Source organism: Leucopleurus acutus (genome assembly GCF_964270905.1).
Source record: "Leucopleurus acutus genome assembly, chromosome: 1".
NCBI lineage: Eukaryota > Metazoa > Chordata > Mammalia > Artiodactyla > Delphinidae > Leucopleurus > Leucopleurus acutus.
In genome coordinates, this window is record NC_139142.1 from 195,120,414 (window position 1) to 195,192,502 (window position 72,089).

The following is a 72,089-nucleotide window of genomic DNA, read 5'->3' on the forward strand; positions in this document are numbered from 1 at the left end:
AACATTCTGACCACACCTTCCTAGAGGCAGTGTAAGTACAGTGTGTGACAGCCTGGGCTTTCTGATGCCAGACTATCTGGGTTCAAATTCCAGCTCTGTAATAGTGGGGAGACTTTGGACAAGTTACTTAACCTTCCCATGCTTGTAAAGTAAGAAGAATAATAGTCCTTTCTCATACAGTTACTGTGAGAGTTAAATGAGTTAATTTACCCCAAAATCTAAAATAACGCTTGGCACACATGCTGAGCTCTTTACACACCGGCTTCCACTGTCATCCTTCCAGATTGCTCACGCCCTCACTTCCTCTCTTGGTCCTTGACTTCCTGAGGCTTCTTACCTCCTCACCTCTCCGTTTACTCCTGACTTCACCTCCTTCCCTAGCCAGCCACCCTGTCTCCCACGGCTGCTTCATAAATATTTGCTTAATGGATGAATGAATCAGTGATCCACAACTTCAACTATGTTCTCATACCCGCAACCCCTCTGCCTTCTTGTCCTTTTAATAAAAACCCCAACAGTACAGCAGCTCCAGATCTAACCAAAGACCTACCTTCTCTCCTTCTACTCCCAGATGCTGACTGCTTCCGCTACAAACTCAGCGTCTCCAACTTCAACCCTGCGCAGCCCTTCCTTTATGTGTCTCAAGTCAACTCTTTCCTGTCGCTCACAACTGTGATGCCAGCCTTCAGCACTCTGCGCAAACCCTTCTCCTACCGCCTCTTTCTTCACTCCTGGCAGATGACTTTGCTTCCTGCTTTATAGAGAAATAAAGACTTCCATGTATATGTATGTGTGTATGTGTGTGTGTGTGTGTGTGTGTGTGTATGTGTGTATGAGAGAAACGGGGGGGGCAGAATAGTCTCCTCAACTTTCTTCCTCATTCCTTAAACATATCTGCATCTTCTGATCTCCCCAGTCCAACAGAAAAGCTGCCCTTCTTTGGAGTAAGCTAAATGCCTACTCGAGCGCTTAACTTCCATCCAACCCATCCAACTGCAGCTTTTAAGCTGCCGGAGAAGGAAGCTTTATATTTTATAATGCAGATTACTAGTATGTGATAAATGGTAGAAATGGATTGATTCTGTCCAGATATCAGCTGGTCTCTAAGAATAAATTAGATTGGGAGATTGGGACTGACATATACACACTACTATATATAAAATAGATAACTAATAAGGACCTCCTGTATAGCACTCTACTCGATACTCTGTAAGGACCTATATGGGAAAAGAATCTAAAAGAGTGGATATATGTATATGTATAACTGATTCACTTTGCTGTACAGCAGAAACTAACCCAACATTATAAATCAACTATACTCCAATAAAAATTTTAAAAAATAAATAAAATAAAAAGAATAAATTAGACACTCTGGGAAGGTCAGCTCTCTCACACGGGGCCACACAGAGACACACTAGAGATTCCAACCAAATCATGATAATCACCTAAAAGAATGATGAAATCAAAGCCTGAGCAATCTAGAGTGACCAAAATCAATACGTTTATAGCCAGTGACTTAGTAAAAGTCTTAACTGGCTAACTCCCCATTTCCTGAAAATAAAGACTGTTATGTACCAGCATAGTTCATCAAAGTAAGATTGGAGGCCTTTAAATTTGGAGAGGATAGACCTGGCTCGGATGGGTTAAGTGCCCATCCCAGGACCTTCCCTATCTCCAGTTTTACTTCCGTGTAAACACAGCAGACTTAACTAAAAACAGGCTGATTTTTTGGCAAAGCACAGGACCCTGCCGGCAGCTGTGTTTTACAGAGAAAAGAAAATTGCATAAATACACCAGACTATCTCAGTTACAGAAGCAACACCACAGAGAGAAACAAGGCATCTGGAAAAAGAGTGACTGAGTTTTTCCCCCCAAGCCAAGCCCCAGTACACTGTTTCTCCTGGGAATAAGACTTTACAGTTTGGAAACTGCTACATTTCACATATGTTCCTGGTTCACAGCAGACTGCAATGAAATGGTCTGCAAGGACTTCAGAATCACATGATCCCTGGAGAGTTACGCTAATAAGATCCATGTTATGAATGAGCTTAGATGTCTGCAGAAGTCACCTTAGGGTCAGGGTGGTTCCCTCGTCAAAGGGATGGCAGGGATGAGAATCGGATGTGCTGAAGGAAGGCAGCACACATACATGATGCGGGGAGGGGCCACCTTCACCTCAAACCCCTTCCCTCTCTCTCTGTACTTGCAGGACTCTTCCTAGAGCAGCTGGTCTCTCTCTTTAATCTTAATGATGTGAATGAAGGTCATTATCAGACAGTGTTTGCCCTTATATGCCCTAAGTCTGGGAGCACTAAATAAACACCTGGTGACCAACTGAAGACCAACAAGTCTGGTCAGAGCTCAAGTCCTTGTCCTTAGGCCAGTTCATTTATCTCTTGTGACATTATGAGGACACCTGGGAAGCAGTGGGGCTGTGAATGGACTGCAACATCACATTTGATTTTCAGGGTCCCTGGGAGGGAAGACTCATTTGGTTATTTAAATAGCAGAAGAGCCAAACACCACTGCCAGTGGCCCCTCTATATTGGTTCTCTCTTTTCCTCGGTAACAGAGTCCTGTGAGAACTGGCTGTAACTAACTGTAACTGCCCAGGTGAGAACCCACGTATCCCGGCTGCCTTGAGCCAAGTGCGGCCATGTGATCAAGTTCTGACCACGGGATGTGGGTAGAAGTGGTAGGTAGAATAGTATAATGTACAACTTCTGGGAAGTGCTTCATGAAGGGAAAAGGCATGTCCTCCTCTTAACATTTATTCCTTCCTACTGGCAAGAATGCAGACGTGATGGCTGGAGCTGGAGTGGACATCTTAGGCCATGAGTCGAGTTAGTCATGGAGACCACGCACAGTGGAGTAACCAGATGGAAGGGCCAGACCCCAGGGCGTTCCATTCAAGCCTGGCCTGCCTACCTGACTTTCACAAGAGTGAGAAACAAACTTCTACCTAAGCCTCTTGGGTTTTCTGGTCCTTGGCCTGAACCTAATCCTAAGGAATACACTGGATTCAAAGGAGAGGATCCCTTTTCATTAGTAGCTTAGGACCAGATTATAGACAGATAAATACTCATAAAAGACACACCTGGAATAAAGCAGGTTTAATCTTCCTTAGGAAGAACTGGACAGAGGAACAAACTTGGGCCTGGGCTTGTGCATGGATGGTGTCTGGGTGGTATCAACTATGTGGGGTTTGAGTGACCCAAGGCATTGCCCAGAAGAGAAAAGCTGCGTTCCCACTGTTGCTTGAGTGGCCTGTTCCACTCACTGTTTTTCAGTTGTAGTTGACTTACAATACGGTATTAGTTTCAGGTTTACAATATAGTGATTCAATACTTTTATAGATTATATTCCATTTAAAGTTATAAAATATTGGCTATATTCCCTGTGCTGTATATTACATCCTTGTATCTTATTTTTTTTTAAGATTTTTTTTAACAGGACCATTTTTAAAGTCTTTATTGAATTTGCTACAATATTGCTTCTGTTTTATGTTTTGGTTTTTTGGCCGCAGGGCATGTGGGATCTTAGCTCCCTGACCAGGGATCAAACCCGCACCCCCTGCATTGGAAGGTGAAGTCTTTTACTGGACTGCCAGGGAAGTCCCTGTATCTTATTTTATACCTAGTAATTTATACCTCTTAATCCCCTTCCCCTATCATGTCCCTGCCCTCTCCCCTCCTACTTTTTTCTTTTTTATTTAGAATTAAAGGATCTAACGCTTTAAAATGTAAATGTTTATGGAAAGGCAATAATGCCACTAATCTCCTTTACCACTTCACCTGGAATTAGTGTATGGGATCAGCTTCACCTGTCTAGCAGAGCCTTGGGGCTATACAACACAGATCAGCAAAGGACAGGTGGGGCAGAAGAAATCTCTGGGGCCTAGAGAATGGGACTCTGAGAAAGAGAAAGGTGGGAACCGAGGGCACCGGGCAGGTGCCCAACCCGGGTCTGCAGGGAGAACCTAGAGATGGAAACAAAAAGACAAACAGCACAGAGACTAACCCTGGCCTCCAGACACAACTACAACCACTTCCCAGAACACTGAGAAATCAACCCTTCTCTCTGGCCACAGAATAAGGAGATTGAAAAGTGACCCTCTTCTCAGGGCAAATAAATAAACAGAAATAATTTAGAAAGCACCTACAGCGTTACCAGCTGACACTGTGCAAGAATGTCCTTCCTTTTTACGTATGTATGAATGTACTGTATGTACGTATGCACACATGCATTGGTTTAGTTCCTTTGATCTGTATTATGACTATTTTGCTTTACTACAAAGCTGCGACAGAGGCTTCACACTTTTGGAACCCTATGCTAGCTTCTACTAATATTGTAATAGTTTTATCATTGAAATTATGATTATTGTATTTAAAGTCAAAACAGCATCACTGGGCTTCCCTGGTGGCGCAGTGGTTGGGAGTCCGCCTGCCGATGCAGGGGACGCGGGTTCGTGCCCCAGTCGGGAAGATCCCACACCTCCGCGGCTGGGCCCGTGAGCCATGGCCGCTGAGCTTGCGCGTCCGGAGCCTGTGATCCGCAACGGGAGAGGCCACAACAGTGAGAGGCCCTCGTACCGGAAAAAACAAACAAACAAAAAAAACAGCATCACTTGGCCACCTGCTAAGAGCTGTAGCTCTGGGGCAGGTCTTTGTTTTCCTATAAAATTCTTCCGTGATGGTGCATTAAGGGGTTGACTAGAACACTTTTCGGCTCCCTTCTAGCACCGACATTCTTCTCTCTGCATGTGTGCAGAGTAAATGGACTGGCCTTGAGTGTGCTCCAGGGACACCGACCCCAGAACATGCTGGCATCCGGGTTTGCCTAGGCCCCCAGGGGAAGTGTGGCTCTTGCAGGGGTCACAGCTGATTTCAACCAGCCATGGGAACTGAAGCCTGACAGCATCCCTGAGGGTCTGGCAGTATGGAGGAGACTGGAGGAATCTCCTCTGGCTCAAAATTCACAGGTGGTGTTTGTTCTGACCACCGAGATCCATCCCCAGGGGCCCCCGCCTGTGCGCAAAACCACAGTGTGTGCTGAGACGGGGGAGAGTTGAAGCTGCTGATCACCTCCCGGGATGGGATGATGCAGAAGCAAAGGGCCTACAGGGTGGAGGGGGTTTGGGGAAGAAAAAAGCATAAAGACAAAGATACGTTTTCCCTTCCCAAGAGAAGGTTGCATGAGCTAAGATGCGTACAGGAGAGCTCAGATGGTGGCAGATTTTTAGCTTCCAAGATAATGGCAATAAACGATCATCCTTTCTCATTTCAAGCCACAGCTTTATGGGCAGAGATCTTATACATCTCTCATGCTGCGTTGTAAAGCCTCTACAAGGACAGTCAACACATTCAGCCTCTGTGTCCACATGGGAACAGTGAAACATAAAGAACTCAACAAAGAAAGCAACTGCAGGAGACTTGGGGAAGAGACGTCAGAACGTCCATTGCCTAGCCTGCGAGACTCTCGGAATGCTTCATTTCCTTTCCTCCTAGTACTGGAGCACATTTCCATAGCAACTCCCCGAGAACCGGGTGCCTCAAGGGGCCAGATGGAGGCCAGCTTGAGCATCCTCCCTTTGGGGCCATAGAAGACCCTTTACTGAGAACCAGACCCCTTGTTGGCCCTCCCCTCTGCATTTCAGGATATATGTGCTGAGGTACTCTGGAATGGATTGGGGATTAAAGGGTGAGCTTCCTTATGCAATAAATGAAAAATTAATGAAGAAATGAGGCCACTCAGTGAAGCCTCTTCAACAAACCAGGATGAGAACTTTCTCCTGCTGACTTCTGATTCTTTGGCAAAGGCGCGCGTAACTGCCACCCGTGAGGTGGTCCACAGGACGAGAGTACGGATTACTCACAAAGCTCTGAGTTTAGTTACGGCCAAGCTTTCCGTGATGGAGAAACTGAGTCATGGTGAGATAACGTGATTATTAATGAGTTAAAAATGAGAACTGGCCTCGCATGGATCCAAATCTATAGCACGGTCACCGGCTACGGCATGGATGAACCTGGAGGACACTGTGTGAAGTGAAACAAAGCATTCACAGAGTGACAAATGATGCATGATTCCACTGGTCTAAGGCACGTAACATAGTCAAACTCAGAGGCAAAAGGCAGACTGGTGGCTGCCAGGAGCTGGGAGGTGGGGGGAATGGGGAGTTACTATTCAGCGGGTCTAGAGTTTCAGTTTGTGCAAAATGGAGAAGTCTTAGAAATCTGCTGTACAACGACACGCATATAGTTAACATTTGTATTGTATACCTAATTGTTGAGGGTAGATTCCATGTTACGTGTTTTTTTAATCACAATTTAAAAAATCTATAGCGATGCGTAGCTTAACAGTTGTGTCTCTGATCCATCTTAGTGCTGCTGCAGAGATGAGTTTGAAGACATATATACTCTAAAGGAAAATGTCTACAGCCACAGCTCTAGTAAGAAGAAATGACCAATATGGGCAAAAGATATGAACAGACGTTTCATCAGAGGCCATACAGATGGTAAAGCATGCAGGTGAAAAGATAACCAACGTCAGCAGTCATCAGGGAAACACAAATTGAAACCACAGTGAAAAGACAGCCCACAGAATGGGAGAAAATACTGGCAAGTCATATATCTGATAAGGGTCTAGTATCTAAAATATGTAAGGAACTGTGACAACGCAACAATAAAAAGACAACCCAATTCAAAACTGGGCAAAAGACGAATAGCCATTTCTCCAAAGAAGCTACACAAATGCCAGTAAGCACATGAGAAGATGCTCAAATCATCAGTCATCAGGGAAATGAAAAAACAAAATTACAATGAAAGACCACTTCACTTCCAGTAGGATGGCTAGAATCAATCAGACAGATAATAACAAGTGTTGAAAAAGATGCAGAGAAACTGGAACCCTCACACACTGCTGGTGGGAATGGAAAATGGTGCAGCTGCTTCGGAAATCAGTTTGGCAGCTCCTCCAAAGGCTAAACATATAAGTACCCTACGACCCAGCAATTCAACTCCTAGGAAAATACCCCAAAGAAATGGAAACACACAGATGCACAAGAACTTGTACATAAATGTTGTTAGAAACATTATTCACAACAGGCAAATGTGGAAACAACCTAAATGTCCATCAACTGATGGAAAGAAAATGTGGTGTATTCATACAATAGAGTATTACCCAGCTACATAAAGGAAGTACAGATTCACATTACAACGTGGATGAACCCTGGAAACATTATGCAAAGTGAAAGAAACCGTTCACAAAGGGCCATATAGTATAAGGTTTCATTTATAAGAAGTGTCTGTAACAGGCAAATCCATAGAGACAGAGGATAGTGGTTGCCGGGGGCTGGGAAGAGGGCTGAATTGGGAGTGACTGGTAATGGGTACTGGGTTCTTTTTGGAGGGATGAAACTGCTTTGGAAATACAGACAATGATGATGGTTGCATATATCTGTGAATATACTAAAAACCATCAAATAATATACTTTAAAAGGGTGAGTTTTATGGTATGTGAATTATATCTGGAAAAAATTTAAACACAGTGAGAACATACCTATCAGAATGACTAAAACATAAATATGACAATAGCAAATGCTGGCAACGATGTAAAAAATTGGATCACTCATACGTTATTGGTGGGACTGTAAACGATTCAGCCACTTTGGAACATATTTTGCAAGTTTCTTTTAAAATGACAAATGGGTTTATCAGATGACCCAGCATACAACACTCCTGGGCATTTACTGTAGAGAAATAAAAACTTCTGTCCACACAAAATCCTATGCATGAATGTTCAGAGTAGCTTTTTTTCATTATAGCTCATAACTGGGAACTCCCCAATGTCCTTGAGGGGTGTGTGGTTATCCAAACAGTGGTCCATCCATAACATGGACTATTACTCAGTAAATAAAAAGAAATACAACAACTTGGATTAACCTCAGGGACATCATACTGAGTGAAGGAAGATAATCTCAGAAAGTTCCATAAACTATATGGTTCTACTCATGTAACACCTGAAATAGAATTCTGGAGATAGAGAACAGATGAGTGGCCGCCAGGGTTTGGGAATGGGCAGTGGAGAAGGTGTAGCTGTGAGGAGTAGCACGAGGGAGCCTGGGGTGATGGGACGGTTCTGTATCTTGACTCGGTTGGCCGTGACAGGAAGCTACACACACAAACAAGTGCATGTATAACCGGTAGCATCTGAATCAGCTGTGTGCATTTTCCAATGTCATTACCGAGTTTTGCTGTTGCGCTAGTTACACAAGATGCTCAGCTGGGGAGAATGGGCAAGGGGTACCAAAGACTTCTCTCCATTTCTTTGCAACTGCCTGTGAATCTATATTTATTCCAAAACAAGAAGTCTGTGAGCTTTTTTTAAACTTTTAACTATACAGTCCGAGCATTAGCCAATGTTTCAAAGTAATGGAAGTATTTAAATAAAGCTCAGAGTTGAAGGCAGAAGTCAAGAGGAAATGACAGACCGCGCAGTACAGCCACAAGCCATCACCTCTACAACATGTTGGAGGGAATCCTCCTTTCAGATGAACTGCACATACTTGATAACAAATCAAGACCTCCCAGCGTGGACCTGCTAACAAGTGTCCTCACTTGCCCTCCAGTCCCCCGAATGCAGCTCTGCTGTCCTAACACATCCTCACCTGTGGGCTTCCCTCCATGCTCTTTCCTGTCTGACTCCATCTTCTCGCCACTTATCCAAATCCTTCCCACTGGGTCATAAGGCCCAGCAGCAGTATCCATCTTTCCACGTGGGTTAACCGTATCTCTCTAACTAGATGCTTGAGTTCAGACACCAGGTCGTCTTCCTCTACCACATCCTCCATAATACACGACACAATGCTGAGAATGTAGGAAGTATCAAAAATCTCTACTGATGGAATAAAGGCATGCCTGCCTCAAGATCTTTTATTCTCACTCTTGTGAGCTACATGCTGGAGAATGGGTACACATGGGGCATGAAAGCCAAGACACAATGTCTCACACGTAATCATGACTGTGTACTTTTAAATATGTCGTTTCAGTTGTTTTTTATTACAGTGCTATGAATAAAGCAAAGAGGGTATATAATCTGACCCATGTTACAGGTAAGGAACCTTAGTTCAGAGTGGTTAAGTGATATGCAAAGTCACAATTGGTACTGAATCAATGTTAGAACCCAAGGCTCATCCTAAAACCCTATGGAGAGGCAAATTGCCACTTTAAAACTCTGTTTGTAAAGAGTCAAATTACTAGTAAATTAAGATGCAAATATTCCCAAAACAAAGTGTAAATTGTGCAGCACAAAATAGGGTACTAGGCCAACACCTTGGGGGTGGCCAAGGCTCTTTAGGAAGAGGAAAAAGAGGAAAAGCCCTAAAAAGCGGGGATGGAAGAGTACACTGTGATCAGGGAACACTGGAGGAACACAGGAAAAGCCCCACTTCCAAGTGTCCCCTGAACTTAGCCATTCCTGTCCAGCACCTGGCGACCCCTAGGCCCAGACTCCGTCACTCAGGGCACATCACTCCCCTCAACGGCTCCCCGAAGCACAAAGATCTAAACTTCTTACCCTTGCTTAGAAAGCTCTAGATGGTCCAGCTCCTGCTCACCTCTCCAAACTCATCTCATTCTGTTCTTCCCCACCAATATCGCTCCCCTTCACACCTTTCCACCCCCAAGCATGCCAAGCGCGGTCTGTCTTGCACAACGGCACCGGCTTTTTCTTCTCCCTGGAACGCTTTGCTGCCTGATCTTCGTACAGCTGGAACTGTGTCATTCAGACTTCAGTGTAGGGGTTACCTCCTCAACCTAAAGTAGTTACTAGTTCCTCTTTGTCAATTACCACCCTCTTTCAATTCTTGGCCAAACACGTCATTATCTGCCTTTTTTTTTTTTTTTTTGCGCTACGCGGGCCTCTTACTGTGGTGGCCTCTCCCATTGCGGAGCACAGGCTCCAGACGCGCAGGCTCAGCGGCCATGGCTCACGGGCCCGGCCGCTCCGCGGCACGTGGGATCCTCCTGGACTGGGGCACGAACCCGTGTCCCCTGCATCGGCAGGCGGACTCTCAACCACTGCACTGCCAGGGAAGCTCTACCTGCCATTTTTAATGGGCTGATGTATTGACTGATGTATTGACTATCTCTCCCTCATCCCACTACAGTATAAGCTCCAGGAGGGCAGAAGCTTGTTTTCTTTTGTATTCTCAGTGCCTAACATATAGCAGGTATTCAATAAATATGTGTACTATGAAGGTCTGAATAAATGAATAAATGAAAAAGACCACCACCCTAACCCTACCTACTTCATAGTTCTGGCTCTGTCTGGCCAAATGAATGACCTATTTTCAGTGTCTTGTGTGGGCAGAAAAGAAGAAGGCCATTTAATTTAAGAATGTCCTTGATGAATCAGTGAAAAATCATTAATTAAATCCCGACCCTTGAGGACACATGTTTTTAACTCTGTGTGAAGAAATCAGAAGCTGACACAAAGCACTTCTGCTGCTTATCAAGGTACAATGGTTGTGTCTCAAGGAAAAACACTTAGGTGATTGCGTTCTGAGCTGAACTAGCAGCTTTCCTTGTGAAAGACTATTTTTCCTTGAAAGAATGAATGACAAACTATAGATTTGAATGTTTGATAGACATTTTCTTGAAAATGAATAAAGTAAGTCTGTCACTTCAAGGAAAACAAGCAGTATTTGTTGCCAGGGATAAAATTTGAGCTTTCAGGCAAAAATTAGAATTTTAGAAAACTTTGTGCTCGACGTTTTTCCATTACTTTGAGACTTTCCTGATGAGATCAGTGGTGATATTGATGAAAAGGACTTTTAAAAATATTGTATAATTAAAAATCTCAACATTTTCAAGATCTGTATAACTCTGAACTAATATTTTTCACATGGTCAATTCATCATGTTACAAAATCACACATGAACTAAAAAAATCCATTCAAAGTGCAAGAAAGACTACTGGATTCTCATGTAGGAATTCAAAAAGTTCATTGATAAGGTTTTAGATTCTGTACTGCAACTAACTTTTAAGAAACTATTACTTTTTGAGTTTTGATGTGGTATCAAAGAAGAATAAATACAGAAAAAGTATTTAACTTGCATTTAACAAGTGGACACATACTTGTTAAACTGATGTCATACTCCTCCATCCCTAAGGGATGTCTTCGTTCTTGAACAAATTATCTGGTTAACTAGACTGTCTAGGCAAAACAAAGTTCCAGGGACATTTTGTTTTTGTTTTTTGTGGTACGCGGGCCTCTCACTGTTGTGGCCTCTCCCGTTGCGGAGCACAGGCTCCGGACGAGCAGGCTCAGCGGCCATGGCTCACGGGCCCAGCCGCTCCGCGGCATGTGGGATCTTCCCGGACCGGGGCACAAACCTGTGTTCCCTGCATCGGCAGGCGGACTCTCAACCACTGCGCCACCAGGGAAGCCCCAGGGACATTTTAAATCAAATACTTCTAGGGCTTCATGGAAGATACTGATGAACTGAATTATGATTTTCTTGACCCATTTGGTCTCAAACTTCACTTTAAAAACTACAGATCCTCTTTCCCATTCCTATTTGCTTTTGATCATCAGAAAATAAATACTGTTATTTCCCTCCCTGCAGTATGTCCTATGCAAGATTGACCAGATGTTCTTAATGGGGCCAAACAGAAACATCAGCTTCCAGTGCCAGTCAAGATGAAGTAAACTGAACACAGCCTATGATTCCTACCGATTATGTTAAAATCTCTGCACATAATACACGAAGACCCTGAAAACAGCTAGAGGCAATGGGACCTGAATCAAAGGGGGCTGAGTCGTTGACCTATGCAGCAAAAACTCTAGGAGAAATCTATTTCTATCCGGAAGACCAAGAAAAGGAGCCCCAGTGTACTAGAGAGTATGGAGGAAGTCCCTGGTTTTCCTCTTTTTTCTTTTTTTTCCTCACCCAGTCTTGCACTGCGGCCAACCCTAGTCTTAGATCTGCACTGCCACGAGGCATAAGAAAAACAGACAGTCTAAGTAGTCCTATCAAAGAAATTGAGTGAGTAGTTTAGAAACTTCCAACAAAAGAAGACTCCAGGCCCAGATTATTCACGGATAAATTCTTACCAAACTGTTATGGACTGAATTGTGTTCCTCCAAAATTTGTATGTTGAATCCCTAACTCCCAGTACCTCAGAATGTGACTGTATTTGGAGGTAGGGCCTCTAAATCAGTCATTAAGTTAAAATGAGGCTGTCAGGGTGGGCCCTAATCCAACCAGACTGGTGTCCTTATAAGAAGGGGAGATGAGGACAAAGGGAGAGACGCTAAAGATGCTCACGCACAGAGGGACGACCCTGTGAAGAGGCAGCAAGAGGGTGGCCTTGTGCCAGCCACAGACAGGGACCCAGCGGAACCCAACCCTGCCAGCACCCTGGTCTTGGACTGCTGGCCTCCAGAACTGACAGAGAATAAATTTCTCTTGTTTAAGCCACCCATCATGTGGTATTTTGTTTTCCACAGAAGACTAATACACAAACATTTAGTGGAAAAAAATACCAATTCTACACAATGTCATCTAAAAAAAAGGAGAGGAAAGAACACTTCCCAACTCATTTTGTGAGGCCAATATTATCCTGATGCCCACTTTTTGATTATTTTATTATAAGAAAACTACAGACCAATATTCCTCATGAACATAAATGTAAAAAATTCTCAACAAAATATTAGCAGATTAAGTCCATCAATATATAAGAAATGGGATTTTTCCTGAGAATACAAGGGTAGTTCATCATTTGACAATCAATATAGTTCACTTTATCACAAACTGAAGAAGAAAGATGTCATGATCATCTCAGATGCAGAAACAGCATCTCACAAAATTCAACTTCAATTCATGGTTAAAATTCTTACCAAGCTAGGAATAGAAGAAAACGTCCTTAACCTGATAAAAGGCATGAACACCAAAACCTAAAAATAGCATACTTAAAACAGGCTGTCCACTCTCATCACTCCTATGCAACCTCATACAGGAAGTCCTAGCCAATGCAATAAGAAAAAAAAGGCATACAAACTTGAAAGCAATAAAACTCTCTCTCTTCATTGAAGACATAATAACTTACATACAAAATGCCATGGAGGGCTTCCCTGGTGGCGCAGTGGTTGAGAGTCCGCCTGCCGATGCAGGGGACACGGGTTCGTGCTCCGGTCCGGGAAGATCCCACATGCCGCGGAGCGGCTGGGCCCGTGAGCCATGGCCGCTGAGCCTGCGCGTCCGGAGCCTGTGCTCTACAGCAGGAGAGGCCACAACAGTGAGAGGCCCGCCTACCGCAAAAAAACAAAACAAAACAAAAAAGCCATGGAATCTACAAAAGCTCTTAGAACTAATAAGTGAGTTTAGCACGATTGTGGGTTACAAGGTAAATAAAAAAATATTGTATTTCCACAGACAAGCAGTCAATAATTAGAAATAACATTAAAAGCAGTATCATTGATTGTAGAATACAAATAAATGATGAAGTATAAATCTAGCAAAATATGGGCAGGATCTGTATGCTCAAAACATAAATATAAAAAATGTACCAGAGAGGAATCATAGAGCTGAAGAATACAATAACTGAACTGAAAAATTCAACAGAGAAGTTCAACAGCATCCCAGATAAAACAAGAGAAAGCACCAACACACTTAAAGACAGATCAGTGGGAATCACCTAAGCAGAGGAGCAAACAAAAGGTGAAAAGAGTGAAGATACCTTAAGAGACTTATGGGGACCCACCGAGTGGACCAACGTATGCATTGTGGGGGACTCAGAAAGAGAAGACAGAGAAAGGGGCAAAAAGCTTGTTGAAAGAAATAATGGCTGAAAACTTCCTAAATCTGGGGAAAGAAATAGACATCCTGATCCAGGATGCCTAGAGAACACCAATAAGATGACTCTAAAGAGACCCACACCAAGACACTACATTCAAATTGTCAAAAGTTAAAGACAAGGAATGAATTTTGAAGGAGCAAGAGAAAAGCAACTTGTTATGTAGACGGGAACTCTGCACCCCCTCCAATAAGACTATTGGAGGATTTTTCACAGAAATCTTGCCAGTCAAAAGGAGTGGAATGATGTACTTAAAATACTGAAAGAAGGGACTTCCCTGATGGTCCAGTGGTAGAGTCTACTTTCCAATGCAGGGGACACGGTTTTGATCCCTGGTCGGGGAACTAAGATCCCACACACTGTGGGGTAACTAAGCCCACGTGCCATAACTAGAGAGGGAAAAAAACCCTGCATGCCACAAGTAGAGAGAAGCCTGCGCGCCACAAGGAAAGATCCCGCATGCCACAGTGAAGATCCTGTGTGCCACAACTAAGACCCGATACAGTCAAAAAAAAAAACAAAAAGTAAAAGGACTGCCAACCAAGAACACAATTCTGTCAAACTTGTCCTTCAAAAACAAAGGGGAGGGCTTCCCTGGTGGCGCAGTGGTTGAGAATCTGCCTGCTAATGCAGGGGACACGGGTTCGAGTCCTGGTCTGGGCGGATCTCATATGCCGCACAGCAACTGGGCCTGTGAGCCACAGCTACTGAGCCTGCGCATCTGGAGCCTGTGCTCCGCAAAAAGAGAGGCCGCGATAGTGAGAGGCCCGAGCACTGCGATGAAGAGTTGCCCCCGCTTGCCACAACTAGAGAAAGCCCTCGCACAGAAACAAAGACCCAACACAACAAAAATAAAAAAATAAAAAAAAAAAAGGGGAGATAAAGACTTCCTCAGACAAACAAAGCCTAAGAAAGTCTATCACCTGCCTTACAAGAAATGCTAAAGGCAGTTCAAGTTGCAAGACACTGATCAGAAATATGAGAGCATAAGAAAGCATGAAACTAGTTGGTAAAGGTAAATATATAAACAAAGACCATACTGTATTACTACAGACTATAAAAGACAAAAGCATTAGAAACAACTAAATGTTAATGAATATGTGAAACTCAAAGTAAACTGTGACATCAGGAGCATATAATGCAGGAGGAGGAGACGTAAAAGACAAGACTTCTTGTATGCAAGTGAAGTTAAGTAGCTGTCAGCCTGAAGCAGAATGTTATACCTATACAGTATATTATGTAAGCCCCTGGGTAACCACAGAGAAAATACCTACAGAGGTTACACAAAAGAAAAAGAGACAAAGAAATCAAAACCTATCAATAAAAAACCCATAGCACGAAGCGTTGAAGATAGCAAGAGAGAAGAACACAGACAACGGAATTGTAAGACAGACAAAAACCAGTTACAAAATGACAACAGTAAATCCTTCTGCATCAATAATCACTTTAAACATAAATGGACTAATCTCCCCAACAAAAAGATACAGAGTAGCTGGAGAGATACAAAAAAATTAAGATACAGTTGTATGATATCTATAAGAAACTCACTTTAGATTCAAAGACACAGAGACTGAAAGTGAAGGAATGGAAAAGGATATTCCATGTGAATGGTAACCAAAAGAAAGCAGGAGTGACTATCCTAATATCAGACAAAGTAGGTTTTAGAAACTGTCTCCAGAGATAAAGAAGGTCATTACATAATCATAAAGGGGTCAGTTCAATAGAAAGATATAATAATTATAAATATATATGCACCCAATATCAGAGCACCTAAGTATATAAAACAAATATTGACAGATCTGAAGGAGAAATTCATAGCAATACAGTAATAGTAGCAGACTTCAGTATCCTACTTTCATAATGGAGATAACACTTAGACAGAAAATCAATTAAGAGTGGACTTAAACAGGGGATTTCCCTGGTGGTCCAGTGGTTAAGGCTCCAGGCTCCCAATGCAGAGGGCCTGGGTTCGATCCCTGGTCAGGGAACTAGATCTCGTGTGCCGCAACTAAGAGCCCACATGCCGCAACTAAAAGATACCACACGCCACAACTAAAAGATCCCACACACCGCAACTAAAGATCCTGCACGCTGCAACGAAGATCTGTGTGCCACAACTAAGACCTGGCACAGCCAAATAAATAAATTTAAAATAAAAGAGTAGACTTGAACAACAGTATAGACCAAATGAACCTAACAGACATATAGAAAACTTTTCACCCAACAGCAGAAGAGTATACATTCTTCTCAAGCACACACAGATATTCTCCAGGATATATCACATGTTAGGTTACAAAACAAGTCTTAACAAGTTTAAAAGGAATGAAATTATACCAAGCATTTTTTTCTGAACACAATGGAATAATCAATAATAGAAGGAAAAGAGGAAAATTCACAAATACACAGAAATTAAACAACACACTCTTGAACAACCAATGGGTTAAAGAGGAAATTAAAAGGGAATTTTTAAAAACATTGAATCAAATGAAAATGAAAACACAACATACCAAAACTTATGGGACACAGTAAAAGCAGTACTAAGAGAAAAGTTTACAGTGATAAATGACTACATTATAAAAGAAGATCTCTAGTAAACAACCAAACTTTACACACCTCAATGAACTACAAAAGAACAAACCCAAAGTTAGCAGCAGGAAGGGAAAAAATAAAGATCAGAGCAGAAATAAATAGAGACTAGAAAATAACAGAAAAAACTAAGTTGAATTTTTGAAAGAAACAAAATCAATAAACCCTTACTTAAACTGAGAAGAAAAAAGACAAATAAATAAATACAGAAACGAAAGAGACATTACAATAGATACATCAGGAGTTAAAAAGGATCATAAGGGACTATTTATGAACAATTATGTGAACAAATTGGTAACCTAGGAGAAACAGAAAAATTCTGAGAAATATACAACCTGTCAAGACTGAATCAAGAGGAAACAGTAAAACTGAACACACCAATAACAAATAAGGAGATTCAAATAGTAATCAAAAAACTCCCAAAAGCAAAAAGCCTAGGACCAAATGGATTCACAGTTGAATTCTACCAACATTCAAACAAAAATTAATACCAATCCTTCTTAAACTCTTCCAAAAAATAGATGTAGAGGGATTACTTCCAGACTCATTTTATGACACCAGCCTCACTGGATATCAAAGCTAGACAAAACTACAGACAAATGTCTCTGATAAACATAGATACAAAAATCCTCAATAAAATACTAGCACACTAAAACACGTCAAAAAGATTATACACCATGAATAAATGGTATTTACCCTTGGGATGGAAGGTTGGTTTAACATATGCAAATCAATCAATGTGATACAGCTCATTAGCAAAATGAAAGATCTGAATGATGTGATCATCTCAATATGAAGAAAAAGCACTTGACAAAGGTCAACATCCATTCATGATAAAAGATGCTCAATAAAATAGATATGAAAGAAATTTCCTCAAAACAATAGAGGCCATTTATGAAAAGCCCACAGCTAACATAATAATCAATTGGTAAAACTGAAAGCTTTTCCCCCTCTTCCCAGTTCTATTAAACATAATACTGGAAGTACTAGCAAGAAAAAGACATAAAAGGCATCTAAATTAGAGTAAAGGTAGTAAAATTCTCTGTCTGCAGATGTCACAATTCTATATGTAGAAAACCCTGAAGACACCACAAAAAATTAGAATGAATGAATCCAATATATTTGCAGGATACAAAATCAACATATCAAAAAAAACCAGTCGTATTTCTTTACACCAGCAACAATCTATCTGAAAAGGAAATGAAGAAAACAATCCCATTGATGATAGCACCAAAAAGGACAAAAGAGCTAGGGATAAATTTAATGGAGGAGGTGAAAGACCTATGCACTGAAAAGTTTAAAACACTGATGAGAGAAAGACAAAAATCAATGGAGATATATCCCATGTTCACGGATTGGAAGAGTACTGTTAAAATGTTCATGGTACCCAAAGCAATCACTATCAAAATTGCAATGGCATTTTTCACAGAAGTGGAAAAAAACAATTCTAAAATTTGTGTGGAACTACAAAAGCTCCTGAATAGCCAAAGCAATTTTGAGAAAAGAACAAAGCTGGAGGCAACACACTTCATGATTTCAAATTATATTACAGAGCTACAGTAATCAAAACAGTATGGTACAAGCATAAAAACAGATAGACCAACGGAATAGAATCAAGAGCCCAGAAACAAATCCACAGATTTACAGTCAACTGAGCTTCAGTAAAGATGCCAAGAACACAAAATGAGGAAGAATAGTTTCTTTAATAAACTGTGTTGGGAAAACTGGATTCACATGCAGATGAATGAAACTGGACCCTTATCTCACACACATATACAAAAATTAACTCAAAATAAAGACTTAAATGTAAGACCCAAAACTATAAAACTACTAGAAAATAGGAAAAAGCTTCTTGACATTGGTGTGGGCAATAATATTCTAGATATGACCTGCAAAGCACAGGCAACAAAAGCAAAAATTGCGTCAAAATAAAAAGCTTCTGTACAGCAAAGGAAACAATGAATTAAAATGAAAGGGCAACATATGGACAGGGGGAAAATATTTGAAAGCCATCTATCTCATCCAAAATATATAAGGAATGCATACAAGTAAATAGCAAAGCAACAAAACCTGATTTTAAAATGGGCAAAGGACCCGAACAGACATTTCTCCAAAGAAGACATGCAAATGGCCGAATGCAAACCAAAACCATAATGGGATGTTAGGATGGCTATTATCCAAAACTTGAAAGATGTGTTATTGAGGATATGGTGAAAGGGAACACTTGTACACTGCTGGTGGGAATGTAAATTGGTACAGTCATTATGGATGACAGTCCACAGTGAGGTTCCCAATCAGTGGTTCCCAGGAGTTGAGGTTGGGGAAGGGTCTGGCTATATAGCGACAGCACAGGGGAGGGTTTTGGCAATGATGGAACTTTTCTAAATTGTGGCTGTAGTCGTGATTATACAACCATGTGTACTTGCCAAAACATAACTATACATGAAAAAAGCAAATTTTACTGTATGCGGACTTCCCTGGTGGCACAGTGGTTAAGAATCCACCTGCCAATGCAGGGGACACAGGTTCAATCCCTGGTCTGGGAAGATCCCACATGCCGCAGAGCAACTAAGCCCGTGCGCCACAACTACTGAGTCTGTGCTCTAGAGCCCGAGAGCCACAACTACTGAGCCCACGTGCTGCAACTACTGAAGTCCGCACGCCTAGAGCCCGTGCTCCGCAACAAGAGAAGCCACTGAAATGAGAAGCCCATTGAGAACCGCAACAAAGAGTAGCTCCCGCTCACAGCAGCTAGAGAAAGCCCGTGCAGCAACGAAGGCCCAACGCAGCCAAAATATAAATAAATATTTAAAAATTTTTTTTACCGTATGTGGATTTTAAATATTAATTTAGAAAATAGAAATAGAGAGGGAGAGAGAAAAGACCCCTGCTTCCTAAGGCCTCAGAGCTCTCTGGATGAGAGATAACTTATTCAATAAATGTGTAAGACACCATAAAAATGCACAACAGTATACAACAGTGAATAAAATAGATATCCCTGCCCTTGAGTAGTTTAGTCTACTTGGGAAGACAGCATCTGATAAGTAGGAAAACAGGGACCAAGATGGTTTGACCAGGATGGCTGCCATCTTTAAATACAACAAAACCCCCTCCCTCAACTGTTCTGTGCCCTGTACCTGCAGCCTCATCTGTATTCAACCCTCCACAGCCAAACGTCCTGAAGGAGTCGTCCACCCCCACCATCTCATATCCTCTTGTCCCACTCCCTCCTCCCACCTCCACAGCCTAGACTCTACTCCCTCACTCCATGGAACTGTCCTCATCTCTGCCGAAGTCGACTGGTTACTTTTTAGTCCTCATCTTGACTTCTCAACAGCTTTTGGTTCTGTCGATCACTCATCCTTTCAGAGATATTCTGTGCCATTGACTTTCATAGTTTTCCTCGTATCTGTCTGACTGTTCCTTCTCCACCAGTGTTAGCGTTCTACACCACTCGGTCCTACCTTAGGGCTTCTACTCTTACTCTAAGCCCTCTCCCTTGGAAATGTCACCCATTTCCCATTTCAGCTGACACCTAGTTATGGCTCAGACCCAAAGGTGTAAGTTCTACTCAGAGCTCTTCTCAAAGCTGCAAAGTTATAGATGCAACCACCTAGTCAAGATCTCACATGGACGGCTCAAGGGCACCTCAACTCAAGATGTCCAACACTGGACTCACGAATTTCCTACCAAACCTGTCCTATCCATTTATCAGTGTTGGTCCTGGCATGCCGTCAGCCAGGAACACAGGACTTATCTTTGACCCTCCCACCTCCTTTACCACCCAAATTCAACCTGTCATTAACATCTACTGATTTAATTTCCTAAATATCTCTCAAATTTGCTTACATCGCTCCATGCTCCCTGCCTCCGTCCTAGACCAACATCTATCTGGTAGCTTTCTAACCACCACTACTTATTACTATATCACCCGGATCCCCTCCAATCCAGTTCTCCACTCCTGTCACTTTGTCTTTCTATAAATGTGAATTTGGTCCCATCACCCTCTGCTTTCCAAACATCAAAGGTTTCCCATTACCGTTAGAACAAAGCCCAAATCCTCACTAGGATCTATCAGTCCCTGCATGGTCTGGCCCCACCTTGTGCTCTGGCCTCATCCTTCGCACTCACTCCCTTTCCTCCAGCTACAGGGGCTTTCTTTGGTTCCCTCAAAGGTACCATGGACCCTGCTACCACAGGGCCTTTGCACAGATTCTTCTCCTTCTCTGGATTGCTCTCATGACCCCATTACCCCAAAATTAACTAGGATACCTCTCTTCCATCAGATTTTAGCCCCAGAATCAATTAAGCTGAAAATGTTTTCTTTACCCTGAAGTTTACACCAGACTTCCTGATTTCCTTTCTTTTCCTTGGAGTATTTATTTCCACTTAAAATTATACTATTAAGGACCTACTGTATAGCACAGAGAACTCTACTCAATACTCTGTAATGACCCATATGAGAAAAGAATCTAAAAAAGAGTGGATATATGTATATGTATAATTGATTCACTTTGCTGCACAGCAGAAACCTTGTAAATCAACTATATTCCAATAAAAATTAATTAAAAAATAAAATTATGAAGTCATTAATGTGGTCTTTTGATCATGTCAACCACCAACACTAGGACTATAAACTCCATGATCAGGGACTTTGTATTTTGCCCAACGCTGAAACTCTAGTATCTAACACAGTAGCTGCCTCAAGGTAGGCACTCAATAAATATTTGCTAAAGATTGGAATCAACAATCCCACAAAATGAGGTATGTATAATGTCATACATGTCTGCACTCTTTAATAATAGCAATGGATTGGAAACAACGTAACGACCCATCAACAGGGGACTTGATTAAATATACTGTGAGACGTTCATACAGTGGAATACTATCTAGAACATTTTACATGCACTGATATGGAAAGATCTTCAAGCTCTACTTGTGAATAAAGCAGGGCATAGCAAAGCGCATGGTGCATAGTGAAGTACCGCTGGTGTCAGAGACAACAGCAAATCACATTTGAATTACTTATTGGGTGAAAATACTCATTGAATGTTTGAGAAACTTAACAGTGGCTACTTGTTTAGAGGGTAGGTGTAACTAACTGGGTAGACGGGTGTCAGAGGTAGGGGAAAAAAACTCTACTATCATTTTATACTTAGATTTGGGAACCCACCTGAATGTGTTATATGTTTATAACTGAACAGATGAATTTTTAAAGACGTGCTCCCTGGCCAGAACCCAATGAACTGTTGAATGAATTACAGCTCACAGGACAGCTTCGCCATCACTGTTCCCGTCTCTAACACACATCCCCCCTCAGCACTGCCGCCACCACTCTGCCACCGCCCTGGGAAGAAGCAAGCAGCCTTTCAAAAGCTACGTGTTCTTTAACATTTAAAGCCATGCTCTCTAATTATCAATTTAGTCGTAAACCCTTGCATCACTTTGTATAGTTTACTAAGTGCTTTCAAACATATTCTCTAATTAGGTCCTTACAACAACCTGAGACAGTTTACATGGTTTTAGCCCCATTTTATGGATGAGAAAACTGAAGTTGTGAGAAATAAAGGGTCCTTCCCAAGGTCACGCCTCTGGAAATGTCAGAGTCAATTTCGATCTTCTGATGGAAAGTCGACATTCCTTCCCATGCAGTTCGGAGGATGACAACTTCCCCACGACCCTTCCAGATTCCAAAAAAGGAAAAGAAAAATGGCAGCAGGTCTTTCACAGATTTTGTTTCAACCCCATGACATTCTAGGACAGACTGATGTAAGTGTGGGTGAGTCTGGGTTTTGGTCCTAGGGGACAGGACTTGCAGAGAGGGGAGAACAGCCGACTTCTGTTCTGTGTTATACTCACCCAGCAGAGAAGAGAAGAGGAAGGAAAACGTTCTTGGCTGGTGTGGAGAGAACCCTGCCAGTAAATGGGATGGATGCTCTGACCTGCCACAGACGTCCCCTGAGGTCCCATAACACCATGATACTGCACCAGAGGCGCTGAATACTTAGTAACGATGATGCTGACTTCCCGGCAACTTCTGAAAGCAAGAATGTGTTTCCACTGACTGAGGCGTGGGTGGGATGTTTGAGGATGGAACTAGAGAATGGGAGGATTTATTTGCCTGCTGAGGACGGAGCTGCATGTCACCCTGGGTGTGCATCACAAAAAGCTTCCCTACGTAAGATCGTCCTCTGGTTCCATTTCTTAACCTCTGGATTGACACTGCAGTCCCAGATTCACGCGATGCTCTGAGAGAGTGAGACCTCTGAGGGAAAAGAATGAAATGTGCTCTTGACAACCAAGGCCCAGATCCACCGATCAGGCTGACTGGGGGACTAGAGAGCAGCAGCAGGGAAAAGGACAAGAGCTCGGCAGTGTTCCTCCAGGATTTATCATCCTCTAAGATACAGCATGGAATACAGGGAAGCCGTGTAACGTGCAACGTCCAGGGCCATTCACAAAGGCCTCAGAGCATGCGGAAGGTTCACGTGCTCTGATTAGCAAACGTCTAACTGGAACAAAAAGCTGACCTGCAGAATGGCCATCATTAAGTCTACAAATAACAAACGCTGGAGAGGGTGTGGAGAAAAGGGAACCCTCCTACCCTCCCTCCTGTTGGTGGGAATGTAAACTGGAGAACAGTATGGAGGTTCCTCAAAAAACTAAAAATAGAGTTGCCATATGATCCAGCAGTCCCACTCCTGGGCATATATCCAGACAAAACTCTAATTCAAAAAGATACATATGCTCCTAGGATTTCCCTGGTGGTCGAGTGGTTAAGACTCCATGCTTCCACTGCAGGAGGCAGGGGTTTGACCCCTGGTCGGGGAACTGAGATCCCACAGGCTGCACGGTGCAGCCACAAACAACAGCGGCAAAAACAAAAAAGATATACATGCCCCTACGTTCACAGCAGCACTCTTCACCATAGGCAAGACATGGAAACAACCTAAATGTCCATTGACAGATGAACGGATAAAGAAGACGTGGTATATATATACATGGAATACTACTCAGCCATAAAAAAGAATGAAATAATGCTGCTTGCAGCAACAGAGATGGACCTAGAGATTATCATACTAAGTGAAGCAAGTCAGAAAGAGACAAATACCGTATCACTTGTATGTGGAATCTAAAATATGACACAAATGAACTTATCTACTAAACAGACTCACAGACATAGAGAACAGACTTGTGGTTGTCAAGGCGGGGAGGGGTGAAGGGGGAGGGGTGTGCTGGGAGGCTGGGGTCAGCAGAGGCAAACTATTATCTATAGGATGGATAAACAACAAGGTCCAACTGTAGAGCACAGGGAACTATATTCAGTATCCTGTGATAAACCATAATGGAAAAGAATATGAAAAAGAATGTATATATATGTATAACGAAATCACTCTACTATGCAGAAAATAGCACAATATTGTAAATCAACTATACTTCAATAAAATAAATTTTTAAACAAAAGGTGACCTAAACAGCTCCTCTGATCCCTCCTAAGACTGAGGACCCACCACCATAGGAAAAACAGACTGCTTCTGATGTAACGTGATGTATTTATTCTGGGTAGGAGAGAAAATAAGATGTTCACCTTCAAAAGGAAAAGGCAGAGAAGTTTTAGTGGGTTTTTTGGGAAGAAAAGAGCAAGTAATTGTCAATTCTTCATCTAACTCTGAGATCTTCAATTTACAACTACTTTACTCACTGCAGAGGAAGTAAAAATTTCTCGAGTATCATAAAATGTAAATGCTAAAATTTACCAAAAAGCCAATTTATTTGCAGTTTAAATTTAAATTCTGAAACAAGCTAACTGAGGTCTGATGTGGTACCTTTCAAAGAGGACAAGGGATAAAAATGGAAGGAGCTAAGGTGTTGGAAAGTGCAAGGTCCACTGGTTCCAACGCGTAAATTCAGCTACACAGCAGCTCAGCAATCTGGAAGAATTAATTTTCCTCCCCCAAAGCTTTTGACTCTCAGGGCAATGCACACACCCACCCCTTGTTATCTAAGAGACCAGGGTGATGAAAGGGAAAAGAGATTCTCCCCAAGATCAACATCTGACCACCCAAAATAGAACTACCTTCACCTTGAAACAATTCTCATGGTCCTGTTGTTCTATTTTTTTCTAATGATGGAATGTCTAATTCCAGGGAAATATTAATAGCTTCATTATGTGACCATAGGGCTAATTAGTGATGCGCTTAAAGAGTTTGGGGGCTAAGCTATAAGGTGTTTTTGGAAAAACATCTGATCTTTTGATACACATCTATTGTTACCAAAGAGTTAGTGAAATAAGCAAACTCCCATAAAAATGGAGAAGCAAAGGACGGAGACCAAAAAGATTTCATTTGGAACATGCGAAGGTCTGACTCAAGCCAGGGATACTCAGGCTGACACCTGGTAGGTCCAGCTCAATGTGGGGTGGGTACCAGTACAGATTAAGAGCAGAAAAACAAACAGGTGCTTGGAACCATGCTGGGAGCAGAGTTCAGAAAATTCTGGCAAACCATGGAGGAGGGGTCAGAGGAGTCTAGATCTGCCAGTAGGGTAGGCCTGAGGAAGGGACCCTTGATAATGTCTAGGAAGCAAGAATCAACATTTTTCCTTAGCTGGACACCCCTGCCCATCGTGAGAACAGGTTCTGTGCAAAGAACATGCAGAAGGCCTCCAGGTGCCAGGGAGCCAGGGCAGAAGATAAGGAGGTTTGGAAGAACAAGGCCGTCCCCCTAGGCCAACCCACCAGACGAGAGAAAGACACTCTTCGCAAGGCCAGCACAGACAGGTGGAAAGAAGGAAGCCACCCAACATGTTCAGATCGGTTCCTTGACCCACAAAAAAGTCCTTGTCCTGGGGGACACCCACATCAGAACTCTCTCCAGTAGTCTGTCATGTGGTCCTAAAAACACCTCAGATGGGAGACTGCGAGCCATGGGCCACCACCTCTCCTGACCTGGTCCCACAATCGTCCCACCTCAACTGTGTCAATGCCACTGCTTTGGCAAAGTGACAATCCTCAGAATGTCCCCACAACTCTGGCTAATGCCTCAGATTGGAATGCCCCTTTTATATGTTCATGCCCCAAATCATCCTGACCCTTACGGTCCACGACTACCTTGGTCACCCTGTACCTCTACGTCTTAATAGCTATAGATAAGAATCATAGAAGTGTTAGCTACTATAATTCTCTCATTTCATTTTCTTGAGGACTTTTCTTTCCTTTTAGAAAATTCCTCAGAGCCCTATGCTATCAATCAGAGTAGCCTTATGCTATCAATTATAATAATAATAATGGTAGTAGTCATAACAGCTCACATGTACTGAGTACTTTCTCTGTCAAGCGCTATGCTAAGGGCTTTACATATCTACATTTCCTACAGAGTTAAATCCTATGGCATCAGCCCTATAGCGTAGATGCTACTATTGTTTCCATTTTACAGAAGAGGCAATTGAGGCACAGCGTGCCAACCTTCATCCCATCTTGTTCCCTGACTGTGAGGAACTCCACGCCCAATAGTAAAGCCTCAGGAGTCGAGAGTTTATGAGCAGGGTTTGTTAACTGCTGGGAGTGGCGGTCGGGGGCACAGAGGAAAATACTCTTTGGTCTGAGCTTCTGGAAGAGCACTCTTGACTCTCTGGGTCAAAATGCAGCTATTCTATTATTTTGCTCTGGCACAGGGTACCAATTCTTACCAATTGTCTTCTTGGATCTCCTGGTCACTGGAAAAAGTCACCATTGCTGCCACTGGGAAAACATCCTTCTGTTCTCTTGAGTGTCTGGAAGGATGGCATGTTGGAAATTGACTCCATGAGGCAAGAGGTTATAATTTTCATCCATCCTAACAAGAAAGAGGAAGAAAGCAGAGCTGTAGATTGGACAGCCATGGGGTGCGCCATCTTGAATCTTGAGTCAACAGAAGACTGTGACAGTCTCCATCGGCTCTCATTATTTCTAATTGTTTCTCTGCCTCCTACTTCATGAGTCTATCCTTAAGCTTTTGAAAAAGGTGAGTTTGGGGGCAGAGGGAGTGTGTGCATGTATCTGCATTTGTCTATCTGTGTTATCTCCCAGGTGGCCTTCCTTCTCATAGACAGTGTGTTGTTTCTTGGTGAAAGGGAGGCCAGTTGCAATGACCCAGGTTCAAGTCCTACCACTACTACTTCTGTCTGACAGGAAACGAATTTCTTAAATTCTCTAAGCTTCAGTATTACAATCTATAAAAAGAGGACGACAAAAGCACCTTACTTTTTGATGGTGATGTAAGGATTGCATTAAAAAAAAAAAGTCTCTGGCTAGAGTAACTGCAGTATAAAAGTTAGTTAACATTTCTATTGAGCCTCGCAAAAAATGCCTGTTGTCAAGATGAAGAAGTAAACAAAAGGAAAAGGAGAGACGCGAGTTACTCTCCAGCCCATGGGGGGCATGTGGGGCTCACCAGGGAGTCTCCAGCGCCACCTTCTCCTGTGACGCTGACCAGAATCTGTTCTCTTCTCAATGGGTCCCAGGATAACAGAGGAGGAATGCTTTGTATGCAGCCGTTAACACACATCAGGGCAACATAACTCTGTGAAATAGAAATCTATCAGACTACCATTTGACTCTGTATTTCTGCCCTAACGTTTTATAAACATGTCAGAGAGAAGATGAAAGAGTTGGTTGACCACAGAACCAGTGGACAAAACAGTATTTCATTATACAATAGGAAAAGAAAATAACGTCTTCTCAAGTACTCTGGTTTTTTTCTTTGGAAAATGAAGTTTCATTGTTGAATAGTTTTGTAGCTGGGTCCCCAGTGTTTTCCTTAAATAAAGACATGAAAACTCTAGTTTTTCTCTGTATCAAGAAGGTACTGTCTCACTCCTTGACGAGTTTATTTAGAAACTGTACTTGTTCAGCAATTAAAAATAAATTCAACTGAATCTAGCTAAGCCACCCAAGCCAACACAAAGCACGCCACATATTCTAATCTTAGATATTCTGGCTTCAGCATGGAAAATATGTTGCCATGAGCTTACGGACAGCCCTCTGCGGAACTCACTCTTGTTTCTCAATGACATGAAATCTAAAGAGCTAAGAGTGAGTCTGCAGACCAAGGTCATGGTCATTCCAAATATCTTTAATCCTACTCCACAGACTGGGAAGACTGGCTCTATCGCCCATCACAGCTGTAGATTCAATCGCTATCTCGACAGATGCATTCGATTCCATTCTGAGGTTCCTCTCAGTCTCCTCCTTCAACTGGAGACAACCAATGCATTTAGGGTTCCACCTGCAGTTTTTTTACTTTGAACTTCAGTCAAACCCATTGCCTAAATTCTTATCCACATGTGTTTCGTCTTGACCACAGCGCAACTTTCACGGAACTGCCCAAGATTCCAGGAGTCTCCAATCAGACAGGGCCTCCTGCCTAATTCACTTCTATATTCTTCAAAGCCCTGTGACCCCCGCAAGGCCCTGACCCCACCCAGCATCCCACCCCCCGCCCCTCCTCCATAAATCTGTTTGTTAGAGCCTGGCATTGAGATCTGCCGGCAGGCAGCCGATGGGAGCTAACGCGGGTGAAACGGGAGGCCAGCTGGGCTGCATTCCACACCAGCGCCATCTTGGCATTTAAGCAGGTGTGCAGAATAGTGACTGGTCCGCATCTAACCTGCACCAGGTGTTTTGTGTGAGTGACTGGGTTTTCGTCTCAAGCAACCTTGTTTCTCACATTATGAAGGTGAGGCTATTGAGATTCTGGACAAGGTCAGTAACTTGCTCAAACCCACAGGAAAAGAGGAGCCAGAATTCCAACAATTGATTTCAAAGGGATTCTGCTTTGGTGTGACCACCACCCATCCCAAACTACTCCCACCAAATCCAGTTTAAAACAGAGTTCCAAGTATACTAGGATTCCACCTCAATTAGGGTTCCACCTGCTGTTATTTCAAACCTTAGTCAGACCCGTCACCTGAATTCTTACACACAAGCGTTTCATCTGGACCACAGACCAACTTGCATGAACTCAATCAGAGAGGGTCCTGCCTGATTTACCTTTATATTCCTCAAAGCACTGCGACCAGGGTCTCCCCGCGGAGCCCCGCGCATAAACCTTTGCTATCTGGAATGGGCTGGCTACTTGTTGCTGGAAAGCACCTGGAGCTTCTGCCTGAAACACTCTTCTGTCCTTAAAGCACAGGAACACTCCCTGTTCTTCCAACAGTCTTGGCCAGAGGTACCCAGGATGTTGTAGACACGACGGGAGGAGCAGGAAAGAACGAAGAGCACAGAAAGGTGCCCAAGGCGTCATCTAACATCGCACGGACAGGACTCCCTGCGAGTTCCTGATCCGGCTCCGGATAAAGGCGACCTCAGTTGGTCACGCAAATGGGCCGAGGGGGTGGTATGGGCGGGAGGTGGCAGGCTCACCTGAGGAAGAAGAAACAGGCGTAATCCTAGACCACGGTGTGGGAGTGACAGAAGTAGCCCAGGTCGCTGAGGTGGAGCCTGGAGCCCGCGGGCACCTCGAGCACGCTGCCCCACGCCTGGTCCACAGCAGCTTGACCTCGGCCCGGTAGAGGCGCCCCGCCTTGCCGGCCTCGTACTGCGGGGCAGGAGCTGTATAGGCCGTGCACCTCCTGGTGCAGCGCCAGCACCTTGGCGTACGAGATGCTCTCGGTCAGCTGGGCGCCGCGGCCCTCCTTCAGGGGTCTCCACTCGAAGGCAGCTGGCAGCCGCAGGCGGCCCCGAGCCGCTCGGCCAGGCAGAGCGCGGCGAGCAGCCGCGAGGGCAGCGTGCCGGCTGCGACCGGCCGGGTGGGCGCTGCGCCCGGGGCGCACTACCGGGGCGCTGGGCGGGGAGGCCCGGGGCGGAGCTGGGCCGCCGGCGCCGTCGGGGAGCCCGGAGCGTCCGGCCCACGGCGCCGCCCCGCCGGCCGGAGAAGCGCAGCCCTGGGCGCTCAGCTCCGCGCGCCGCTCTCTCCGCCGCCAGGCTCACTCGGCCCGTCCCAGCCCGTGACGCCCCACAGCGGCGCGTGGAGGACTGGCCGCCGCCTCCTCACGCCCCCCGGGGCAGGGGCGTGGCCGCGGCGGGAGGGGCGGAGCCGGGACGCCGGCCGGGGCTGGGGGGCTCGCGACGCTCCGCAGACGCTCTGCGGCGGATGCGTCGCCCCGGGGCGGGCGCGGTATCTGGGGGCAGCGCGCGAGAAAGCCAGTGCTGGGAGCGGCGGCCCAGCCCTCTTCCTGCGCGCAGATGACTGAGTCAAAGCTTTCCAGGCGCAAAGCCTGTTGCAGACCCGCGACCTCTTTAAAACGAGCGCTGTCAATTGCCACGATTACTCTGTATATGTTTTTGCATTTTCTGTGTAGTTCATTTAGAGTCAAATATATAGCAATCTGACTTTACCTTCGCAGAGGTTAACTAGGAAATTAAGTGTGATCTAATAAACTTTTCTGGACCTCCTCTCTCGCTCTGCTTATTTTTTAATGATGGTCTTTGGAAAGTCTTAATAAAAGATTTGAAAAGCCAAAGCCATAGTGCTCTGATTTTCCTACAGCCACCTGACTTCATGATTTACATAATTACTGCTTTCGTATTCTGAACACCCTACACCTGAGAAATAAATTCAGAGGTAAATTGCAAACAGCTTTTCACAAGTCAGTGAGTGAACCTGAGGAGACCCGAAGTCACAGTTCTATATTTCTAAACTCAGAGGTTGCTTTTATCTCCAATTTTCTTTAATTGTTCCTAATGTAGTAAGAAGAAGAAAATAAAGGATATTACTTAGAAATATGTATCTTTTATATATTCAATATAGCACACATATACATAATATCATGCATATAATATACATACCATCGTACATATATCATACATGTTATATATAATATATATTTATAATAAATGTACAAGCAAAACTGCCTTAAAATGGCAGGCTCTTTGTTCTGCAAACATCTTATTAACCAGGGTGTCTGCAAGTTTAAGCCTTGGAACCCAGCTGAATTCTTCTCTGTACTGAAGGGAAAAGAGTTCTTAGGGAATTCTGGAAGGAAAGGTAAAGAGAAAAGAGGATAGAGAAGCAGGAGAGAAAATTCCAAGGCTGGGCCTCACCTCCATGACCCCCAAATCGGGAGGGCTTTGGGAATCCCAACAAGTGGAATGACCAGGACTCCAGCCAGCGCTGCCCAGCTCGGGAGGGAATGGAAGGCTACAGCCTGCATGAGGTCACACTAGTCCCGAATCTGATCAGCGACTTAGTGGACTCTGTGATGGGCCTGAAAGAAGAAAGAAATAAGAGTAACAGCTCTCGCAGTTAATAACTAACCCCTGTATAGCTAGTAGTCAGCCTGGGGCTTCAACAAATTTTGTAGGAAAAATAGCTATATTGAGGGAATCAAGTGGGCAGTAGTCCCAATGGTATATGACTCTGCAGCACTCCCCCACCTCAACCATGGTAGATGCCAGACTTTCCCACAATGGGGAAATGGTACCCAGGTTGGCATCAGACGTTGTATGTCAGGACTGCTTATTTGCCTCTCATGGAATATATGAGTTAAAACATTTCATAGTATCACAGTGAAATGTGATAGTATCACATTATCATAGTATCATAGTGTCTTAGTCTGCTCAGGCTGTCGTAACAAAATACCACAGAGTGAGAGGCTGGAAGTCCAAGGTCAAGGTGCCAGCAGGATTGCTTTCTGGTGTGGTCTCTCTTCCAGTCTCCTATATGGTCGCCTTCCTACTGTGTCCTCACTTGGCCTTTTTCTGTGCACATGTAGCGAGAGAGGGAAATCTCTGGTGTGTCTTCTTATAAAGATGACTAAGACCCAACCTTGTGACCTCATTTAACCTTAATTACTTCTCTAAAGGTCCTGTCTCCAAATATAGCCTCATTGGGGGTTAGGGCTTTAATATATGAATTTGGACAGGGAGAAGGAGGCGGGACGGGGGTAGGGGGTGGGGAGTGGGGGGAGGGCGACACAATTCAGCCCATAACAGTTATTTAGCAGGTGTTTTGCAGGTTTGCTAGAAAAAAAGAGAGAGGATATGAAACGGCTTATACTCCTGGCAGGCCGACGTAGAGCGAGCAAGCATTGCCAAATTATAATGTTAACAACTGCTAACACTCACATTGCATACTACAGGCCAAGCACTCTTGTAAGGACTTCGCGTATGTTATCTTAATTAATTCTCCAAACCACACTTCAAAGTAGGTATTAGTATCGTCCTCATTTTAGAGATAAGGTACTTCGGTACAGAGAGGTTAATTGACTTAGCCAAGATCACAGAGCTACAAAGTGACTGAGCAAGGATTCAGACCCCAGCATCAGATTCCAGAGGCCACACAGGCAGAGCGAGAAAACTTATGGTTACCAGAAGGGGAAGTCGAGGGTATAAATTAGGAACTTGGGATTAACAGATACATACTACTATATGTAAAATAGATAACCACCAAGGACCTGCTGTATAGCACAGGGAACTATATTCAATATTTTGTAATAACATATAATGCAAAAGAATCTGCATATATACGTGTATATATATGTGTGTGTGTATATATACGCACACACATATATATATAACTGAATCACCTTGCTGTACACTTGGAACTAACACAACATTATAAATTAACTATACTTCAATTAAAATGGTTTAATAAATAAACCATTTACCTGAGCAGACTAAGACAGTGATATTATGAAATGTTTTAACTCATTTAGTAAACAAATTCTATTTATTTATAGCTGACATAATCATCTATATAGAAAATCTGATACAATCCACAAAAAAAACGCTACTAGAACTAATAAGCAAGTTTAACAAAGTATGGAATACAAGATCAACATACAAAAATCAATTGTATTCTATGTATAACAACAAACGTTTGGTAATTGAAATTTAAAAAGCAATACCATTCACAGTAGTATCAAAATATATAAAATACTTAGGAATAAAGCTGAAACGACTATACACTGAAAACTATAAATATTACTGAGAGAAATGGAAGAAGTCTGTGAAAAATGGACACACAGTTTGCTAACAGGTCAGGAGACTCAATGTTGTTAAGGTGTCAATGTTAACCAAACTAATCTACAAATTTAATGCAATCTCAATCAAAATCTCAGTGGACTTTTTGGTAGAAATTGACAAGCAGATTCCAGATTTCATATGGAATGCAAAGAACTTAGCCAAACCAACTTAAAAAATACAGACCAAATTTAGAAGACTAACATTACCTGGTTTCAAGACTTACTGTAAAGTTATAGTAATCAATATAGTGTGCTTTGGTGTAAACACAGATACATGAGCCAATGGAATAGAATAGAGAGTGCAGAAGTAAATAAATAAATAAAGTGTTTTTCTACAAAGATGCAGAGTCAATTCATTGAAGAATGGATTGTTTTTTGAACAAATGGTGATAGAACAATTTGATATTCATATGCAAAAGAAAAAAAAAGAACTTCAATCCATAACTTGCACCATAGGCAAAAATTAACTCAAAATACAAAACATGAAACTTTTAGGAGAAAGCCTCTGCTTACTTGGGTTAGACAAAAATAGCACTTTATCAAAATTTAAAACTTCCGTCTATAAAAGACACTGTTAAGAGAATAAAACGTCAAGCCATAGACTTGAAGGAAATGTTTGCAAAGCGTATATCTGATAAAGGATGCATATCCAGAATACTCAGAGAACTCTCAAAACCCAGTAAGAAGACAAAAAACCCAATATAAACACGGGCAGAATACTTGAACAGACACTTCACCAAAAAAGATATCAGGATGGCAACTAAGTGCATCATTAGTCATTAGAGAAATGCAAATTAAAACCATTGTGAGCTACCCCTAAACATCTACTAGAATGGCAAAGATTAAAGAGGCTGATCATATCAAGTGTTGTTGAGAATGTGGAGGAACTGGAACGCGTATACACTGCTGGTGGGAAGGGAAATTGTACAACCACTTTGGAAAACAATGTGATGGTTCCTTAAAAAGGTAAACATACAATAGAGCCATTTCACTCTTAGGTATTTACCCAAGAGAATTAACACATATTCCGTACAAAGACTTGAATAGGAATGTCATTACAGCTTTATTTGTAATAGCCCCAAACAGGAAACAACCCAAAAGTCCACCCACAAGTATACAGATAAACAAACTGATATAAAATGAAGTATTATTCAGCAATTTAAAAAATGAGCTATTAATAGTGTCCGGCCTTAAATTTAGGTCTTTCATCCATCTTGAGTTTATTTTTGTATACGGTGTTAGAGAATGTTCTAATTTCATTCTTTTACATGTAGTTGTCCAGCTTTCCCAGCACCACTTATTGAAGAGACTATCTTTTCTCCATTGTATATTTTTGCCTCCTTTGTCATAGATTAATTGATCATAGGTGCGTGGGTTTATTTCTGGGCTTTCTATCCTGTTCCATTGATCTATATTTCTGTTTTTGTGCCAGTACCATACTGTTTTGATTACTGTAGCTTACATTACATTACAAACTTTGTAGTTTTCTATGTATCAAATTATAATCCACTCTATTAGATAAATCATCACACTCACAAATCTCTTCAAGACAACCATTTCTCTGTTTGGAGCTGCAAATCAGGAAGCTATGGGAAAACACCTTTAAGATTCTTAGACGTCTTCTTGTGTAGCTGAGAGGATGATTGAGATACTCCTTAAATCTTTCTGATGCCTTAACAGAGACGTTGACCCTGAGGTCATATTTTACTAACAGCACCCTGTATTTCATCTGCAAACCAAGGCCATTTCTTACGTTGAGAAATTTTTTCTTGGAGAGACTAGGGTTGAATGCAATTTTGTTATCAAGCCCACAAGTTCTAGTGCTTTTTTAGTTCTTCTAAATTCTGCTTGAAATCTAAATAGTCCCCTCTTTGCCTCAACAGGCTCCTCCTGGACTTTACCATAGGCATCTAAAAGAAGCCAGATGGCACCTTCAACATTCTGTCCAGAACTCTCCTCAGCCAGATCCACAAGGCCATGAGGTACCCTTTCTATTTCCCATATGTCCACAGGCTAATAGTTTTGCTAATTTTTCTGCCTATATCCTATCGGAAGCTGAAAGTTCTCTTTCCTTCAGCTTCCAATAAGATATTCCTCACTACATTCCGATCTCCACCAGTCTCTTCATCATTCCTCCAAATTTCTCCATTCCTCTCCCAGACTCAAAATCAATGCCACATGTGATGGCAGGACCCCACTTGGAGGTAATAGTTTCTGCTTTAGTTAATCTATTGCAGCATAACACACCACCCCAAATTTAATGGCTTCTAACAATTTATTATTACCTCATACAACTCTGTGGGTTGACCAGGAGGTTACTGGGCTTCACATGTTGTTGGCTTGGAGACGGGATGTCTAGAGGATCTAAAATGGACTCATTTTAGAAATGGACTCATACGGGGATGGAAATTGGTACTGGCTACAGTCTGGGAGCCCAGTTTGACTTGGCTAGGGGTCTCGATTCTCCTCCAGGTGGGCTTCTCCATATGGTTGCTTATGCTTTCTCATAGCGTGGTGGATGGGTTCCAAGAAGAAGCATTCTAAGAAGACAAGGTCCAAGGATTTTCCAGTCTTTCACTTCTTTCACTAATGTTCCATTGGTCAAAGCTAGTCATGTGGCCAAGACCAGAATCAATGTGTGAAGCGACTCACAGGGGTACAGATAAAAAGAAGCATGGTTCATTGAGGGCCACCAAAGTGACAGTCCATCACATCCTTCAAATCAACACTCCATTTATTTTTGGTTGAGCCAAATGATTTAGTGCACAATTGTCATTATAAGATCATTTTGTTAATTATAAAACAAAATAAACTCATTTTTATAAATTTTCATTTTATTTGTCAAAAATCATACATATCAAACCTGTTTTTTTATTATTTTTATTTTAAAAAATTTTATTTTATATTGGAGTATAGTTGGTTTACAATGTTGTGTTATTTTCAGGTGTACAGCAAAGTGATTCAGTTTTACATATATTTTACTTATATCTATTCTTTTTCAGATTCTTTTCCCATTTAGGTTATTACAGAATATTGACTAGAGTTTCCTGTGCTATACAGTAGGTCCTTATTGATTATCTATTTTAAATATAGTAGGGTGTGTATGTTAATCTGAAACTCCTAATTTACCTTTCACCCCTGCCCCCGTTATTCCCTCTGGTAACCATAATTTTGTTTACTATGTCTGTGAATCTATTTCTGTTTTGTAAATAAGTTCATTTATATCATTTGTAAAGATTTCACATATAAGTGATATCACATATTTGTCTTTGTCTGACCTACTTCACTTAATATGATAATCTCTAGGTTTTATGTTGTCTACTATGATGTTTTTAGTCCTAACTTTAAGTGGGTTCCATTGGAGTGACCTTTTTCTAATATTAGTTATCCTTAGATATAAAGAATCCTGTGTTTTGTTTCCTGTTTAGTTTTTATTCTTTCAGTCTCACGCTCAGGTCAAGAATACTTTGCAGAGGAAGAGTTAATCCCAAAACAGAATTTGGGTGATGCTGGTCCATAGAAATAACACCATCCTAATAGCACCAAAACATCACCCCTCATCCTGACATATCTTTTTTTACTTTACTCATAAAGAAGAATTAAATAGTCACTTTTCCACCAGTTTCTAACTAGGCACTGATAACTAGGTGTGGCTTGAAATTATATACAATAGTACTTTCCTTGTGAAGCCTTAATAACCTACCGCTCTTACAAACTGCTTTAGTATGAGAGTTCTACAAAAATTAAAAGAACATTTTGAACAAAGGTGTACTTTTTAAATAGAGGTTTAATTTTGTTCTCTGATACACGTTTAAGTTTTAAAGGAAGCTGTAAAGAATAAGAGTACTTTATGTTTTATAATGCTGTGCAGTCTACACTTAGCTTTTAATACCTGGGCTATGTCTTTTTTATAGATAGATAGAAAAAAACCTGAAGTGTTTGAATTCACTGAAACTTAGGAAACACTCTACCTTCCTATTTAATCCTTGAAGAAATGACAGGTAATTTTTAAAAAGGGATTTAAAATCCAGCCAAGAAGCATGTATGCTGACCATTTTGTTTTCCTCCCCAGAGAGTCTCAGTTTAATCATATAGTAGTCAATGTAACTCAAGCTTTTTTTTTTAACCTCAGCATGAATCTGAGAGGCAATGTAACTGAAACTCTCTAATCAAATGCTTCCACAGTGCTGTCTGGGGCCTCCCCAAGGATGTTGTTACCTATTCTTTCATTTCCTCCTCTGGAATAGATCCATCATTTTACCAGGCTTGAACTTTCTGTTCCTTTCTCATATCTTCATAAGCAATTAACAAAGGATAGCCCCCCTTGGAGTTTTGTCATTTTGCCTTCAGTTTCCACGGCAATCTTGTTTTGCTTTTTTTTTTAAAAAAAAAAAAAAAGGACCTATAAATGCTGCTTCAGTATCAGCTCTGCTTCCCTCCGACTTGAAAACAAAACTGCAGAAGGCCAGTGAGTTGGTCTATCACCAAGCTGGAAGGATTAGGGATGAGCTTATAACAAGGGTCAGGGTCTGGGTTCATGGGTAAATTTCAACAGCAATCCCTCTGTTAACAGACATTTCCCAGAACCCAAAGTATACCTCAGAGGGTTATCCACTCTGTAGTGAATTCTTTCAACAGATGGATATTGTCTTATTTTAAAGAATCTAGTGAGAAAGAGATTCAATGGCTTCCTTCAGAAATGGTTCCCATTTGTCCTGCCTTATCAGGAATTCCTTCGCATTCCATAGTAATATGAAGTCTTCCCCTTGGTCCCCTTTCTCTCTGACTCCTCACTGCGCTAAAACACTAACCGTTAAGTCATTCACAGCTACCATCCGTGGAGCAGCCATCACCTGCCCACAGTACATGTCAACACTCTACTGGGGACTTTATCATTTAGCCACTACAGCACTACAAGGTAAATATTATTAGCCCCATTTTACTCATAATGAACTAAAGCAATAGTTCAGAGAGGTTATATTAACTTGCCCAAGTTCTCAGGGTCACACAGCTAGTAAATGCTGGAGGCAGCATTTTAACCTGGTATTCTTTCTTCTCAATTAGTAATGGAAACCAAAGTTAACATTCCTCTTAGGGAGAGATCATGATTCTGCAGTGGAATGTTTACCACACGTTTGGCCAGGACCCCTTGGTTTACAATGGCCAGGCTGATGTAAGACACAGTGGCTCAAAGTCAATAAGTCAGTGGAATAGCTCAGAACAGGATTTGGAACACATGTGACCCACACCACCCAGACACTTGCACAACCTCACTGGGATTTCAAATTCATTTTTTTCTAATGTGAGTACTCAATCCTCAGTTCACAGAGCACCCACAGATGACACGGTGGAATCAAAACTGTAGGGATTTAGTGGATTATACTATTTCACCCACAAAAATGGACATTGTAGTGAATTTGTAGACTACTGCTGGATTCTTGGCCCCATGCACTAAATAACTGGTCTGAGTTGGAGTCCTAGCAGGACAAATTGATGCAAAAACACAGGTATAGAAAACAGAGGGCAGAAAAACCCAGAGGGCACTGTCTCCCATTCTGATAGCCAAATCCACCAAAACCAAGCTTCTGCCCCTTTACAAAAAAGGTATTACTCCAGACACTGCTGGGCCTTAAATGACACAAGGACAGGAAGCATGGGGTCTCAGTCCTTCCCACATCACTGCACCCTGCAAAGTGGTGGCCATATCGTCAGCTCTCATCAGAGACTGATTGGATCACTGCATAATCTAATAGTGTGTGGAGTTTCCCGCTGATTTAGAGAAACCTGTTCAACAACTAAACAAGGTGTGCGGTGTGTCATCAAGGATGAAGGTGGTTGCTGATGGGATGCCAGCCTCTCCCCTGTGCTCCTGCAGCGGGCTCTGATACCACTGCCCCACCACAGGTTCTACTTCTAAATCTCAAACTTCTGGAAATTTCTGTGACATGAGGAAAGCTGTTCTGATACAGCCTCAGGAAACAGTTTCAACCTGTCCATTTGGGTTAAAATTGGAGGGACTGAAGGAAATCACTACAAAACTCAGTTCTGGCATTATTTCAGGATTTCTCAAGAAGAGCGCACCACTGCTCGCTATAGCTCTGGGTGGCAATCTTACATACGGGGACTGGGTATAAGTGGCCTCTGCCTGGCTTCAGTGCTCTTTGCTCCTGTTTTGCTCCAGTACGTCCTACATTAGTTTTTTCTACTAACTTCCTAAAAGCCAGACCAAAGAAACGCTCAGCTTTTGGCATGACTGCTGTGATAGGTTTTGTAGCTCAGCAGCTAAACAATAGATATTAGCAACCAAAAAAAAAAAAAAAAGTTAATGAACACTACCTGGTAAAGAAGACAAGAGCAAGGGAAGACAAGTCTCAACTTGGTTCTGGAATGAGTGGCAATATCCTTCAAAAACATTTTGCCAAGACAGATCTCCTATCCTATGTGACCCTTCAAAAAGTTTCAATTTTCCTGCAGTTCCACATTGTCTTTTTGGTTAGACCTGTGATATTGTTAAGGGTAGGAAACATATCATGTTTATACACATTCCAGTGAACCAAGTATATTCTGATTGTTTGACTCATGTTAAGGAATCCAAAGGCATTTTAAAAATAATGTTAAGAATATCAAGGAGTTCTTAAATATATAAAACAGATATTAACAGACATAAAGGGAGAAATAGGCAGCAATACAATAATGGTAGAGGACTTCAATACCCCACTTTCATCAATGGATAGATCACCCAGACAGAAAATCTATAAGGAAACATTGGACTTAAATGACACCTTAGACCAGATGGACTTAAGAGATATTTATAGAATATTCCATCAAACAGCAACAGGATATACATTCTTCTCAACCGTACATGGAACATTCTCCAGGATAGATAACATGTTGAGCCACAGAAAGTCTTAATAAAATTGAGATTGAAATCCTATCAAGCATCTTTTCTGACCACAGTGGTATGAAACTACAAATCAGTTACAAGAAGAAAACTGGGAAACTCACAACTATGTGAAGATTAAACAACATACGACTGAACAACCAATGGGTCAAATGAGAAGTCAAAAGAGAATTAAAAAAATACCTCAGGACAAATGAAAATGGAAACACAACATACGGAAACTTACGGAATGTAGCAAAGGCAGTCCTTAGAGGGAAGTTTATAGCAATAAATCTACATTAAGAAAGAAAAAGATCTCAAATAAACAACCTAATAAGGACCTAGAAAAATGAGAACAAACTAAGCCCAAAGTTAGTACAAGGAAGGCAATAAAGAGCAGACTAGAGATAAATGAAATAGAAACCAAAACACAGTATAAAAGATCAATGAAACTAGTAAGAGCTGTTTTTTAAAAATATAAACAAAATAGACAAATCTTTAGCTAGACTAATCAATAAAGAGAGGACTGAAATAAATAAAACTATAAATGAAGGACAAGTGATATCATGAAAAAGCAAAGGATCATAGGAGACTGCTATGAGTAATTATAAGCCAAAAAATCTGTAACCTAGCAGATATGGATAAATTCCTATGAACATACAACTTAAAAAGAATGAATCATGAATAAATAGAATATCCAAACAGATCAATTCCTAGTAAAGAGATTGAATTAATAATGAAAACTCCCCAACAAAAAGTCCAGGACCACATGGCTTCATGAGTGAATTCTACCAAACATTTAAAGAAGAATGAATATCAATCCTTCTCAAACTTTTCCAAAAATGTAAGATAAGTGGGTTCTTCCAAAGTCATTTTATGACGCCATCATTACCTTGATACCAAAACTAGACAACAGGGCTTCCCTGGTGGCGCAGTGGTTGAGAGGCCGCCTGCCGATGCAGGGGACACGGGTTCGTGCCCCGGTCTGGGAAGATCCCACATGCCGCAGAGCGGCTGGGCCCGTGAGCCATGGCCGCTGAGCCTGCGCGTCTGGATGCTGTGCTCTGCAGCGGGAGAGGCCACAGCAGTGAGAGGCCCGCGTACCGCAAAAAAAAAAAAAAGACATACCAAATGGCTGAAAGGTACATGGAAAGGTGTTCAACATCACAAGTAATCAGGGAAATGCAAATCAAAAGCACAATGAAATATCACCTCATACCTGTTAGAATGGCTATTATCAAAAAGACTAGAAACAACAAGTGTCTGGGAAAATGTAGAGAAAAGGGAACAGTTGTGCACTGTTGGTGGGAATATAAATTGGTGCAGCTGCCGTGAAAAGAGGTTCCTCAAAGAATTAAAAATAGAACTACCATATGATTCAGTAATCCCCTTCTGGGTATTTATCCAGAGGAAACAAAATCACTATCTGGAAAACACATCTGCACCCTCATGTTCACTGTAGCATTATTTACAATAGCAAAAAAATGAAAACGACATAAGCGTCATTGATGGATGAATAGATAAAGAAAATGTGATAAATATATGATGGAATATTATATGGCCATGAAAAAGAAGGAAGTCCTGCCATCAGGACAACATAGATGGACCTTGAGGGAATTATGCTAAGTGAAATAAGTCTGTGAAAATTGATAAACAGAAACCTCATTTAAAATGGAGTTGGGGGTCAGAAGGGGGAGCTGTTACACTTAACCATTCAATGTCAGTTGCAGACCCAACAAGAAGAGAGGTACATTTTCATCTCCAACAGGAAGAAGGTTACTAATTTACTACACAGCAGAAGAAAGGAAGAATTTCTCCTTGCCTGGTACCTCCTAGCCGATGATAAACTGTCACAAATCAGCCAATAAAAAGCCACTACACGTCACCAAACTCCCAATTCCCTTCAATGGGCTCTTTGTTTATAACAGCCCCTTCTAACTCTCCATTTTCCTCTGTAAGAGAAGTTTCCTCGCCTTTGTTCTCCAGACTTGCCAGTGGTTCACCATAGATTGCAACTCCTGAATTGCGATTCTTTGCTGTTCCTAAATAAACCATTTTGCTAGTAAAATAACTGCCTGTTTTAGGTCAACAAGTCAGAGAAAGACAAATACTATATGATGTCACTTATATCTGGAATCTAAAAAACAAAAACTGAACTCATAGATACAGAAAATTGTTTGGTGGTTGCCAATGGCAGTGGGTAGAAGAGTAGGTGAAATGGATGAAGATGGTCCAAAGGTACAAACTTCCAGTTTAAGGGAAATAAGTCCTGGGGATGTAATGTACAGCATGGTGACTCTAGTTAACAATAGTGAATTGTGTATCTGACAGTTGCTGAGAGAGTAGATCTTAAAAGTTCTCATCCTCATGAAACATTTTTTGTAACTATGTGTGGTGATGTGTGTTAACCAAACTTATTGTGGTGCTTATCTTGCAATAAATACATATATCAAATCATTATGTTGTATACCTGAAACTAATACAATATGTTGACTATATCTCAATAAAATATATATTATTTAAAAAGAAAAGAATATCAAAGTCTTATGGTAACCATGCATACATAATTCATGGTTGCTTGACTTAAGGTGCCCCGGGACTGGCTCCACTTGAGAAGACACTTCAGAAAATGAACTTGAATAGAAACACACCAACAAATAAAATTTTCCCCCAGGAAGGAAAGCAAAAGGGGCTAAAATATTTAATACCACTAGGAAGTAGCCATCCACCAGTATGTAGTAATAAGAAAAAGGACTACCATATAACCCAGCAATTCTACTCCTGGGTATATCTCCAAAAAACCCAAAGGCACTAATTTGAAAAGATACATGCACACGAATTTATAGCAGCATTATTTACAATTGGAAAGATATGGAAGCAAGTTAAGTGTCCATCAACAGATGAGTAGATAAACAAGAAGTTGTATGTATATATACATATATATATACATACACATACCTTGTGGTATGTGTGTGTGTGTATACATATATATATATATACACACACACACACACCACACACATGCATACCAATGGAATACTACTCAGCTATAAAAATGAATAAAATTTTGCCATTTGCAACAACATGGATGGACTTGGAGGGTATTATGCTAAGTGAAATAACGCAGACAGAGAAAGACAAACACTGTATAATATCACTTATATGTGGAATCTAAAAAACAAAGCAAACTAGTAAATACAACAAAAAAGAAACAGGTTCACAGATATAGAGAACAAACTAGTGGTTACCAATGGGGAGAGGGAAGTAGGGAGGGGCAATATAGGGATAAGGGATTAAGAGGTACAAACTACTATGTATAAAATAAATAAGCTGCAAGGCTATACTGTACAGCACAGGGAATATAGCCAATATTTAATAATAACTATAAATGGAGTATAAACTTTAAATAATGTGAATCATTATGTTGCAGACTTGAAAAAATTATATAATATTGTACATCAACTATATCAATTTAAAATTAAACAAAATACTATAATAATTATTTCAAAAACTGAAAAAAATAAAAGGCAGAAGGTGGAAAATATTGAATCCTGCTTGATCTCTTTTAAACTGTTGATGTCACTGAATTTAGCAGTATTTCCAAAACATAAAACACAACACTCAGCCCTCTCCAGGCCTGTTTTGATGGAGTGATACACAGACCTCTCTCAGCCAACTCTAATTTCATTCATTTACTTGTAGCTGTCCAGTTTTTCCAGCACCACTTATTGAAGAGACTCTCTTCTCTCCATTGTATATTCTTGCCTCCTTTGTCAAAGATTAATTTACCATAAGTGTGTGGGTTTATTTCTGGGCTTTCTATCCTTTCTATCAATTGAGCTAAATATCTGTTTTTATGTCAGTGCCATACTCTTTCGATGACTGTAGCTTTGTAGTATAATCTGAAGTCAGGGAGTGTGATTCCTCCAGCTCCATTCTTCTTTCTCAAGAGTATTTTGGCTATTCAGGGTCTTTTGTGTTTTCACACAAATTAAAAAAAATTTTGTTCTAGTTCTGTGAAAAATGCCATTTGTAATTTGATAGGAATTGCTTTGAATCTGTAGTTTGCCTTGGGGAGTATGGTCATTTTAACAATATTGATTCTTCCAATCAAAGAACACAGTATATCTTTCCATCTGTTTGTGTCACCTTCAATTTTTTTCATTAGTGTCTTACAGTTTTCAGAGTACAGGTCTTTTGCCTCCTTAGGAAGGTTTATTCCTAGATATTTTATTCTTTTTTGATGTGATGGTAAATGGGATTGTTTCCTTAATTTCTCTTTCTGACATTTTGTTGTTAGTGTATAGAAATGCAACCGATTTCTGTATATCAATTTTGTATCCAGCAAATTTACCAAATTCATTAATGAGCTCTAGTAGTTTTCTGGTAGCATCTTTATGATTTTCCATGTATAGCATCATGTCATCTGCAAACAGTGACAGTTTTACTTCTTCCTTTCCAATTTGGATTCCTTTTATTTCTTTTTCTTCTCTGCTGTGGATAGGACTTCCAAAACTATGTTGAATAAAAGTGGCGAGAGTGGACATCCTTGTCTTGCTCCTGATCTTAGAGGAAATGCTTTCAGCTTTTCACTGTTGAGTATGATGTTAGCTGTGGATTTGCCATGTACGACCTTTATTATGTTGAAGTATGCTCCCTCTACGCCCACTCTCTAGAGAGTTTTTATCATAAATGGATGTTGAATTTTATCAAAAGCTTTTTCTGCATCTATTGAGATGATCATATGATTTTTATTCTTCAATTTGTTAATGTGGTGTATCACACTGATTGATTTGTGGACATTGAAAAATCCTTGCATCCCTGGGACAAATGCCACTTGATATGGTATATGATCCTTTCAATGAATTGTTGCATTCGGTTTGCTAGTATTTTGTTGAAGATTTTTGCATCTATGTTCATCAGTGATACTAGCCTGTAAATTTCTTTTTGCTGTGATATCTTTGTCTGGTTTTGGTATCATGGTGATAGTGGCCTTACAGAATGAGGTAAGAAGAATTCCTTCCTTTGCAAATTTTTGGAATAGCTTCAGAAGGACAGGTATTAACTCTTCTCTAAATGTTTGGTAGAATTCACCTGTGAAGCCATCTGGTGCTGGACTTCCGTGTGTTACTGATTCATTAGAGTACTGGTAAATGGTCTGTTCATATTTTCCATTTCTTCCTGGTTCAGTACTGGGAGATTGTACTTTTCTAAGAATTTGTCCACTTCTAGGTTGTCCATTTTATTGGCCTATAGTTGCTCGTAGTAGTCTCTTATGATCCTTTGTATTTCTGTAGCATCAGTTGTAGTGTTTTCATTTCTGATTTTATTGATTTGGGCCCTCTCCTCTTTTTTCTTGATGAGTCTGGCTAAAGGTTTCTCAATTTTGTCTTTTCAAAGAACCAGATTTTAGTTTCATTGACCTTTTTTGAGTCTCTATTTCATTAATTTCTCCTCTGATCTCTTTTGGATGTATTGACATAGCCCCTGGCCCGCCAGCCAGAATAGAACGACACTCAGCCCTCTTACAAGTGGATAGAATGGAGCATCACGCCGCCCTCTCCTGGCCCATTTTGATGGAGCCATGAACCGACCTCTTAGGCTGGTTTTGATGGAGAGACACACAGCTGTATCCCAGCAGGGTATTGATGGATGGTACACAGCCCTCTCCCGGTCATTTCTGACAGAGCAACACACAGCCCTTTCCTGGCCAAATGGGATGCAGGGACACGCCTGCTTCTTGTGTCTGGCCACAATAGGGTGAAACATCACCCTCTCCCATCTGGATTTGATGGAGCTATACACAGCCCTCTCCCTACCTGTCACACTAGAGTGACACACCACCCTCTCCTGGCCTGTTTTGATAGAGGAATACCCACTCTTCTCCCTGCCAATTTGATGGAGAGATACACAGCCCTCTCAGGTCACGCTTTGGTGGAGCAAAACACAACCTTGCCAGGCCTGTTTTAATGGAGTGACCCACAGCCCTCACCTTGTCTGCTGTGATAGTGACACACAGCCCTCTCCCGGCTTGCTGGGATGGAGGGAACTCAGCCCTCTCCTGGCTGGCCTGGATGGAGGGACATACCTTCATCTACTGGCTGGTTTTGCTAGAGACATAGACAGCCCCCTCTCAAGGCATGTGTTTTTTTTTTTTTTAATGGAAATTATTTATTTATTTATTATTTTTTGCTGCATTGGGTCTTCATTGCTGCGCACAGGCTTTCTCTAGTTGTGGCGAGCGGGGGCCACTCTTTGTTGTGGTGTGCGGGCTTCTCATTGCAGTGTCTTCTCTTGTTGCAGAGCACGGGCTCTAGGCACGTGGGCTCAGTAGTTGTGGTTCACGGGCTCTAGAGCACAGGCTTAGTAGTTGTGGCACATGGGGTTAGTTGCTCCACAGCATGTGGGATCTTCCCAGGCCAGAGGTTGAACCCGTGTCCCCTGCATTGGCAGGCGATTCTTAACCACTGAGATGGTGGGATATACCACCATCTACCGTCCAATTTTTAAAGTGCAACACACAGCCCTCTCCTGTCCAGCCTGGTTGGAGCAACAGAGTGCACTCCCCTGGTCCATTTTCATGGACCCATACACAGCCCTCTCCAGGCCAGTTTTTATAGAGTGATGCACAGCCCTTTCCCTGCCTGTTTTGATGGAGAGATATAGAGCTCTCTCCCAGCCTTTTTAAATGTAGGGAGACATGCTGCCATCTGCCTGCTGGCTGGGATGGAGCGACACACCATCTCTCCTGGCCAGCTTTGATAAAGAGGTACACAGCCTTCTCCCAGCTGATTTGATGGAGAGATACACAGCCTTCTCCTGGCCAGTTTTGAACAGAGACACACAGCTGTCTGGCTGGTTTTGATAGAGCAACACACAGCCCTCTCCTGGCCAACCTGGATGGAGCGACACATTGCCTCAGTTCCTCTTTAATATCACATCTGGGGCATATTTCACCCTTGAATTCCTTCTAAGAAAACCATTAGAGGATGTAAACAATATTATGTTTCAGAAAGACAAAAATAACAGCAATGTTGAGGAGACGGGGGAGGCACACATCAGAAAGACCAGAATGCTACTGGAATAGTCAAGACAATGGCCCAAACTATGACACTTCCTGTGGACATGAAGAGAATTTGATAAATCGGAAGGGTAGCTGAGTGGAGAATTGATAGGACTGTGTGAGCAAATGAGTTCCATGGTGAAAAAAAGAGTTAAAGAAAACTTGCATTTCAGATAGTTGGATGGATGGTGATGTGCATATCTGAGATTGGAACAGGGAAATGAGCGGAGGAAGAGCTATGAGCGCTAATATTGATACATAGTGATTTGTGGTTTCTTACTCCCCACAGTGTTCTCTGTTTCCTCCTCTCCCTCCCTCTCTCTTTTATATCTCCCTTGCATGTTCATTAATTAAAACACATTTCAAGATTCAGTTAGCTCACTTTCATTTTCCCTTCTAATTTCAACACTCAAGAATTTGAGGGCTTACATACGGTCTGCTCTTCCACACCTCTGTGCCTTTGCAGATGCCATTCTTCCTACCTAAAGTGTCTCCGCCATGCCTTGCTTGCATAGTGAATACCTACAGACCCACCTTTCGAGGCCTCAAACACACAACACCTCCATGACTGCATCTCCAGGCAATGTTACTCCTCCCGACAGCCTTCAGTAGGAATCTGTCCATACCTCCGCCAGCACTTCTCGTATTTAAATTGCAGTTGTTAGGTGACATGTTTGCCTCCTCAGCAAAGGCAAGGTCGAGGACTGGTGTTTTGCATCTTCTTGTCCCTGGGCCTAGCAGAACCCCTGGCAAATAGCGCAAGCTCAAGAAATGTCCACTGAATAAGAAATTGATAAATCGATGAGTGGCATGAGGATTGACTAAGTTATAAGCGATGTGTAGAAAGGGGATTAGGGTGACAAAGACTGGAGCCCCTTCTCAGCATATGGGCACCATGGGAATGGGAGCCCTTCCTGCAGCCCCATGAATCCCTTCCATGCTGGTCTGAAACTTTAGGTAGAATGAACCAAGAACAAGAGAGGGGCTAATGATTTTCTTAGGAGGAATTCAGGGGTGAAATATGCCCCAGATGTGATATTAAAGAGGAATTGGGGCTTTTCAGTAACTTCCACTTTCCATATATGATTTTAACTTCTCGCATGGTACCCTTTCATCATTTCTTGGATCTCCCTCAGTCCTGTCCTTTACTCTCTGATCTGAGGTTTAATTTAAGAAAACTCTGATGAGGGTCTCTCCAGGTAAGGTGGCCAGATTCAGCAAATAAAAGTACAGGATGCCATTTAAATTTAAATTTCAGTTAAACAACAAAATTTCTTTTCATAAAGTATGTCCTGTGAAATATTGGGGACATACTTATGCTAAAAAAAATTACTCACTGTTTATCTGAAATTCAAATGTCATGAGGCATCCCATCCTGTGTTTAATTCTGCAGCCCTGTCTCTAGCTCACTTTCTGCCAAGGATTAAGAAGGCACTCGGTACCCTGCACCTTTGATATATCAAACTGAGCTCAAACAGAGGTGACTGATGTGGGTCAGTGGGTAAAGCAGAGCAGACACAGATGAATCTGTGCAAAAACAGGCTGGTGACTATAGGGTCCTTGCTTGACCCAGACTTTTTACCAGTAGCAGCACTGAGCAAAATAATGTAATAGTTACGACCCCAAAGTTTGAAGTCACATGTCCTTGAGTTCAATTCCTTGCTCTGGTTCATTCACGACTTGTAATGCTAGGCAAATTACTTAACTTCTCCAAGCTTGAATGTCCTTATATAAAACAAGGATAGATGCAAAAATTCTCAACAAGATATTAGCAAACCAAATCCAAAACAGATAAAAATGATCATACACCACGATCAAGTTGCATTCATCCCAGGGTCACAAGGATGGTTCAACATATGTAAATCAATCAATGTGATACACCACACCAACAAAAGAAAAGACAAAAACCACATGATCATCTCAATAAATACAGAAAGAGCACTTGATAAAATCGAACATCCTTCCATGACAAAAACTCTTACCAAAGTGGGTGCAGAGAGAACATATCTCAACAAAATAAAAGCCATTTATGGCAAACCCAGAGCCAACACAATACTCAATGGTGAAAAGCTGAAAGCCTTCCTGCTAAAATCTGGAACAAGACAAGGATGCCCACTCTCACCACTTCTATTCAACATAGTTTTGGAAGTACTAGCCACAGCAATCAAAGAAGAAAAAGAAATAAAAGGTATCCAGATTGGAAGGGAAGAGGTAAAATTGTCATTATATGCAGATGAAATAATACTATACATAGAAAACCCTAAAAGACTCAACACAAAAACTGCTAGAACTGATAAATGAATTCAGCAGGATACAAGATTAACATATAGAAATCTGATGCATTTCTTTACACTAACAATGAAATATCAGAAAAGGAAAGTAAAAAACAATCCATTGTAAAATTGCATAAAAAAAATACTTAGGAATAAACCTGTCCAAGGAGGTGAAAGACCTATATGCTAAGAACTATAAAACACTGATAAAGAAAACTGAAGATGATTTAAAGAAATGGAAAGATATCCCATGCTTCTGGGTTGGAAGAATTCATACTGTTAAAATGGCCATACTTCCCAAAGCAGTCTACAGATTTAATGCGATCCCCATCAAATTATCCATAACATTTTTCACAGAACTAGAGCAAATAATCTTAAAAGTTATATGGAACAACAAAAGACTCAGGGGCTTCCCTGGTGGCGCAGTGGTTGAGAGTCTGCCTGCCGATGCAGGGGACACGGGTTCGTGCCCTGGTCTGGGAAGATCCCACATGCCGCAGAGCGGCTGGGCCTGTGAGCCATGGCTGCTGAGCCTGCGCATCTGGAGCCTGTGCGCTGCAGCGGGAGAGGCCACAGCAGCGAGAGACCCGTGTACTGCAAAAACAAACAAACAAATAAACGAAAACAAAAAAAACAACAAAAGACTCAGAATTGCCAAAGCAATCCTGAGGAAAAAGAACAAAGCTAGAGGCATAACCTTCCAGACTTCAGACAATACTGCAAAGCTACAGTAATCAAAACAGCATGACACTGGCACAAAAAGAGACATATGCATCAGTGGAACAGAATAGAGACCCCAGAAATAAACCCACACACTTATGGTCAATTAATCTTCGACAAAGGAGGCAAGAATATGCAATGGAGAAAAGACAGTCTCTTCAGCAAGTGGTGTGGGGAAAGCTGGACAGCCACATGGAAATCAATGAAGTTAGAACACACCCTCACACCATACACAAAAATAAACTCAAAATGGCTTAAAGACTTAGACATAAGACATGGCCCCATAAAACTCCTGGAAGAAAACAGGCAAAACATTCTCTGACATAAATCATAGCCATGTTTTCTTAGGTCAGTCTCCCAAGGCAATAGAAATAAAAGCAAAAATAAACAAACGGGACTTAATCAAACTTATAAGCTTTTGCACAGAAAAGGAAACCATAAACAAAAAAAAAGGTAACCTACGGACTGTGAGAAAATATTTGTGAATGATGTAACTGACAAAGGCTTAATTTCCAAAATATACGAAGAGTTTGTACAACTCAATAACAAAAAAACAAATAACCCAATCAAAAAATGAGCAGAAGATCTAAAAAGACATTTGAGATTGAGTTTTACAGGCATTTATCAGAGGAAGTGACACAGAGAAGGTGGGAGAATATGCCAGTTTCCCAGTCGTTACAAGCAAATAGAGGACCCCAGCCAGGAAGAATAAGGGCTGTAGGAATTGTAGGTATTGAAAAGAAACTGGAAGAAAAAAGAAAAGAAACTGACAAACATTTCTGAGGCCTTCGGAGACCTCAGTAAGCTAATGGTCAAGGCTAAGGGAATTGGTGGTGTTATCAAAATCCATCGCTAATAAGATTAAAGAGAAGCAAGGTGACATCACAGATGATGAGGCCATCAGGTTTAAATCCTATTTACTGAGCATGGGAATAGCTAACCCAGTTACCAGGGAAACGTACGGCTCAGGCACACAGTACCACATGCAGCTGGCCAAACAGCTGGCTGGAATACTGCAGGCGCTTTTGGAGGAACGAGGGGGAATAAATGTCACTCACAGAGGTGTACTGTTTAGTAAACCAAGATCGAGGAATGGAATTGCTCTCACCAGAAGATTTAGTGAATGCATGCAAGATGCTGGAAGCCCTGAAATTACCTCTCAGCCTCCGTGTGTTTGACAGCGGCATCATGGTAATTGAACTTCAGTCCCACAAGGAGGAGTCAATGGTGGCCTCAGCCTTGGAGATGGTTTCAGAAAAGGGGTCTCTAACATCAGAAGAGTTTGCTAAGCCTGTGGGAATGTCTGTCCTCCTGGCTAAAGAAAGGTTGCTTCTTGCTGAGATGATTCAGTGGAAGGCTTGCAGTTTTACCCAAATTTAATTATGACACAGAGCTGAGTTTTGTATTTGAAATAACTTGTTACCGGTATACTGCCTCATGCAGAAGTTGTATGACATTGAGCTAAGGGTAAACCCTGATAAACAGAATTTACTGGAACTTCGCAATATAATATAAAACGCTTTCAATTTCTATGTAAATATTATGATCCAGGAAGCCTATTTAGGATAAATATAGGAAAATATAGAAAGATGAATGCCAATATGAATTTGAAATCATGCTACAGTTGTATAGAAACCCTCAGAGTTTAACTTGAAATATGGTGGATTTTAACTTGATCTTCAAATCTGACCATTTTTTAAAGAAGAGGATTTAGTTCATGGGGGAAAAAAGAGAAAAGTTACATGTTTGAACAGGTTTGATTATTTTGGTGTGATGAAAATTCACCTGAATTATAAATGAGGTTTTTCTCTGCATTTAGTGTGCACATTTTGGGGAATTTTCATGCAACAACTTATACCTACAGTGTAGTTTAAGAACCTGACAACACTGGAGCAAAATATCCAACTGCAGGATATCATCTGAGGCTCTCCCTAAGGGCTTTTAGAAGCAGCCATAGGCATGTCTTCAGCAGACCAAATAAAGCTCCTTAAAAAGAGAGAGAGGGCTTCCCTGGTGGCACAGTGGTTAAGAATCTGCCTGCCAATGCAGAGGACACGGGTTCAAGCCCTGGTCTGGGAAGGTCCCACATGCTGTGGAGCAACTAAGCCCATGTGCCACAACTACTGAGCCTGTGTACCACAACTACTGAAGCCCGCATGTCCCAACTACTGAAGCCTGCACGCCTAGCGCAGTTGTGCTCCCCAACAAGAGAAGCCACCACAATGAAGCCCATGCACTGCAAGGAAGAGTAGCCCCCACTTGCCGCAACTAGAGAAAGCCTGCACACAGCAGTGAAGGCCCAACGCAGCCATAAATAAATAAATTTTTTTTAAAAAAGAGAGAATTTTATCTGACTTATGTATATATAATCTGACTAGTTTTTTTTTTTAAGTGATGATTTCATGGCTGGCATTTAAAGAATGCAACTATGTCATTTTGTTTTAAAAATGCTATGGATTTTGAAAGTGAATTAAAGAGCTACATAGACATGCCCAGAGATATGGTTACAGATTTGGGAAGTAGACGCTTCAGGATTTCCCTAGGATTGTTTTGTGGGTAGAGGGACCAGGAGAACCTTTAACACGCTCTACAGGAACCTTGGTGCTCTTGTACCTCAGAGCCAAGGATGGAAAATAGAGAGTGGGAACATAATATGTCTCCTTTTCCTTCCCTAAAGAAGGAGTTTCAGTGCTGAACTTTTAAAATCTTTCTATCATATTCTAGCAATATGTTTTTCCTTTACCCCACACATTATAAGTTGTGTGGAGAAACTATCTCGCTAAAAGGTATTACTGAGATAGCAGAAACAAGCTAATATATTGAATCTAGATTGCTTGAGCTTTCCAGTGGACTGCCTGACTTTGTTACTGCCACACAGCGTACGGTACGTTGGCATTACCTCAAACTCAGGGACCCCACAGAGACAGAAGGAGAACCCCTTTCTAAGACTGAGTTGGCAGTGGAAGGTAGTGATGGGTTTTGGCCAAGCCTCTAGAAGGGATAGTACCTGTATTGAGAGAACCTCGGAGACCAGGAGGCGGGGATACCCAGGCTCAGACCCTGGGATCCGTGAGACGTCCTCGCTAAGAGGTGGAGGGCCACTGCCAACGCCCTTTGGGGAAGTTCCAGGGATCCTCAGCTGCAGACCCAGGGAATCCCTCCAAGTGCAGCCAGAGTCAGTCCCTGATCCCTGCCTGAACCCTGTCGCTGCTTCACATCCTCCAGTGTCATGGGAATGTTGTGGCCGAGGCATCCTGCCTTCGTCTTAGTTTTCCGAACCTGTCACTGATTCCACGTTGTGAGCACAGATCCTGTAATTCCCCCATTGCTCAGCCTCAGGTTTGTTTGGGGGGAAATTCGGTGTCTGGCTGCCCAAGTCTTTCAGGCCATTGTGTACGGTTGCTTGTATATCACTCCTCTCTCTGGGATGCAGACACTCTCCCGCGGCCCTGGCAAACTTGTATGTGTACACACACACACACACCTCATCTAGCTAAGGTTTTTTAAAACTACACAGATAAATAATGTGTTTCACTAGTTGGAATGAGCTGCAACTAAGATTGTTTGAGCTACTGGGTCTGGCTCCAATGGTCTGGATTCATTATGGCAAACTCCTATAATTCAGAATATCTATTTACACTAGTGTGACAACACATTAACAAAAATGGGGCAGTCTGAATTGTAAAAGTGAACTAAAGAGGAAGAAAAGTGACATGGATGTATTTTGCAAATGTCACATTAGTTAAAAAACAGGTACGATTGATTTTATTGTTTTAAAGTGGGCATTCTTCAGTTTCCAGACCTCAGTGTGTATATTTTTATCCTTTTCTTCTTTGTTTTTACCAAATAAGGTGTCATTTTGGTCCCTTTTGGTGGAAGTTATGTTTAAATACAACCAATCAGGCCCTAAGTGCAAAGAAGTTCTGTCTTGGTGCTAATCAGTGTTATAGTATTATTTTTGCTTTTCTAACTTTGCTCTTAGGAGCGTAAATCTGTTTGTAGCTTTATGGTAATGGAATATTTCCAGTCACATACTGTCAAATTTTTTTTACATTGTACAAGAATGTTTTCAGTGTTAAATGATTGGTATTAATGTATACCAATCACTTTGCCAATACTGCAAAATTTAAAAATGATTTTTTCTTAACTAGGTGTTCTTTTTAAATACTCTGAAAAATTGATTAAAATGATAACCCTTTAGTCAGAAAAACCCATGTGTTAAGATTTTTTCTTTTAGATTTTATAATCAGGAGTTGATTATAAATATTTATGACCTCAAGCTCTTACTATTTTAGTTGTTTTAAAACAATGGGAAATGGCTCACGAACTTTTTTAAAATTCTTGACATGAATTCCACTGTTGATTGACTGTGTATGTTTATGTGAATGTACTATCTCTTGTTCTCTGTTACCAGACTAAACCGATAGCCACGGATTTATCATGCTGTCACTCTCATGCTCAAATACTTAAAATGGTTCTCCTTTGCCCAACAGTCTCAGAGTTTCCACTGTGGTACAATACAGTCACAGCTCAGAAGGTGGGTGGGTTTTTAGGGCTGCGCTAAGGATGGAATCAAGCATGCTCAAAATGGTCCTCAAAAATCTCTATATAATCTTACAATTCAAACGCTTGTAGAGTTATACATGGGTATGAATAGTTTATGAACATAGTAAGTAGAATATATAACAAAAAAACTACATATTAACAGTAGACTTTTGTAGTACCAATAATTAAACTATTTAAATGTGTTTTTTTCACTTTGCTGATAGGTATGGTTGAATTTATGTAAATTTATTGCTAATCCCATCCCTTATGATAAATCTTAAATTTAAGCTCCACAGGAGCAGAGATTTTTATCTGCTTTGTTCATGGATGCATCCTCAGAGCCTTGAGTAAGGCCTGGTACACAGTAAGCATTCAATAAATGGCTACCGAATGAATGACCAAAAAAAAAAAAAGGTTAGATAGCCTCATCCACCAGACAGCAGACAGCAGAAGCAAGAAGAACTACAATCCTGCAGCCTGTGGAACAAAAACCACATTCACAGAAAGATAGACAAGATGAAAAGGCAGAGGGCTAGGTACCAGATGAAAGAACAAGATAAAACCCCAGAAAAACAACTAAATGAAGTGGAGATAGGCAAACTTCCAGAAAAAGAATTCAGAATAATGATAGTGAAGAAGATCCAGGACCTCGGAAAAAGAATGAAGGCAAAGATCAAGAAGATGGAAGAAATGTATAACAAAGACCTAGAAGAATTAAAGAACAAAGAAACAGAGATGAACAATACAATAACTGAAATGAAAACGACACTAGAAGGAATCAACAGCAGAATAACTGAGGCAGAAGAACGGATAAGTGACCTGGAAGACACAATGGTGGAATTCACTGCTGTGGAACAGACTAAAGAAAAAAGAATGAAAATAAATGAAGACAGCCTAAGAGACCTCCAGGACAACATTAAACACAACAACATTCACATGATAGGGGTCCCAGGAGGAGAAGAGAGAGAGAAAGGACCAGAGAAAATATTCGAAGAGATTATAGTCAAAAATTCCCTAATATGGGAAAGGAAATAGCCACCCAAGTCCAGGAAGTGCAGCGAGTCCCATACAGGATAAACCCAAGGAGAAACATGCCAAGACACATAGTAATCAAATTGGCAAAAATTACAGACAAACAAAAATTATTGAAAGAGCAAGGGAAAAACGACAAATAACATAAAAGGGAACTCCCATAAGGTTAACAGCTGATTTCTCAGCAGAAACGCTACAAGCCAGAAGGGAGTGGCATGATATACTTAAAGTGAAGAAAAGGAAGGACCTACAACCAAGATTACTCTACCTGGCAAGGATCTCATTCAGATTCAATGGAGAAATCAAAAGCTTTACAGACAAGCAAAAGCTAAGAGAATTCAGCACCACCAAACCAGCTCTACAACAAATGCTAAAGGAACTTCTCTAAGTGGGAAACACAAGAGAAGGAAAGAACCTACAAAAACAAACCCAAAATAATTAAGAAAATGGTCATAGGAACATACCTATTGATAATTACCTTAAACGTGAATGGATTAAATGCTCCAAACAAAAGACACAGGCTTGCTGAATGAATACAAAAACAAGACCCATCTATATGCTGTCTACAAGAGACCCACTTCAGACCTAGGGACACATACACACTGAAAGTGAGGGGATGGAAAAAGATATTCCATGCAAATGGAAATCAAAAGAAAGCTGGAGTAGCAATACTCATATCAGATAAAATAGACTTTAAAATAAAGAATGTTACAAGAGACAAGGAAGGACACTACATAATGATCAAGGGATCATTCCAAGAAGAAGATATAACAATTATAAATATCTATGCACCCAACATAGGAGCACCTCAATACATAAGGCAACTGCTAACAGCTACAGAAGAGGAAATCGACAGTAACACAATAATAGTGGGGGACTTTAACACCTCACTTACACCAATGGACAGATCATCCAAAATGAAAATAAATAAGGAAACAGAAGCTTTAAAATGACACAATAGATCAGACAGATTTAATTGATATTTATAGGACATTCCATCCAAACACAGCAGATTCCACTTTCTTCTCAAGTGCGCACGGAACATTCTCCATGATAGATCACACCTTGGGTCACAAATCAAGCCTCAGTAAATTTAAGAAAATTGAAATTATATCAAGCATCTTTTCTGACCACAATGCTATGAGATTAGAAATGAATTACAGGGGAAAAAACGTAAAAAACAAAACACATGGAGACTAAACAATAGGTTACTAAATAACCAAGAGATCACTGAAGAAATCAAAGAGGAAATCAAAACATACCTAGAGACAAATAACAATGAAAACACGATGATCCAAAACCTATGGGATGCAGCAAAAGCAGTTCTAATAAGGAAGTTTATAGCCATTCAAGCCTACCTCAAGAAACAAGAAAAATCGCAAATAAACAATCAAATATTACACCTAAAGGAACTAGAGAAAGAAGAACAAACAAAACTCAAAGTTAGCAGAAGGAACGAAATCATTAAGATCAGAGCAGAAATAAATGAAATAATAACAAAGAAAACAATAGCAAAGATCAATAAAACTAAAAACGGGTTCTTTGAGAAGATAAACAAAATTGATAAACCATTAGCCAGACTCATCAAGAAAAAGAGGGAGAGGACTCAAATCAATAAAATTAGAAATGAAAAAGGAGAAGTTAAAACAGACACCGCAGAAATACAAAGCATCCTAAGAGACTACTACAAGCAACTCTATGCCAATAAAATGGACAACGTGGAAGAAATGGACAAATTCTTAGAAAGGTATAAGCTTCCAAGACTGAACCGAGAAAAAACAGAAAATAAGAACAGACCAATCACAAGTAATGAAATTGAAACTGTGATTAAAAATCTTCCAACAAACAAAAGTCCAGGATCAGATGGCTTCACAGGTGAATTCTATCAAACATTTAGAGAAGAGCTAACACCCATCCTTCTCAAACTCTTCCAAAAAATTGCAGAGGAAGGAACACTCCCAAACTCATTCTACAAGGACACCATCACCCTGATACCAAAACCAGACAAAGATACTACAAAAAAAGAAAATTACAGACCAATATCACTGAGGCATATAGATGCAAAAATCCTCTACAAAATACTATCAAACAGAATCCAACACACATTAAAAGGATCATACACCACGATCAAGTGGGATTTATCCCAGGGATGCAAGGATTCTTCAATGTGATACAAATCAATCGATGTGATACACCATATTAACAAATTGAAGAATAAAAACCATATGATCATCTCAATAGATGCAGAAAAAGCTTTTGACAAAATTCAACACCCATTTATGATAAAAACTCTCCAGAAAGTGGGCATAGAGGGAACCTACCTCAACATAATAATGGCCATATATGACAAACCCATAGCAAACATCATTCTCAATGGTGAAAAACTGAAAGAATTTCCTCTAAGATCAGGAATGAGACAGGGATGTTCACTTTCACCCCTATTATTCAACATAGTTTTGGAAGTCCCAGCCATGGAAATCAGAGAAGAAAAAGAAATAAAAGGAATAAAAATTGGAAAAGAAGTAGTAAAACTGTCACTGTTTGCAGATGACATGATACTAAACATAGAGAATCCTAAAAATGCCACCAGAAAACTACTAGAGCTAATCAACAAATTTGGTAAAGTAGCAGAATACAAAATTAATTGCACAGAAATCTCTTGCATTCCTATACACTAATGATGAAAAATCTGAAAGAGAAATTGTGGAAACACTCCCATTTACCATTGCAACAAAAAGAATAAAATACCTAGGAATAAACCTACCTAGGGAGACAAAAGACCTGTATGCAGAAAACTATAAGACACTGATGAAAGAAATTAAAGATGATACAAACAGATGGAGAGATATACCATGTTCTTGGATTGAAAGAATCAATATTGTGAAAATGACTCTACTACCCAAAGCAATCTACAGATTCAATGCAATCCCCATCAAATGACCAAAGCCATTTTTTACGGAACTAGAACAAATCATCTTAAAATTTGTATGGAGACAAAAAAGACCCTGAATAGCCAAACAAGTCTTGAGGGAAAAAAAACAGAGATGGAGGAATCAGACTCCCTGACTTCAGACTATACTACAAAGCTACAGTAATCAAGACAATATGGTACTGGCACAAAAACAGAAATATAGAACAATGGAACAAGATAGAAAGCCCAGAGATAAACCCACACACCTATGGTCAACTAATCTATGACAAAGGAGGCAAAGATATACAATGGAGAAAAGACTGTCTCTTCAATAAGTGGTGCTGGGAAAACTGGACAGCTACATGTAAAAGAATGAAATCAGAACACTCCCTAACACCATACACAAAAATAAACTCAAAATGGATTTGAGACCTAAATGTAAGACCGGACACTATAAAACTCTTAGAGGAAAACATAGGAAGAACACTCTTTGACAAAAATCACAGCAAGATCTTTTTTGATCCACCTCCTAGAGTAATGGAAATAAAAACAAAAATAAACAAATGGGACCTAATGAAACTTCAAAGCTTTTGCACAGCAAAGGAAACAATAAACAAGACAAATATACAACCCTCAGAATGGGAGCAAATATTTGCAAACGAATCAACGGACAAAGGATTAATCTACAAAATATACAAACAGCTCATGCAGCTCAATATTGAAGAAACAAACAACCCAATCTGAAAGTAGGCAGAAGACCTAAATAGACATTTCTCCAAAGAAGACATACAGATGGCCAAGAAGCACACGAAAAGCTGCTCAACATCACTATTTATTAGAGAAATGCAAATCAAAACTACAATGGGGTATCACCTCACACCAGTTAGAATGGGAATCATCAGAAAATCTACAAACGAGAAATGCTGGAGAAGGTGTGGAGAAAAGGGAACCTCTTGCACTGTTGGTGGGAATGTAAATTGATACAGCCAGTATGGAGAACAGTATGGAGGTTCCTTAAAAAACTAAAAATAGAATTACTGTATGATCCAGCAATCCCACTACTGGGCATATACCCAGAGAAAACCATAACTCAAAAAGACACATGCACCCCATTGTTCATTGCAGCACTATTTAAAATAGCCAGGTCATGGAAGCAACCTAAATGCCCATTGACAGATGAATGGATAAAGAAGTTGTGGTACATATATACAATGGAATATTACTCAGCCATAAAAAGGAACGAAATTGAGTCGTTTGTTGAGACGTGGATGGATCTAGAGACTGCCATACAGAGTGAAGTCAGGCAGAAAGAGAAAACCAAATATCGTCTATTAACGCATGTATGTGGAACCTAGAAAAATGGTACAGATGAACTGGTTTGCAGGGCAGAAGTTGAGACACAGATGTAGAGAACAAACGTATGGACACCAAGGGGGGAAAACCACGGTGGGGTGGGGATGGTGGTGTCCTGAATTGGGCGATTGGGATTGACATGTATACACTTACGTGTATAAATTTGATGACTAACAAGAACTCGCAATAGAAAAAAAGAAACAAAAAAAATGGAACTGAATAGACATTCTTCCAAAGAAGACATACAAATGGACAACAGATACATGAAAAAGTGTTCAACATCACTAATAATCAGGAAATGCAAATCAAACCCACAATGAGATGTCACCTCATACCTGTTAGAATAGCTATTATCAAGAAGACAAGAAATAAATACCGGAGAGGATGTGGAGAAAGGAAACCCTTGTGCACTGTTGATGGGAATGTAAACTGGTGCAGCCACTATGGAAAACAGTACGGAGTTTCTTCCAAATATTAAAAAGAGAACCACCATGTGATACAGCAGCCCCACTTATGGGAATTATCCAAAAGAAACAAAATCACTATCTCAAGCGGGTCCCCAAGCAGCTCGGGCAGCAGGAGGAACGGCAGCGGCCATGCATCCCAGCTTTGCCAAAGGTCAGCTCCGCCACGGGGGTGGCAAACGAGGAGCCCGAGGGGAGATGGGCGAGGTTGTCAGCTACACCCGCTCCTGCAGAAGTGGGAACGAAACCCAAAACAGGCGGCAGGAAAGGATACATCTTCAGACAAAAAAGTGCAAACAGAAGAGAAAAGGGGAGCAAAGGGAAAACAGGCCGAAGTGGCTAACCAAGAGACTGAAGACGACTTACCTGCGGAAAACAGAGAAACTAAGAACGAGGAGCCCCCAGCCTCTGATGAAGCAGGAGAGAAAGAAGCCAAGTCTGATTAATACCACGCACCCGGTCCTATCAGTGGTCCCTGTCTCCCTTCTTGTACCTTCCAGAGGAACATTTTTATCAACTATTTTGTAAACGCAAGTTTTTCAGTAGTTCCAGAAACATTTTTAAAAAGGAGGGAATCCTACCTCATCCCATTTTTTAACTGTAAATGCTTTTTTTTTTATTTTTAAGAGGTGAAATCATTTGCTGGTTGGTTATTTTTTGGTACAACCAGAAAATAGTGGGATATTGAATATGGGAGGCTTTGATTGTCTTGGGTGTCAGCTTTACATTCCATAGATGGGGGGGTAGCCTTTCTATCCTATAATACAAAGCACACTAAATGGCAGTTTGGAGTCAGTTGTGCATTTAATGTTCTGAACACTTTAAATTGCTTCTCTTCCCATGTTGTTTCTGGTAGAATTGTTTCCTAAAGCGAGCCACCCACTCCTTGATCTTGGCTCTCCTGGGCAGAATTCTGTGCACTCTGTAACATCCTTGGTGGCGGTAGTCCAGTTTTCCTAGTAACTTTGTTAATGTGCTGTGAATGATTGACAATTTGACTATGTAGGGTACGTGATATTAAATTGTGAATTAGTAGGACTTACGATGTAACAACATACCAATATTTGAAGATGTTGGTACTTGATATCCTGTTAATGGAAATTTGCCTCCAGATTTTAAGCTGGAAAGTCACTGCAATAACTGTGTAGAAAAGACTCACAACTACATGATTTTTTAGATTTTTGGTACGTATATTGAGAATTGTGGACAAATTGAAAACGTCTGTGCACTCATCCTCAAAACAACCAATAAAATCTCAATTATGAAAGAAAAAAAATCACTCTCTCGAAAAGCTCTCTGTACCCCCCTGTTCACTGCAGCATTATTTACAATAGACAAGACATGGAAACAATCTAAGTGTCTATCAACAGATGACTGGAAAAAGAAGATATGATGTGTATACAAATACATACATATATATACACATATGAATATTATTCAACAATAAAAAAGAAGGAAATCCTGCCATTAGGGACAACAAACAGGGACCTTGAGGATTTTACGCTGAGTGAAATAAGTCAGACAAAGAAAGACAAATACTGTATCATCTCACTCATAGATAGAATCTATAAAGAAACTGAACTTATAGATACAAAGAACAGATTGGTGGTTTCCGGAGGCAGGGGGAGGGAGTGGGCAAACTGGATGAAAGTGGGCAAACTGGATGAATGTGGTCAAAAGGTACAAACTTCTATTATAAGATAAGTAAGTCCTGGGGATGTAATATACAGCACGGTGACAATAGTTAACAATGGGATACTACATATTTCAAAATTAAGAGAGTAAATCTTAAAAGTTCTTTTCACAAGAAGAAAAATGAATAGTCTAAATTTACTGTGGTAATCACTTGACAATCTATGCCTATATCCAATCACTCAGAGAACAAAATGCTTCACTTTCCAAAAGGAAAAGAAAAACTTCTCCAGATATCAGAGAGCTCTCTTCAGTGTAGAACCAGACTAAATGTTTAAAATTTTTAATTTAGGGCAGCTGGCCTTGTTTGATACTGCCAAGTAGTTCTTTCCTTAAAAAGTTTACTGTGAGGCACAGAAAATGAAGGCTAGGCTGTGGGGAGCATGGTTATAAATCCCATGTTATTCAAAAGAAGATGTTCAGCACCACTGAAGAGTTGCGCTCTGAGTGGCACACAGCTATCCTCTGAATACAGAAGTGTGCCTAACGGCTCGTGACGCACGTGGAGACGCCTCGCCACTGTGAGGTCTTGAGCTGTTTGTTATTTACTCTGCACCAGACTCTGGGTTAAATGCTTTTTCTCCGTTGTCTCATTGGATCCCCATAACCATCCTAGAGCAAGTATTTTACAAATATAAAATGGAAACTTATTTTACAGATGAGAAAAATAAAGGTCAGAAAGGCTAACTTCCTCCCACTCAGATAGCTAGTAAGTGATGGGCCCCGGCTTGTGAACTTTTAGATATCTGATTCCCAGGGATTCTCTTGGCCCTCAAGTGAATTGCAGAGTCGGAATACTAATAAGAGCTTCTATTTCAGGAGTCCTCACATGTACTAAGGCATTGCAGTACACACTCTAGGTGGGTGCAGATTCCCACATGTTGGAAGATTGTAGAGCTGAAACATTTCCCTTTGGGAATTGGGCAGGAAAAGGAATATTCCGTTGAGGGGATTCCCTGGTAAGGCTTCACTTCTTAACTATTTTCCTCTTGGACTTTGAGGAAAGTCATATTTAGCACATAATTATAAGGTACTGCTCCCACCCCCAGGATGAAATTCCATTTAATTACCCAAACCCTTCAGTAAAAGGCACAAGGCAGCAGGTGGTAACATGAAGAAATCCATACAGCACTCACTACGGAACTAAAAAGAAATAAGTAACATTGAGTGTTTCATATGTGAGAAACAGATACCTGCCTTGTGGATAGAGCAAACTAAATATATAGCCATAAAGGTAGCCCAGTCACGTTTCTTTGGTTGCAAATGACAGAAAATCCAGCTCAAGCTATGTTAAACAAACACTGATAACTTTAGCTTTAATTTTTGAATTATTAATACATTCACATGATCCCAAATTCAAAAGGTGGCAAAGGATGTATAAGGAAAAGTCCTACCCAAATACCCCAGCCATCTGGTTTCCTCTCCAGAACCAGCCAAAATTATCAGTTTCTTGTGTATCTTATCACATACACACACATGCACGTGCGCACACACGCACACTCACACACAGAACACTATTCTGTACTTTACCTATTTAAAAATATATATTAGAGATTGCTCCATGTCAGTACATTAAAAAAACATTCCTCATTCTTAAAAAAGGTAATTTATTGTCCATGGAGGGTTAAGTTTTGGGTACTTTTTCCGTCAACTATGAGGGAAGTCTTATTTAGTCATCCTCTTTCATATTGTTAGGTCAAGTGTAATGAAATGGTTTTGTGAAGACTTCAGTCTTGTGTGGTGCTGGTGTGGACCCTAATGTGATGGGGCAGTGAGGGGAATTCTGACTGATTCCACATCCCTCCTTCCACTGGTACCCAGGGGCAGGGAATGGCACCCTATCAAAAAGGTGCATCCACGCCAGCAGGAAAGTGGGATCCCTGAGGGATGGAAGAGCTCTCAGACTCCAGGAGTAATACCAAGAGTCCCCTCAGGAGACACCGAAGCTAACACCTACACCTTTGCCATACGCACTGGAAAGAGGGGAGCCTTGAAAGGAAGGGCGCTGATGCTTGACTTCAACTTGTAAGTAGAACTTGATTTTATAATAGCTCCATTCTCTGCTTGAGATTGTAAAACAGTACATTTCCACGAGAAAGCCAGCATCACTCCACTATAGTCCATTGCAGAAGTCAGTGTGTGAGCCCATACCATGGAGGGTCCCTAACTCCTCATTACAAGGTTCTTAGGAAGGTCCACAAACAGGAACTCCAACCCTGGGAACTGCTCAGGGCTGCACTGAGCCACGTGTCTAGGAGTGAAGAAGTTGCTCTTCAGAAGAAGGACCTCCCTAAAAGGCAAGAACACTGTTGGTGTTTTAAGGAAAGGGAGAAAAAAGGGTGAGTTGAAGGGCAATGGGGAGGCTATCCTGATTAAGACAATTTAGTTTCCATCTTTGATAATCCTAGCCATGCAAAATCCACTACAGCCTTCCTTAGCATTCTATGAGAATACAAAGGAGAAAAAGCATTTGAATGTCCACAGTTTTAAACAACAGCCAGGACTTCCCTGGCGGGCCAGTGGCTAAGCCTCCATGCTCCCAATGCAGGGGACCCGGGTGGAATCCCTGGTCAGGGAACTAGATCCCACATGCATGCTGCAACTAAGAGTCTGCCTGCCACAACTAAAAAGTGTGCATGACGCAACTAAAGATCCCGCAGGCCTCAACAAAGACCCAGCGTGGCCAAAATAAATAAATACATATTTAAACAACAGCCAGTTATCGCTTCTCATCCTTCAGTTCTTTTGTACTTTGGCTCAAAACCAACTACCAGGTAACTCAATAACAAAAAAATCCCAAACAACCCAATCAATAAACGGACAGAAGACCTAAATAGACATCTCTCCAAAGAAGACATAAAGATGGGCAATAGGCACACGAAAAGGTGCTCAATATCACTAATTATTAGAGAAATGCAGATCAAAAGTACAATGAGGTACCACCTCACACCGGTCATAATGACCATCATTTAAAAGTCTACAAACAATGAATGCTGGAGAGGGTGTGGAGAAAAGGGAACTCTGCTACGCTGCTGGTGGGAATGTAAGTTGGTGCAGCCACTGTGGAAAACAGTGTGGAAGTTCCTCAAATAACTAACGTTGCCATATGATCCAGCAATCCCACTCCTGGACATATATTCAGACAAAACTATAGTTCACAAAGATACATGCACCCCTACGTTCATAGCAGCACTATTTACAATAGCCAAGACATGGGAACAACCTAAATGTCCATCGACAGATGAATGGATAAAGATGTGGTATATGTGTGTATAAACACACACACACACACACACACTGGAATATTAGCCATAAAAAGGAAGGAAATAATGCCATTTGCAGCAACACAGATGCAACTAGAGATTATCATACTAAGTGACGTAAGTCAGAAAGAGAAAGACAAATAACATGATATCACTTATATGTGGCATCTAAAATATGACACAAGTGAACTTATCTACAAAACAGAAACAGACTCACAGACATAGAGAACATTCTTGTGGTTGCCAAGGGGGAGGGGAGTGTGGGAGGGAAGGATTGGGAGTTTGGGATTCAACTGAAAGAGTAGCTGTGAAGTAGGAATTTTAGACATAGCAACAGGTTAAGGGCATGTATTTGTAGACAAGTTGGACTTTTAGTTTCTTCCCGAGGGACCACATAGGCAGTAACTACAGATCGTCATGTACAGAGAACATCAGTCAACTCAGAGTGAAAAGAAGGCATCACCCTTTCTCCATCTGCTTGCATCCTCTGGCTCTTGACTCCTGTGACGTCTCATTGCAGAAAGTCGCTTGTGGAGCAAGGCTCTCTGATCCCACCAGGGGGCTTCCTCAGTAATGACTGGAATATAACTCACAAGGCACCAAGCGCGTATAAAGAAAATGAATCCGAGGATTAGATCCCTGAAGAAGAAACGTACTTGAATTGGATGGAGCATTTCTCTGGCCTCCTCTGAAATCACTGTGGCTTCTTATGCAATTTGGGGTGACGAGATGAGGGTGAACACAGAGGCCATGCAATGTGGATGGGGATCAGGGAGAGTGGCCATTTAATTTACTGTCCAAACGTGGACACTTCTGAGAGTGAATAGGGACACTCTGACATAATTATGCTAGGACAACAGTTACAAGCTGGGACTCTCCCAGGCAAACCAAGACATAGGTCATAGGCCATCCTACTTCCTCCGTGTTGCCACTATAATGCATTAGGAACCTGCATGACTTGTGGGTCATCATCCTCAGCACACCACTTTAGCAACTCCAGGGTCCATTTTAACCACTGGAAGGGAGCTGGCAACTGGGAATAGCATGTAAAGTTCAAAATCACCCACTTGGATGTTATAGCAACGTCAACTTGCTAAAAACTTTCTGGATGTTTCCACTATTTTTCTCTTCTCAGAAACCACACTTTGAGTAGCACTGAAGGCTACTCATATAGATTTGAGGGTCCTTATTACGCAAAAGGGAGCCAAAAGCTCTTTTTAGCAGGGATTATAACTGGGAGAAGAGGTGCGAGAGGTGAGCTGAGCCCGGGGCTCTTGGGAGTGACGTGACGCTAACGGGGCAGATACACTGCCTTCAGAATGATGAAAGGATACATAAGAAAAAAGCCACTGAAGCCAAAAACTGAGACAATTTTTAGTGGTCGCGCCAGTCAAATGAGACATGGAGTTGGCATGGAAGGAACAAATGGAAATATCCAAAGTGTAAAGGAGGGAAAAGCTATGCATTGGGAGCACAGGTGTGCAGGGGAGGGGCTGTCTGAGGACGTTCCCCTCCTCTCGACGTGCCCATCACTCCCCAGAGATGATCACTCTCCTCACACACGACTGTTCACTTCAGGAAGTGATTCCCTTCAAGATCTGTGTCTCCCACTCTACAATTTTTTGTAATTTTGTTTTATTCTATTTAGGAGTAGATTTCTAATTGGAATAGCTCTAAGTCACCTAGAGACATTTTTCAATGGAAATAAAATTCTATATGCCCCCCTCTTGGGAAATTCCCAGAATTGGAAAACTGTGAAAAATCTGTGAATCGACAGCCATTTCTCTAAGAATTCCCAGAGGACGATCATGCCCCTTGAGTCACTCACCTTCTGCTTCACTCTGGGGCCCAGGGCAGCTCAGCTGTGCTCCTGCAGACGGTTCCAGCCCCCTGTGGCTCACGTCACCCCACACCATCAGCCCAGAGCTGCTCCTCTGTCACACAGGCTGAGGTGTGGGGCAGGACTGGCCTCCCTGCCGCTTCTATCTACTCTCTCCTCTGTGTGTCCCTCCCCACATCCCAGCCTGTCCACGGGGGTCGTTCAGCACAATAACGCCCAGCCTGATGCTATGTGAAGGAAACCACCTTGGTAGGTGAGAGGTCTGGGTCTTGAGGGTGCTTGTGCCTGAAGGATCGCGTGATGGATGGACAGTCGTAGCCCTTCTAAGACAGAAGCAGGCATAGGTGGCCCAGACTTGGACACAGGAACAGAGGCACATGGGAACCCGTATCAGGTCAGGTGCACAGAAGGGTGTAAAGGAAGGAGAATGAGCAAGTGACCAAGAAAAAGTGGTTTCCAGGAACCCATCTAAGAGGATACTGTGCGTATAGAAGGACACCTGATGGGGAGCCTTGCACTGTCCTCTGAACCCCCTGTGTGCTGACCATCAGCCTGTCATCTTCCTGGTGGGGGTTCAGCTGCCCGATTACAGCAACCAGCTCAGTCCAGATTCTAGTGGACTTTCAAATGGCAGCTTTCTGCCCCTCGACCTGTTTATTTTACAAGAAGAGGGGCACCTGAGGCAACAAGGGGGCACACAAGGGGTGGGAACCACTCCAGGGTGTTCCCACATCCCTCAGTAAACCAGCCCCCAATTCGCCACCTGTCCCCTTATCCCTCTTGTCCCTTCCTGTTGGCAGCAATATCAGGGCATTAGATATGGCCCTGGGCACAAAAACAGTTATATAGATCAATGGAATAGGAAAGTCCAGAGGTAAACCCACGCACATATGGTCAACTAATCTATGACAAAGGAAGCCAGAAAATATAATAAAGAAAAGACAGTCTCTTCATTAAGTGGTGCTGGGAAAACTGGACAGCTATATGTGAAAGAATGAAATTAGATCATTTTCTAACACCATACACAAAACTAAACTCAAAATGGATTAAAGACCTCAATGTAAGGACAGATGCTATAAAACTCGTAGAGGAAAACATAAGCAGAACACTCTCTGACATAAATCGCAGCAATGTCTTTTTTGATCCACCTCCTAGAGTAATGGAAATAAAACAAAAATGAACAAATGGGACCTTATTAAACTTAAAAGCTTTTGCACAGAAAAGAAACCATAAACAAAATGAAAACACAACCCTCAGAATGGGAGAAAATATTTGCGAAGGATGCGACCGACAAGGGATTAATCTCCAGAATATACAAAGAGCTCATGCAGCTCAATATCAAAAAAAAAAAAAAATACAACCCAATCAAAAGTTGGGCAGAAGATCTAAATAGACATTTCTCCAAAGAAGCCATTCAGATGGCCAAAAAGCACATGAAAAGATGCTCAACATCACTAATTATTAGAGAAATGCATATCTCAGCTGCAGTGAGGTATGACCTCACTCCGGTCAGAATGGCCATCATCAAAAAATCTACAAACAGTAAATGCTGGAGAGGGTGTGGAGAGAAAGGAACCCTCCTACACTGTTGGTGGGAATGTAAGTTGGTACAGCCACTATGGAGAACAGTATGGAGGTTCCTTAAAAAACTAAAAATAGAGCTACCATATGATCCAGCAATCCCACTCCTGGGCATATATCTGGAGAAAACCATAATTTGAAAAGATATATGCACCCCAGTGTTTATTGCAGCACTATTTACAATAGCCAAGACATAGAAGCAACCTAAATGTCCATCAGCAGAGGAATGGATAAAGACGTGGCATGTACATATAATGGAATATTGGCCATAAAAAAGGACAAAATAATGCCATTTGCAGTAATATGGATGGACCTAGAGATTGTTATACTCAGTGAAGTCAGAGAAAGACAAATATCATATGATATCACTTAAATGTGGGATCTAAAAAATGATACAAATGAACTTAGTTACAAAACACAAACAGACTCACAGACATAGAAAACAAACTTATGGTTACCAGGAGAGGGATAAATTGGGAGATTGGGACTGACATATATACATTACTATGTATAAAATAGATAACTAATAAGGACCTAGTGTAGAGCACAGGGAACTCGGCTCAATACTCTGTAATGGCCTATATGGGAAAAGAATCTAAAAAAGAGTGGATATATGTATAAGTGACTCACTTCTCTGTACAACATAAAGTAACACAACGTTGTAAATCAACTATACTCCAATAAAAAAGTTATAGGAGATAAAAATAGAAAAGTTTTTGAATTTTTATTTTTTTATACAGCAGGTTATTATTAGTTATCTATTTTATACATATTAGTGTATATATGTCAATCCCAATCTCCCAATTCATCACACCACCACTACCACCCCCGCTTTCCCCCCTTGGTGTCCATATGTTTGTTCTCTACATCTGTGTCTCTATTTCTGCCTTGCAAACCAGTTCATCTGTACCATTTTTCTAGATTCCACATAAATGCATTAATGTACAATATTTGTTTTTCTCTTTCTGACTTACTTCACTCTGTATGACAGTCTCTAGGTCCTTCCACATCTCTACAAATGACCCAGTTTCGTTTCTTTTTATGGCTGATTAATATTCCATTGTATATATGTACCACATCTTCTTTATCCATTCGTCTGTCAGTGGGCATTTAGGTTGCTTCCATGACCTGGCCATTGTAGATAGTGCTGCAATGAACATTAGGGTGCGTGTGTCTTTTTGAATTATGGTTTTCTCTGGGTATATGCCCAGGAGTGGGTAAAAATAGAAATTTTTTAAAAAAGATCTGGCCCTGGGGACAAGAGAAGCTGCTCAGAAAAGGGAGCAGAGGGGAAGCTGTGACAGATGTGGCACCTGAAATAGGAATCAGATTCACTGGTGTGCTTTTTACTCCCAGGTGGCTGGATTGTTTCAGAGGATTCCAGTTTCTAGCTCACACCCTAAATGGTCTTTCAGGATGCACAAACATTTCCAGAAGGCTCCTAGGGCGGGTGACATAGTTCTGAGCGGTCAAAGTTGAAACATAGTCACTGATGGGTCATAGTGACCTTTGTCACCCCATCTATGAGCTTGTGAAGTTGGGTTTGCCAAACATGGGGTATGTGCTCTCTACAATCTACACCAGTGGTTCTCAGCCTTGGTGGTCCCTTGAAGTTCCCTGGGTGACCCTAACATTGAGAACCCATGTTCTATACCTTCTATTGTAGGTGGGCCAGTCCCATTTTCTAGTCTCTCTTCCTTTCCCCCAAGCAGCTTCATTTTCCAAGGCCAAAACCCTAATATCAGAAAAATTAAAACTAGAGTTCTGATGGCTCACCATGCAACCAAAGGATGAAGGCCACAGAGCATGATGGGTATAACCTGCCTCAAGAGGTCCTTAGATTTTCCATGGTTCCTACTTTATAGAGCCTTGGGGGCTCTGATAGAACTTCCCTGAGCTATTTCTGAGGGCCTGATATCCAACGGGCTAGCAGAACCTGAGAAGGAGATAAGAGCAGGTACAGGAAGGGAAGAAGAAAACTTACAGGGGAAAGTGAGACCAGAAGTAGAGGCAGGGTGAGGTGCCTGGTGATCTCTTAATGTCGTCACCAGGCAGCTTGGCTGAGTACCTGTGGAAATACTGTTTCTTGACTCCCAACAGATCTTCCCCCACTTCTTCCTTTCATTACTAGAACCCCTCAAGTTTTAGCCCCCCAGGTAAAGACTACAATTCCCAGCCTTCCTTGCAACTAGGTGTGACCACATGACTAAGTTCTGTCCAATAGGATGAGCACAAGTGATGTGTGCAATTATGGTTGGGCACTTACATGGGAGCTGTATGCCCATCACTCATTTCTCCCCCCTTCTCATTGGCTGAGGGTGGTGGTGTTGAGCTCTTCCTGGCCATGCAGGTAGACAGGGCACTAGTGGGATGGTGAAGTAACAGAGTAAGCTTAGTGCTCTGATAAAAGAGACCCCAGAGAGCTCTCTTGCCCCTTGTGCCATGTGAAGACATAGTGAGAAAACATCTGTCTATGAAGTGGGCCCTCACCAGACACTGAACCTGCCAGCACCTTCATCTTGGACTTCCCAGTCTCCAGAACTGTGAGAAATAAATGTCTGTTGTTTAAGCCACCCAGTCCATGAGAGTTTGCTATGGCAGTTTCAAGTGGACTAAGACATATGTCTTTTTATTATATAATAATATTTTGCTTCCTTCTTTCCCTTTACCATTAGCCTTCAGTGGGACCTAGCAGATGCCTAGAAGGGCATTCAAGACTTGCCATCTTCCAGTGCACTGTGTTGGGTTACAGGAACTTTCCAGCACCCAAGAGAAGGCAATACACTGGCTACAAAGAGTGGGCCCAGGACATTTACAAGTATCTGAGGCTGGAGGGGATAGTACAGGACCCCATATACAACCCGTGCAAAATTTCCCCTCTTCTTCCTGCCTCTTTAAGCCTCAGAGAAATGGAAAGAATCTCTACACTCTGTCTTTAAATTATAGCTCAGAATGAAGAGGAATAAAGTGATTCCAGAGAGGTTTAAAGGATGTCAAGCAAAATTCATGAGACGATCACAGTAAACATAAAGTCTATACTAAGGCACCCATATTAACCATAAACAAGACTTTTTGTTAATGGCAAAGCAACTATGCTAATAAACTTCAAGGAAGAGATAAAAAAGAAATACAGGGAAGTTTATAGCCTTAGATGCTTATATTAAAATATCAGTATAAAGAAATTTGAAAATCAACAACAAAAAGTAAAAAAAAAAAATCGGCAAAGGACTTAAGTATTAATACTCTACAAAGAAAACATTCAAATGGGCCAAATAACCTAAGGAAAGGTGCTCAAGCTCACTAGCTATCAGGAAACTGCAACCTAAAACTATAAGGATACATAAGTATACGAACACTGTTTCGGTAAAAATGTAAAAGTCTGGCAGTTCCAAGGACGGCAATAATATTGAGTAACAGGAATTCTCAAAGCTGCTGGGGTTCCATGTAAATGAAAATAATTGGAAAATTTGACATTATTGACTACGATTGAATATGGGCATACCCTATGACCTAGCAACAACTTCCCTCCTGAGGGATAGTCTAGGCTTCAGAAATTTGAGTACCTATGTACCAGGACACAGGTAAGAATATTCATTGGCAAAAACTGGAAACAAACCAAACGTCCATTTACTGTAGAACAGATAAATGCATTATAGTAGATTCAGGGGCATGCTGGAAGATGTTTAACAACAGTGGGGGAAAACCCTGGTTTGTAGCATTTGCCAATTTCTGTGATGTAAATACTCCCATTCATGGCCAATTTCAAGCTCCCAACATGGTATCAACCAGCTTGCAAAAGTCCTGAACATTCAACAGTCAGCTCCTCTGAGCCAGTACAAGCCGGTTCCAGCACATCATCCAGTAGATTCAGACTTTGGAACACTAGACAGCCGTAAAAATGAACGAACTCTAGCTCCGTGCACCAACATGGGTAAATCTCACAAATGTAACGTTGAGCAAAGTAAACAAAGGACAAAAGAAGATATAGGGTATGATTCCATTTACATAAAGTTCAAAATAGGCCA

General features: G+C 41.4%; 3 pseudogenes across 3 annotated transcripts; 2 read left to right on the forward strand and 1 right to left on the reverse strand.

Moving 5' to 3' along the window:
* Nucleotides 1-26,166: 26,166 nt before the first annotated feature.
* Nucleotides 26,167-30,531, reverse strand: LOC309969219 (coiled-coil domain-containing protein 3-like; annotated as a pseudogene). Its single transcript has 4 exons — nucleotides 30,526-30,531; nucleotides 29,477-29,699; nucleotides 28,846-29,238; nucleotides 26,167-26,275 (listed from the first exon to the last, which is right to left on the reverse strand). The product of its transcript is annotated as a coiled-coil domain-containing protein 3-like (transcript).
* Nucleotides 30,532-49,956: 19,425 nt separating this feature from the next.
* On the forward strand, nucleotides 49,957-50,780 carry LOC309969227 (vacuolar protein-sorting-associated protein 36-like; annotated as a pseudogene). Its single transcript has one exon. The product of its transcript is annotated as a vacuolar protein-sorting-associated protein 36-like (transcript).
* An 8,957-nt stretch (nucleotides 50,781-59,737) lies between these two features.
* LOC309969233 (non-histone chromosomal protein HMG-14-like) lies at nucleotides 59,738-60,134 on the forward strand (annotated as a pseudogene). The gene has a single exon. The product of its transcript is annotated as a non-histone chromosomal protein HMG-14-like (transcript).
* The last annotated feature ends 11,955 nt before the right edge of the window (nucleotides 60,135-72,089 follow it).